The sequence below is a fragment of the Coptis chinensis genome, unplaced genomic scaffold, assembly GCF_015680905.1.
Source record: "Coptis chinensis isolate HL-2020 unplaced genomic scaffold, ASM1568090v1 utg2340_pilon_pilon, whole genome shotgun sequence".
NCBI classification, from domain to species: domain Eukaryota; kingdom Viridiplantae; phylum Streptophyta; class Magnoliopsida; order Ranunculales; family Ranunculaceae; genus Coptis; species Coptis chinensis.
Window position 1 is genome coordinate 1 of NW_028238126.1, and position 52,880 is coordinate 52,880.

The 52,880-nt window shown below is 37.0% G+C and overlaps 6 protein-coding genes, 2 long non-coding RNA genes and 2 pseudogenes across 14 annotated transcripts; 7 read left to right on the plus strand and 3 right to left on the minus strand.

Moving 5' to 3' along the window:
* Positions 1–16,226: 16,226 nt before the first annotated feature.
* On the minus strand, positions 16,227–18,847 carry LOC147473515 (hydroxyproline-rich glycoprotein family protein). Of its 5 annotated transcripts, none has more exons than XM_086587325.1 (5): positions 18,702–18,847; positions 18,356–18,515; positions 17,354–17,750; positions 16,749–16,789; positions 16,227–16,588 (listed from the first exon to the last, which is right to left on the minus strand). In XM_086587325.1, the coding sequence occupies exons 1-5, from the start codon at positions 18,718–18,720 to the stop codon at positions 16,477–16,479; spliced, it is 729 nt and encodes a 242-aa protein (XP_086443451.1). In that variant the 5' UTR covers positions 18,721–18,847; the 3' UTR covers positions 16,227–16,476. The 5 variants fall into 5 exon arrangements, 4 of the variants coding, with proteins under 4 accessions (XP_086443451.1, XP_086443449.1, XP_086443450.1 ...); XM_086587323.1 differs by having other exon boundaries at positions 18,585–18,823; XM_086587324.1 differs by lacking the exons at positions 16,227–16,588; positions 16,749–16,789 and adding an exon at positions 16,835–16,933 and having other exon boundaries at positions 18,585–18,816.
* A 798-nt stretch (positions 18,848–19,645) lies between these two features.
* On the plus strand, positions 19,646–21,233 carry LOC147473516 (aquaporin TIP3-1-like). The gene is made up of 3 exons (XM_086587342.1): positions 19,646–19,921; positions 20,230–20,476; positions 20,722–21,233. The coding sequence occupies exons 1-3, from the start codon at positions 19,779–19,781 to the stop codon at positions 21,103–21,105; spliced, it is 774 nt and encodes a 257-aa protein (XP_086443468.1). The 5' UTR covers positions 19,646–19,778; the 3' UTR covers positions 21,106–21,233.
* Positions 21,234–21,312: 79 nt separating this feature from the next.
* On the minus strand, positions 21,313–22,180 carry LOC147473517 (uncharacterized). The gene is made up of 3 exons (XR_015210403.1): positions 22,047–22,180; positions 21,547–21,666; positions 21,313–21,430 (listed from the first exon to the last, which is right to left on the minus strand). It is a non-coding gene; the product is annotated as an uncharacterized LOC147473517 (long non-coding RNA).
* Positions 22,181–22,243: 63 nt separating this feature from the next.
* Positions 22,244–25,016, plus strand: LOC147473518 (pyruvate kinase, cytosolic isozyme). The gene is made up of 4 exons (XM_086587339.1): positions 22,244–22,437; positions 22,516–22,805; positions 22,881–23,342; positions 24,001–25,016. Exons 2-4 carry the CDS (start codon positions 22,548–22,550, stop codon positions 24,811–24,813), a joined length of 1,533 nt encoding a protein of 510 aa, XP_086443465.1. The 5' UTR covers positions 22,244–22,437; positions 22,516–22,547; the 3' UTR covers positions 24,814–25,016.
* Positions 25,017–26,433: 1,417 nt separating this feature from the next.
* LOC147473519 (alpha-galactosidase 1-like) lies at positions 26,434–29,948 on the plus strand (annotated as a pseudogene). The gene is made up of 15 exons (XR_015210402.1): positions 26,434–26,655; positions 26,997–27,055; positions 27,320–27,376; positions 27,475–27,509; positions 27,745–27,848; positions 27,934–28,009; positions 28,168–28,226; positions 28,336–28,401; positions 28,483–28,566; positions 28,662–28,726; positions 28,861–28,945; positions 29,029–29,119; positions 29,243–29,292; positions 29,393–29,533; positions 29,680–29,948. The product of XR_015210402.1 is annotated as an alpha-galactosidase 1-like (transcript).
* Positions 29,949–31,718: 1,770 nt separating this feature from the next.
* LOC147473520 (alpha-galactosidase-like) lies at positions 31,719–36,796 on the plus strand. The gene is made up of 15 exons (XM_086587340.1): positions 31,719–32,168; positions 32,773–32,831; positions 32,993–33,049; positions 33,132–33,166; positions 33,256–33,359; positions 33,602–33,677; positions 34,032–34,090; positions 34,262–34,327; positions 34,448–34,531; positions 34,637–34,701; positions 35,582–35,664; positions 35,743–35,833; positions 35,925–35,974; positions 36,211–36,351; positions 36,462–36,796. The coding sequence occupies exons 1-15, from the start codon at positions 32,008–32,010 to the stop codon at positions 36,546–36,548; spliced, it is 1,218 nt and encodes a 405-aa protein (XP_086443466.1). The 5' UTR covers positions 31,719–32,007; the 3' UTR covers positions 36,549–36,796.
* Positions 36,758–37,126, minus strand: LOC147473521 (uncharacterized). The gene is made up of 2 exons (XR_015210404.1): positions 36,994–37,126; positions 36,758–36,930 (listed from the first exon to the last, which is right to left on the minus strand). It is a non-coding gene; the product is annotated as an uncharacterized LOC147473521 (long non-coding RNA).
* A 1,146-nt stretch (positions 37,127–38,272) lies between these two features.
* On the plus strand, positions 38,273–44,120 carry LOC147473522 (alpha-galactosidase-like; annotated as a pseudogene). The gene is made up of 17 exons (XR_015210395.1): positions 38,273–38,660; positions 38,802–39,238; positions 39,959–40,125; positions 40,671–40,729; positions 41,127–41,183; positions 41,273–41,307; positions 41,562–41,665; positions 41,779–41,855; positions 42,095–42,153; positions 42,235–42,300; positions 42,425–42,508; positions 42,596–42,660; positions 42,740–42,822; positions 42,961–43,051; positions 43,458–43,507; positions 43,643–43,783; positions 43,889–44,120. The product of XR_015210395.1 is annotated as an alpha-galactosidase-like (transcript).
* Positions 44,121–44,202: 82 nt separating this feature from the next.
* Positions 44,203–48,513, plus strand: LOC147473523 (WAT1-related protein At3g02690, chloroplastic-like). The gene is made up of 6 exons (XM_086587341.1): positions 44,203–45,019; positions 45,405–45,527; positions 46,732–46,881; positions 47,166–47,337; positions 47,732–47,792; positions 48,051–48,513. The coding sequence occupies exons 1-6, from the start codon at positions 44,351–44,353 to the stop codon at positions 48,151–48,153; spliced, it is 1,278 nt and encodes a 425-aa protein (XP_086443467.1). The 5' UTR covers positions 44,203–44,350; the 3' UTR covers positions 48,154–48,513.
* A 692-nt stretch (positions 48,514–49,205) lies between these two features.
* LOC147473524 (uncharacterized) lies at positions 49,206–51,096 on the plus strand. Its single transcript, XM_086587301.1, has 6 exons — positions 49,206–49,663; positions 49,791–49,869; positions 49,988–50,047; positions 50,341–50,462; positions 50,564–50,635; positions 50,724–51,096. Exons 1-6 carry the CDS (start codon positions 49,206–49,208, stop codon positions 50,824–50,826), a joined length of 894 nt encoding a protein of 297 aa, XP_086443427.1. The 3' UTR covers positions 50,827–51,096.
* The last annotated feature ends 1,784 nt before the right edge of the window (positions 51,097–52,880 follow it).

Here is a 52,880-nt window from a genome sequence, read left to right on the forward strand (position 1 = left end):
ATTTAGCGATTCGGGAAGGACTTGCGTCCTGCTTGTTGCAGCTTGTCCTGAGTATTTGGAAAATTTGTTATCGTTATAAATAAAATTTCCACTTAAAACAATAACAAAACCAATATTTTCTTTTATTGAAGGGAATATACAACAAAAAAAATTTCTTTTATTTGAAGATTATATACTTACTGAATAAAAAAAATAACAATAACAACCACAAGCAACAACAATATTTTCTTTATTCGCGAGTATATACTAAAAAATTAGAAAAAAATGACATCATCATTTTTCCTTTTTTGGTAGATTATCCCTACAAAAAATAAAACCCTATAAAAATAAAACAAATCAAAACTCACAACAAAGCTAAGCGAACTTATTTAAACAATCACGGTCGGCGTGCACTTCTAAAAGCTCCAAGCGGCTTTCATATTAAAGTTCGCCATCGATTCAAAATATCGTGTTGGTCTAACAACCTTGTGAAACATTCTTATCATTTACCTCATTACAAAGCCACGATCTTCATCTAGGAAATCTGAAGTTAAAACCATCTTGAAAAAATTAACTTTTCGCACATACCGCGATAAGAGTGTTGAGACAAAAGCATGTATGTCTCATTTTATGTGCTTTCTCTTTCATGTGTGTGATAACCGCAGCGAGGCTTGTAGAGTTAACCGGCGTTGTTTCATTCGTTCGGTTCGACATTGTTGGTTTCTTGGCGACAATACATTAAGCTCCTTAAGTGATAACGAAAGTTATGGATTACTACAGAAAGTTTGTTAACGAGTTTATAATCAAGAGGATATGATTCGCGGTTCGGGAAGGACTTGGTCACGACTTGTTACGCTTGTTTTAATTATTTGTAAAATTTGTTATCATTAAATAAAATTTCCACTTAAAACTTAATAAAATGACATTTTTCTTTTACCGAGAGAATATCACAAAAAAAACATTTTTTTTATTTGAAGATTATATACTACAAATAAAAATAATAATAATAATAATAACAACGAAATAAATAAATAACATTTTCTTTTTATTCAGAGTATACAACAAAAAATTTCAAAAAAAAAAAAAACATCATCATTTTCGATTTTTCAGAGATTATCCGACAAAATGAAAAATTTTAAAAATTTTAAAAATACACACTAATAAAAAATAAAACATATCAAAAACTCACAAAAGCAAAGCTAATTGAACTTATTCTAAATACGGTGGTCGCACTACTCTAAAGCTCGAAGCGGCCTTTTCCGGTTAAAGTTTGCGCCCGTGATTCGAGAATATACGGTATTGGTCTAACTACCTCAGAAAGTGATTCTTCGTATGTTCTATCTCATTCACAAAACCCACCATCTTCACGTAGAAATCTGAAGTTAAAACCCTATCTTGTAAAATTAACTTTTTCGACATAACCGTAAAAGTTGTTGAGGACAAAGCACATGTCTCATTTTTATGTGCTTTCTCTATTATCAGGCGATAACACGAGAGAAACATAGAGTTAATTGACATTGTTTCATTCCGTAGTTTTTGACATTGTTGGTTTTTGGCACAACAATCTGTTAAGCTCCTTAAGTGATTGCGTAAAGTTATGGATTGTTCCATGGAAGTTTATTCCGAGCGAAGTTTATAATCAAGTGATATGATTTCTGATTCGGGAAGGACTTGTGTCACAGCTTTTGTTGCATCAGCTTGTTTTAATTATTTGTAAAATTTGTTATCATTATAAATAAAATTTCTACTTAAAACAACAACAAAAACCAACATTTTCTTTTATTCAAGAGAATATACAAAAAAAAACATTTTCTTTTATTTTGAAGATTATATACTACAAATAAAAATAATAATAATAATAACAACAAAGCAATAACAACAACATTTTCTTTTTTATTAAGTAGAGTATATAAAACAAAAAAAAAAAAACAACATCATTTTGATTTTTTAAGTAGATTATCCCTACAAAATTAAAAAATAAAAAAAAAAATACCCTATAAAAATAAAACATATCAAAACTCACAAAAGCAAAGCTAATTAAACTTATTCTCAGCAAATACAACAAGCAGCACTACTCTCTTAAAAGCTCCAAACAGCTTTCACTATTAAAGTTCGCCCATCAATTCAGAATATCGTGTTGGTCTAACTACCTTGAGAAACATTCTTCCATATGTTCTATCTCATTACAAAGCCACGATCTTCATCTAGAAATCTGAAGTTAAAACCCCATTTTGAAAAAAATTAACTTTGAACGCACATACCACGTGAAGAGTGTTCCGGACAAAGCATATGTCTCATTTTATGTGCTTTCTATCTTATTGTGATTTTAGAGATTAACCAGCATTGTTTTCATTCCATCTGGTTTACATTGTTGGGTTTCTTGGCAAAACAACTGCTAAGCTCCTTAAGGATTGCGTGAAGTTATGGATTACAAACCTATATGAAAGTTTGTAAACGGAGTTTATAATCAAAGAGGATATGATTTGCGCTTTCAGAAGGACTTAAGGCCACATCTTGTTGGCTTGTCCTAATTATTTGTAAAATTTGTTATCATTATAAATAAAATTTCAACTTAAAAACAACAACAAAACCAATATTTTCTTTTATTCGAAGAGAATATACAACAAAAAAAAAATTCTTTTATTTGAAGATTATATACTACAAATAAAAAATAAAAAAAATAAAACAACAACAACAACAACAACAACAACAACAACAACAACAACTACAATATTTTCTTTTATTCGTAGAGTATATACTACAAAAAAATTAGAAAAAAAAAACGACATCATCATTTTCCTTTTTTGGTAGATTATCACCTACAAAACAAAAAAAAAAATCCCTATAAAAATAAAACAAATCAAAAACTCACAAAAGCAAAGCTAACTGAACTTATTCTCTTCAAATAAGCAACACAAGTAAAGACTAAAAAAGCCCAAATTTTCACTATTAAAGTTTGCGCCATCAATTCAGAATATACGTGTTGGTCAAACTACCTTGTGAAACATTCTTCCATATGTTCTATCTCATTACAAAGCCACGATCTTCATCTAGGAAATCTGAAGTTAAAAACCCCATCTTGAAAAAATTAACTTTTAACGCACATACCACGTAAGAGTGTTCAGACAAAAGCACATGTCTCATTTTATGTGCTTTCCTATCTTATCATTGTGATAACACGGGAGGCTTGTAGAGTTAACCAGCATTGTTTCATTCCATTCAGCCGGACAATCGTTGGTTTTTGGCACAACAATGCTAAGCTCCTTAAGTGATTCCGTAAAAGTTATGGATTACAACCTTATAAAAGTTTGTTCTAACGAGTTTATAATCAAGAGGATTGATTTGCAGTCAGGAAGGACTTAAGGCCACAGCTTGTTGCACGCTTGTTTTAATTATTTGTAAAATTTGTTATCATTATAAATAAAATTTCCACTTAAAACAACAACAAAACCAACATTTTCTTTTATTCAAGAGAATATACAAAAAAACATTTTCTTTTTATTTGAAGATTATATACTACAAATAAAAAATAATAATAATAATAACAACAGCAACAACAACAACATTTTCTTTTTTATTCGCAGAGTATATATACAACAAAAAAAAAAAAAAAAAAAAAAAAAAAAAAAAAAAAAAAAACAACATCATTGAAATTTTTTAGTAGATTATCCCTACAAAATAAAAAAAAAAAAAACCCATATAAAAATAAAACATATCAAAACTCACAAAAGCAGTTTAATTGAACTTATGCTCAAATACATAGCCGTGCACTACTCTAAAAGCTCCAAACAGCTTTCACTATTAAAGTTTGCGCCATCAATTCAGAATATACGTGTTGGTCTAACTACCTTGTGAAACATTCTTCCATATGTTCTATCTCATTACAAAGCCACGATCTTCATCTAGGAAACTGAAGTTAAAACCCCATCTTGAAAAAATTAACTTTTAACGCACATACCACGTAAGAGTGTTGAAAAAAAGCATATGTCTCATTTTATGTGCTTTCGAAAATCTTAATTGGCTTGTGTGATAACACGAGGAGGCTTAATGGAGTTAACATTAAAATTGTTTCATTCCATTCGGGCCATGCTTTGTTGGTAGATTTTTGCACAACAACTGTTAAGCTCCATAAGTGATTGCAGAAAGATATGGATTACAACCTTATGAAAGTTTGTTCTAACGAGTTTATAATCAAGAGGATATGATTTTAGTTCATAGAAGGACTTGCGTCACATCTTGTTGCACGCTTGTCCTAATTATTTGTAAAATTTGTTATCATTATAAATAAAATTTCCATTTAAAAAACAACAAAAAAACCAATATTTTTTTTTATTCAAGAGAATATACAACAAAAAAAATTTTTTATTTGAAGATTATATACTATAAATAAAAAAAAAAAAATAATAACAACAACAACAACAACAACAACAACAACAACAATTACAATATTTTATTTTTAACGTAGAGTAATATATACTAAAAAAATTAAAAAAAAAAAAACATCATCATTTTATTTTTGGTAGATTATCACCTACAAAACAAAAAAAAAAAATCCCCTATAAAAATAAAACAAATCAAAAACTCACAAAAGCAAAGCTTAACTGAACTTATTCTCTAAATAGGTCGCACTACTCTAAAAGCTCCAAACAAATTTTCACTATTAAAGTTTGCGCCATCAATTCAGAATATACGTGTTGGTCAAACTACCTTGTGAAACATTCTTCCATATGTTCTATCTCATTACAAAGCCGATCTTCATCTAGGAAATCAAGTTAAAAACCCCATCTTGAAAAAAATTAACTTTTAACGCACATAAACGTAAAGTGTTGCAGACAAAAGCACATGTCTCATTTTATGTGCTTTCCTATCTTGACGTTGTGTGATAACACGAGGAGGCTTGTAGAGTTAACCAGCATTGTTTCATTCCATTCAGTTTCGACACTGTTGGTTTCTTGGCACAACAATCTGTTAAGCTCCTTAAGTGATTCCAGAAAGTTATGGATTACAACCTTATAAAAGTTTGTTCTAACGAGTTTATAATCAAGAGGATTGGATTTGCAGTTCAGAAAGGACTTATTTTAAACTTGTTGCACGCTTGTTTTAATTATTTGTAAAATTTGTTATCATTATAAATAAAATTTCCACTTAAAAACAACAACAAAACCAACATTTTCTTTTATTCGAAGAGAATATACAACAAAAAAAAACATTTTCTTTTATTTGAAGATTATATACTACAAATAAAAAAAATAATAATAATAACAACAGCAACAACAACAACATTTTCTTTTTATTATTTTATATACAACAAAAAAAAAAAAAAAAAAAAAAAAAAAAAAAACAACATCATTTTCGATTTTTCGTAGATTATCCCCTACAAAATAAAAAAAAAAAAAAATACCCTATAAAAATAAAACATATCAAAAACTCACAAAAGCAAAGCTAATTGAACTTAAAAAAATAAAAATTGGCGTGCACTACTCTAAAAGCTCCAAACGGCTTTTCACTATTAAAGTTCGCCATCAATTCAAAATATCGTGTTGGTCTAACTACCTTGTGAAACATTCTTCCATATGTTCTATCTCATTACAAAGCCGGCGATCTTCATCTAGGAAATCTGAGTTAAAACCCCATCTTGAAAAAATTAACTTTTAACGCATATACCACGTAAAGAGTGTTGGACAAAAGCATATGTCTCATTTTATGTGCTTTCTCTATCTTATGTGTGATAACACAGGAGGCTTGTGGAGTTAAAAAAGCATTGTTTCATTCCATTCGTTTCGACCTTTGTTGGTTTCTTGGCACAACAACTGTTAAGCTCCATAAGTGAAAAGAAAGATATGGATTACAACCTTATGAAAGTTTGTTCTAACGAAGTTTATAATCAAGAGGATATGATTTTGTAGTTCGGGAAGGACTTTGCGTCACATCTTGTTGACGACGCTTGTCCTAATTATTTGGAAAATTTGTTATCATTATAAATAAAATTTCCACTTAAAAACAACAACAAAACCAATATTTTCTTTTATTCGAAGAGAATATACAACAAAAAAAAAATTCTTTTATTTGAAGATTATATACTACAAATAAAAAAATAACAATAACAACAACAACAACAACTACAATATTTTCTTTTATTCGTAGAGTATATACTTCAAAAAAATTAGAAAAAAAAAACGATATCATCATTTTCCTTTTTTGGTAGATTATCACCTACAAAAAAAAAAAAAACCCTATAAAAATAAAACAAATCAAAAACTCACAAAAGCAAAGCTAACTGAACTTATTCTGCTCAAATCAAATACGGCGTTTTGAAGACTCAAAAGCTCCAAACAGCTTTCACTATTAAAGTTTGCGCCATCAATTCAGAATATACGTGTTGGTCCAACTACCTTGTGAAACATTCTTCCATATGTTCTATCTAATTACAAAGCCACGATCTTCATCTAGGAAATCTGAAGTGAAAAACCCCATCTTGAAAAAATTAACTTTTAACGCACATACCACGTAAGAGTGTTCAGACAAAAGCACATGTCTCATTTTATGTGCTTTCCCTATCTTATTGTGTGATAACACGAGGAGGCTTGTAGAGTTAACCAGCATTGTTTCATTCCATTCAGTTTCGACACTGTTGGTTTCTTAGCACAACAATATGTTAAGCTCCTTAAGTGATTCCAGAAAGTTATGGATTACAACCTTATAAAAGTTTGTTCTAACGAGTTTATAATCAAGAGGATAGGATTTGCGGTTAAAGGGGGAAGGAAAAAAATCAAAACTTTTGTTGCACGCTTTTGTTTTAATTATTTGTAAAATTTGTTATCATTATAAATAAAATTTCCACTTAAAACAACAACAAAACCAACATTTTCTTTTTATTCAAGAGAATATACAACAAAAAAAAAAACATTTTCTTTTTATTTGAAGATTATATACTACAAATAAAAAATAATAATAATAATAACAAACAACAACAACAACATTTTCTTTTATTCGTAGAGTATATACAACAAAAAAAAAAAAAAAAAAAAAAAAAACAACATCATTTTCGATTTTTCATAGATTATCCCATACAAAATAAAAAAAATTAAAAAAAAATACCCTATAAAAATAAAACATATCAAAAACTCACAAAAGCAAAGCTAATTGAACTTATTCTGCTTGGAAATACAAATGACGTGCACTGCACTTAAAAGCTCAAACAAACTTTCACTATTAAAGTTTGCGCCATCAATTCAGAATATACGTGTTGGTCTAACTACCTTGTGAAACATTCTTCCATATGTTCTATCTCATTACAAAGCCACGATCTTCATCTAGGAAATCTGAAGTTAAAAACCCCATCTTGAAAAAATTAACTTTTAACGCACATACCACGTAAGAGTGTTCAGACAAAAGCATATGTCTCATTTTATGTGCTTTCTCTATCTTACTGTGTGATAACACGAGGAGGCTTGTAGAGTTAACCCGCATTGTTTCATTCCATTCAGTTTCGACACTGTTGGTTTCTTGGCACAACAATCTGTTAAGCTCCTTAAGTGATTGCAGAAAGTTATGGATTACAACCTTATGAAAGTTTGTTCTAACGAGTTTATAATCAAGAGGATATGATTTGCAGTTCAGGAAGGACTTGCGTCACATCTTGTTGCACGCTTGTCCTAATTATTTGTAAAATTTGTTATCATTATAAATAAAATTTCCACTTAAAAACAACAACAAAACCAATATTTTCTTTTATTCGAAGAGAATATACAACAAAAAAAAAATTCTTTTATTTGAAGATTATATACTACAAATAAAAAAATAAAAAAATAACAATAACAACAACAACAACAACAACAACAACAATATTTTCTTTTATTCGTAGAGTATATACTACAAAAAAATTAGAAAAAAAAATGACATCATCATTTTCCTTTTTTGGTAGATTATCCCCTACAAAAAAAAATAAAACCCTATAAAAATAAAACAAATCAAAAACTCACAAAAGCAAAGCTAATCAACTTAAGAAAAAATAAAATCTGGTCATGTGGCGAAATTAAAAGCTCTAAAAGCTCAAGCGACTTTCACTATTAAAGTTCGCCATCAATTGAGAATATAATGACGTGTTGGTCTAACTACCTTGTGAAACATTCTTCCATATGTTCTATCTCATTACAAAAAAACGATCTTCATCTAGGAAATCTGAAGTTAAAAACCCCATCTTGAAAAATTAACTTTTAACGCACATACTTTTGCGTAAAAGAGTGTTCAGACAAAAGCACATGTCTCATTTTATGTGCTTTCCCTATCTTATTGTGTGATAACACGAGGAGGCTTGTAATAGAGTTAAAAAAACATTGTTTCATTCCATTCGGTTTAAAAAATTGTTGGTTTCTTGGCACAACAATCTGTTAAGCTCCTTAAGTGATTCCAGAAAGTTATGGATTACAACCTTATAAAAGTTTGTTCTAACGAGTTTATAATCAAGAGGATAGGATTTGGGGTTCGGAAAGGACTTGCGTCACGACTTTTAGACGCTTGTTTTAATTATTTGTAAAATTTGTTATCATTATAAATAAAATTTCCACTTAAAAAACAACAACAAAACCAACATTTTCTTTTTATTAGAAGAGAATATACAAAAAAAACATTTTCTTTTATTTGAAGATTATATACTACAAATAAAAAAAAAAATAATAATTTTTGTAAAGAAACAACAACAACAATTTCTTTTATAGGTAGAGTATATACAACAAAAAAAAAAAAAAAAAACAACATCATTTTCGATTTTTCGTAGATTATCCCCTACAAAATTAAAAAAATTAAAAAAATACCCTATAAAAATAAAACATATCAAAAACTCACAAAAGCAAAGCTAATTGAACTTATTCTGGCAAAAATACGATCGGCGTGCACTACTCTAAAAGCTCCAAGCGACTTTCACTATTAAAGTTTGCCATCAATTGGAATATCGTGTTGGTCTAACTACCTTGTGAAACATTCTTCCATATGTTTTATCTCATTACAAAGCCACGATCTTCATCTAGGAAATCTGAAGTTAAAAACCTCATCTTGAAAAAATTAACTTTTAACGCACATACCACGTAAGAGTGTTCAGACAAAAGCATATGTCTCATTTTATGTGCTTTCTCTATCTTACTGTGTGATAACACGAGGAGGCTTGTAGAGTTAACCCGCATTGTTTCATTCCATTCAGTTTCGACACTGTTGGTTTCTTGGCTTTGCTGTCTGTTAAGCTCCTTAAGTGATTGCAGAAAGTTATGGATTACAACCTTATGAAAGTTTGTTCTAACGAGTTTATAATCAAGAGGATATGATTTGCAGTTCAGGAAGGACTTGCGTCACATCTTGTTGCACGCTTGTCCTAATTATTTGTAAAATTTGTTATCATTATAAATAAAATTTCCACTTAAAAACAACAACAAAACCAATATTTTCTTTTATTCGAAGAGAATATAAAAAAAAATTCTTTTATTTGAAGATTATATACTACAAATAAAAAAATAAAAAAATAACAATAACAACAACAACAACAACAACAACAACAACAACTACAATATTTTCTTTTATTCGTAGAGTATATACTACAAAAAATTAGAAAAAACGACATCATCATTTTCCTTTTTTGGTAGATTATCACCTACAAAACAAAAAAAAAACCCTATAAAAATAAAACAAATCAAAACTCACAAAAGCAAAGCTAACTGAACTTATTCTGCTCAAATACAGTCGCGTGCAGGACTCTAAAAGCTCCAAACAGCTTTCACTATTAAAGTTTGCGCCATCAATTCAGAATATACGTGTTTTTTTTTTTTGGTAGTATATACTCTTCAAATAAAAGAAAAATGTAAGAGACTCAATGCACTGCTGGCAACATCAAGAATCTCATCCAAAGGCACTTTACCAGAACTCCTAAGAATATGGTCCAGAAACTCAGAAGTTTGAAAATGGGATGCCACAAAAGCAAATGTAGAGACATCCATGGCACAATAAATACATAAACCACCCTGACGTAATGGGAGTGTCGATAAACGTCACTGCAAATGACCGAAGCCATGACTATCAGAAACCACAATACTCTGAAGAACACTGCGGAGATGTCGATCAAAAGTTTGAGCTACCGCTCTGAAAATGAATGGTGGACAAATACGAATCGCGAAGGCCAACTTAGAGTGCCCAATACAAGATCGTAAGAGCGCTAACTCACACTGTGGATCTTCCAATATAGCTAAATGGTCCATCAGAGTCATGGCCTTGTCAATACGCTTGCGAGCAAAACCCATGACAAAAGATGCATCGGGTGCTAAGCGCACATCCAACAACCGATCCCTGGCGAGGGCGGGACAAATCGAAGGGGGAAGAAGGGAGTAGGCGGCGATGGATCGGTGATGGCCAAAATATCTCGTTTTAGCAACATTAAGAACTAACCCGAAGAAGGTCCTTCTTCACGAACATTACCCAAAGTTGTAAAATTAACCATTTCAGTATCGTATCCTAATCGAGTCCCATAATCTAGGCACCACTGTAGCAATAGCCCGACAACTGGATTTGGATCCGGTAGAATCAAAGGATGCAACACCGATTACAAATAGAAGGGACGAAAAATGTCTTCTTTGGACCCGATAGCGAGACCATATGTAGCCATCTCCCGTGATAACCTCGCAGGTTGACAATACAAGTACTCGACGAGGGGGCAATTTGGGAATCGCAAACGAACCTCTTTCAACATGATGGTCCGATCAACCATATTAAAAGCATTCTGAAAAAGAGCTATTGTCGCTGTTAGCATACACCATACGGTTGACAGCTTGCAAAATCGTCTCTGCTCCACCAGAAACACCCACCCCATACTAGAAATCCGGTAAGTACCCAACCAAACCTCTGGAAACACCTCTCATTGCAATCTTGGAGACTAGACGATGCCCAACCATGCCCACAGCTTTTGGACGAAAACTATTATCTGGCTCAAGAAGTGGAATAAGTGGAGCACTCGCTATGAATTCCGCTAAAGGCCGTGGACATTGTCCCTACAACCAAAAGAGAATAAAGGGTCAATGTATCTAGCAAGTCGACGATATATCTTTGCGGACATTTCATGTCATCCAACAAGTCGAAGCTACGAGACCATCATAGCCGCAAGAAGTACCTTTCGGAAATGACCTAATGCATGACCAAAGGGTGTCTCTCTCTACTAATAAAGGGGGCTCAACAAAAGGAGCGGGTTGGTCTCCACGGTGGCTATTCGTTGGGTGTTTCTCTTCTAATGCTAGAATAATTTCCGCCGAGGTAAGGGAAAGCCCTTATGATGACAACACTTTTACCGCAGCAGTAAAATGCCCATCAGCAACTTTCTGTAAGCATTGGCCAATATATATATATACTCTTCGGAAAAAAGAAAATGTTTTTTTTTTTTAATTTTTTTTTAGTAGTATATAGTCTTTGAATAATTGAAAATGTTGTTTTTTTTTTTTTTTTTTTTTGGTAGTATATACTCATCAAATAAAATAAAAATGTAAGAGACTCAATGCATTGCTAGCAACATCAAGAATCTAATCCAAAGGAATTGTTCCTGACTCCTAAGAATGTGGTCCTAAAGCTTCGAGGAAGTACGAAAATGGGATGCCAATAAAAAAGCAAATGTAGAGACATCCACCGCCAATAAATACATAAACCACCCTGGCCGTAATGGGAGTGTCGATAAGCGTCACCGCAAATCACCGAAGCCATTACCATCGAAACCACAATACTGGCGGTAGAACAACTGCGGAGATGCCGATCAAAAGTTTACGCTACCTCTCGAAAATGGATGGTGGACAAGTATGAATCGCGAAGACCAACCGAAAGTGGCCAACACAAGATCGTGAAGAGCGCTTAACTCACAATGTGGATCTTCAATACGGTGAATTGTCAATCGAGTCATTGCCTTCTAATACTGACTAAACAATCAATAAGAGTCATTATTTGGACCCCGAGATGAGAACATATGTAGCCATCTCCCACTTATAACCTCGCAGGTTGACAATACAAGTACTCAACCTAATGGGCAATAGCTGGGCATCGATATAGACATCTTTCAACATGATGGTCTGCTCAACATTGTTAAAAGCATTCTGAAAATCTACCAGTAGCATAGAAAAATAGCTATTGTCGCTGGTACCATACACCATACGGTTGACAGCGTGCAAAATCGTCTCTGCTGCACCAGAAACACCCACCCCATACTGGAAATCCTGTAAGTACCCAACTACATCTATGGAAACTCTTCTCATTACAATCTTGGAGACAAGACAACGCCAAACCATGCTCACAGCTATTGGACGAATACAATTATCCGGCTTAAGAAGTGGAGTAAGTGGAGCACTCGCTATGAATTCCGTTAACAGCTGTGGACATCGTCCGTGTAACCAAAGAGTCACCACAGGGGCTAATGCATCTAGCAAATCAGACGATATAGCTGCTGCAGCACCACTCATGGCATCCAACAAGTGCTGAGCTCGGAGATCATCACAGCCACAAGAAGTACATTTCGGAAATGACACTTGCGAGCAAGACCCATGACAAAAGATGCATCAGTGCTAACTGCACCTCCAAGCAACCTGATCCCCTGCTGAGGATGGGAAAAATCTGAAGGAAAGAGGCCAGGAGTAGAGCGACGTGGATCCAGTGATGGCCAAAATACCTCAGTTTTAGCCACATTAAGAACCAACCCAAAAGAAGGTCCTTCTTCCTGAATCATACCCAAAGCTATCGCCACCTGTTCTGTATCCCCAATCAAAGTCCCATCATCTAGGTACCACACCTGTAGCAATAACTGACAACTGGACTGGATTCATAGAATCAGAGAATGCAACACCAGTGCAAATAGAAGGGGACCCAAAGGGTCACCTTGCTGGACCCAAGTGGAAGACCATATGTAGCCATCTACGTATAAACTCGCAGGTTGAAAATACAAGTACTCAACCCAAGGGGGCAATAGTTGGGAATCGGATCTCTAACCTCTTTTCAACATGATGGTCCACTAACGGCTGTGGACATCGTCCCTGTAACCAAAGATTCACCATAGGGGTCAATGCATTTGGCAAATCAGACAATATAGCTGCTGCAGCACAACTCATGGCATCTAACAAGTGCTGAGCTCGGAGACCATCACGGCCACAAGAAGTACCTTTCGGTAACAACCTAATGCATGACAAAAGAGTGTCTCTCTCTAATAATAAAGGGAGCTCAACAAAAGGAACAATTGGTCTCACAGGTGGTTGTCGCATTGGGTGTTTCTCCTCTAATGCTTGAATAGTTTCCGCTGAGTTAGGGGCAACTCCTGATGATGACAACACTTTTACCGTTGCAGTAAAATGCCCATCAGCAACTTTCTTTAAGCATTAACCAATATTTTTTTTTTGTAGTATATACTCATTGAATAAAAGAAAATGTTTTTTTTTTTTTTGTAGTATTTACTCTTTGAATAAAACAAAAATGTTGGTTTTTTTAAGTAGAAATTTTATTGATATTTCTATCGAATTTTACAAATAATTAGAACAAGCGTGCAACAAGTTGCGCCGCAAGTCCATTCTGAATAGCAAATCCTATCCTTCTAAAAACAAACACATTATAACCAGCTGTCCAAGTCCCTCCATCGGAATAGCAAGTAGAAAATCTTTTGCGGGATCCAACTACAAGCATCCCATGATTGCCTTTTGACGAACAGATAAATCAAACTCCCTCTCAAGACTAGCAACAATCTTACCGTAGAATGCTTCCGCCAAAATGTTTTGTGGTTATGAGGGGATGGTAGCATTCGTAGCCAGAGAATTGAGGTCAAAATCGGGTAGGCGGAGACTCAATGCACTGCTAGCAACATCAAGAATCTCATCCAAAGGCATTGTACCACAACTCCTAAGAATGTGGTCCTGAAGCTCAGAACTCTAAAAACGAGATGCCACAAAAGCAAATGTAGAGACATCAGTGGCATAATAAATAACTAAACCACCCAGACGTAATGGGAGTGTCGATAAATGCGACTGCAAATCACCGAAGCTAGAACCATCAGAAACCACAATACCATGGAGAACACTGCGGAGATGTCGATCAAAAATTTGAGATGCCTTTCTGAAAATGGTTGGTGGACTAGAACAAATTGCGAAAACCAACTTAGAGAGGCCAACAAGCACCGCATTGTTTAGTGGCTTTGAGACCGAGAGTCCGAGAGATAACATTTTGAGACCGTCTACACCAAAGCACGATGCACGATGTAGTCATGATACCGAGAGCATCGTGCTTTGGTGTAGACGCTGCAATGACATGCATTCCCCGGCATCAAATGGACCACAAGATAGGACCTAAGTAGTAAGTACCCAACTCCCAATCGAGTATATAAGCCATGCACATTATCCCAAGTCCAGTCCTCGAGTCCTTGCATCACAAGTCCTCCTTGCATATCAATTCTCCGAGTATGGATTAGGTACGTAGCGAACTTGCATATTTGAGGATTCGAATAGCTGATCATATATTAGGCCATGCAAGTGCTAATATATTGGGAGCCATGTGTTTTGGAATGTTGTTCACCAACTCATGGTCTTGTTAATATAGTCTTGTTAATATAGTAAATAACAATTAAAAATCATGCAGATTGTAGTTATGCAGCTACGAGAAGGGCGAAATGATAGACAATCAGCAATTCAGCATTCATTTCCATTTCGTTTATGAACAATGGCTGAACCAATTAACCAAAAACATCACAGTTATTACGTTTTTTTCCACCATTCGATCATGGTGCAAACTATTGTTGGAGATCTAGATCTACTTTCGCATGGAATTCCGGCCCCTTTACACTAAGCGGAATATGACAAGCTCCCATGCGTCCTAAATGAATTGCACCCGAGTCTCAACTCTCAAATCTCAATCACCATAAAATGGTCACTTTCTATTCGATCTATCTCACATTCTCTCTCACCTCCTCTGCTCATATGGCCTTCCAACTTAAGTAAGGTTCAATGCTTGTAGATTAGCGTTTGTTAACTCGAGGCCATTGTAAGAAAGATAAAGGCCAACCCTCAACTAGGGTTAGTTGGTCCACAAGACTAGAGTAGAGTGGCTGAAGTAAACCTCAAGGAGTACGTTTATCCTCTCTGTCTGAACTTACACAGATATACCGACCATCTGTTCTAAAAATCGGTCTAGGCGATCTCTAGGCGCTAGGCGGTGCCCAACCGACTCGCCTAGGCCCTAGTCATTTAAAAACCGACTAGGCGGGTCTAGGCGGACCGATTAGGCGGGCTAGCGGCCTCTAGGAGGTCCAGTCAAGGTTTTTTTTTTTTTTTTTTTTTTTTTTTTTTTTTTTTTTTTTTTTTAAATGATTAAATGTCGAAAAATAAAAACCCGTGTAGGCTTAAGATTTAAATGAGTTTAAAATACTTAAGTCTAATGTAAATTATATTACTGTAACAAAGAGTATGTTTTTATATGAAGTCAATATTCTTCAACTATTACACATTTTGTAATAAGTATTTTTGTTTGTGTTTATTTTTTGAATTATGGTAAATGATTTTCTTTTATTTCTTGTAGTATATGTGTATATTACTATATATATTAGGAAAAAACCCTAGTGCCTCCAGGCGTCTAGGCAATCGTCTAGAAAGCCTAGGCACTAGGGCTCCTCCCACCGACTACCAGCCTGGCGCTTTTTTAGAACATTGCCGACCATACGTATCTGACCATCATATACACATACACCGTCTCTTCCAACATTACCGATCTCAAAATATCTCCTTGCAAATAAAGACTACCAAGTAGGGCCTCAATTCCCATTTGATGTTGGAAACGGTTCAAGAAAACTAAGAAATAGGTATCACATCGACTCCATGTCTAAGAAACAGAGTGATGTAAACGCTTGAAGAAGGGCCAAAGTTTCAAACTCTAACCACTCTCGACAGCATATAGTGCTAATGATCAATATCAGGGATGTTATTAAAAATATTTAGTTCCTCCTTTATTTTTTTTTCTCTGTTTTTCTTTAACAGGAGAATGACAAACAATCATTATACACTTATAGCTGCAAAGTGGTAATTGAGACCGTGTTTAATTAGCACAGCTGCACAAGAGAATATCCACGGAAGTTGCCTATTGTTGTGGACTTGTGCAGAGTTTCCATAGGACAGGAAGCATATGTATTTTATTCTTTTACACCTTATAATAACGTGAAATTTTTTATATGAAAATTATCTTGGAAAGGGGTAAAAGAATACTTTACCTTAAACAAAACAAACAAAATAAAAATCTAATAATCTCATGAAAAATTCACCACAACGGCATGGAAATTATCCTGTGGTAATCAAAACATCCTTAGTAATCAGATCAGGAAAGTAAGTAGTGTCACGAGTGTCGAGTCAGAGATAAAGATGAAGCACAAGGATGTACAGATTTGATTATGTACTAGCTCTTTCCAATTAATCTTCTAAAACATGGTAACTTAAAAAATCCAAGCATTACTGCGACGGAAATTTACTTTTTTCTCCAAAGGTTGATTATGCCATCAGCAAACGAGAGCAAGCTGCCCCACATTGTTGATCTCTTTGGCAGCTGGTTTTCTTCTTTGTGCCTTTCAGAGATGTCTCTGGACAATGGTGATGAAAAAAAATGTAACACGCGGACTTTCAATAAAATGCCTGTGAAGTTATGTCACTATAAATAGCTACAAACATGTAGTGACAAAGGTAGACCTTATTTTTCAGATTGTTCACTATCAGAACGCATAGTAACAGTAAGAGCCTTACCTTTCCAAGTCATCTGAATCAGAAGCTTCTTTAAAAGCCTCCTGCACAACGCTTTGGTTATTTAAGTCAATATCATAAAAATAGCTGCATGTTCCTTAGAGTCCTCTGGTTTTTAGTTTAATAGATGTGATGGTTCCTTGCTTTCCAGATTCGTTTTGTAATTGATCACGGTTGGAAAGGCCATCCTGCAAATTAAATACATTCAACACTAATAAAAGAAGAATACCTGGTGCCGGACAATCTTGTCCAAGTGAAAAGACAAATGGATTGTAAATCGTGATAAAATGGAGGCTCACAGAACTAGAAACTACACAAAAGCAAAATAAGAAAAAAAAAAGTATACAATCCAGAGGATTATAAGAAATCATTTTACCTGGATAAACCACACATGTGGCACATATGCAGAAAGGTTGGGATCCAACACTGAATCCTAAGCATCTTGGTAGGTAATATCTGATGGATCAGTTCCCAACCTTTCAAAAAAGTATAAAAGTGAGGTGTAAAATTCTTATCCCTTCAGCTCCAACTTAGTATAATTCAACTCCAAAAAAAAAGGAACTCTGAATAAAATAAAAACAATAAAAATAATAATGCCTCAGACTTACAATTGTTTTGGGGTTTAAGTACTCTTCAGAAATAGGCGTCACACTGGAGTTTATAGTCTCTTCTTTCACTTCAAAACTGTTGCTGGTGGTTACATCCATTTCCATCTTACTAGGGACTATTGGCTGGGAGTCATCCACTAGTTCCAAGCTTTGTTCAGAAGATATCAAATCAGCTGTTATTATGGAGCTTGGGACCTCTATAGCTTCCGGGAAAGGTGGGCGTTCTTTAATAGGTACTTCTTTTTCCAGTGGAGTTGCGTTAACTTTAGTTGGAGTCGACCTTTTACTATTGTATTCTAGCTCCTGAATGATCTTCTTAACAACATAGAAACAGCCACCCACTTGTTTCTTAGCAGTAGAAGCGGTTGGGTACTTACCTGCATTCAAAGCCCTGTATCTGCAAGGCAAAACATTAAGTCAACCAATGTCCAAGAGAGGAGAGGTTATTTCAGGCAGGTACTTTTTTTTTTTTGGATAATTTTTCAGGCAGATACTAGAATGGTAAAATGAGGGGCACCATTTCTACCAAATAATTTCATCATAAGAAAATGAGTTTTATACTTATACCTAAGTGAACATGAGCTACGCATCTAACCCCAAGAAAAAAGTGATAAACCGTTCTCGGCCTCTTGCCACACAACAAAGGTCAACTCTTAAATCACTTTGGGTCATAAAATATCTAAAATTTTCATCTGTAGCTGTGATCACTCCTGAGATACTAACATTTATAACTATAAACTAACTCGAAAGGTTTATGAAGTAATATTCAGAATGACAATAACCTTGTAATATTTTCTAAATTACTATTTATAAAACCCTTTCTTTTATCATAGCTTACACAAGTCATAATTTATGGGTAGGAGAACAGACAGAAAAGTCTTACAATATACAACAAATGGTCACATTGATTATATGGAACGTTCAGAATTGAAGTGAATGGTGTTAACATGGCAGTAAGATAAAAAAAAAAAATAGCTAGCTAGAGGTGTAGAAGAGTAGTACTTGTCAACAAAAGCTATAACCAGGGCTCTCCTTTCATGTTTTGGTAATCTATTATGGCGCCTTGGGGGATTAGATGAATGAGAAGGAAGTGATGCAGCAAAAGAGCTTCCACGCCGACTAATGTTAGAGCCATGTATTGAATTAAATATGTATGCGAATCCTGTGAAAGAAGAGGGTTAGAATATTTTTCAATCTAGAAAGAATAAGAAGCAATAAAACAAAAATTTACCCCTTTTGGAATGGAAATGTCGACGAAGAAGAAGAAGAGTAGTAGCTGAGGAGGAAGATGGTGTTGTTTTACTATTATTATTATTATTATTACAACTCCGTAAAGTAAAGAGTGCACCTCTCACAAAAGCCTGCATCACTCAAACTATCGATCGCAAATCTTCTTCCAAGTTCCAAAATCACTCTCACTCTCACTGTTTATTAGGGTTTTAATAAGGGGTTTATCATTTCCCCCGTGTCTCATATATCTCGGTCTCATTTCGAAATATCACTCACATTTGTCTGTGAAATATATCGATTGCAAATCACAATTACATCATTTTGGTCAATCGTATTTTTTCCATTTGTTTTCAACTCTAATCAGGTGTGTTTCACAATAATTCGATCATGTGTTTGGTATTATTTTTTATCCCAATAGTGCATATGATGAACCTAGCTAACTAACTAGAGCGTTCTAAATGCAAGTCAGTGAGTCACTATAAAGAGAAATTGAGAGTTTTCACTATTTTTGCCCAATGCAAGAGTGACAAAATTGGTGACTTGTAACTAAGTCACAATGAGAATAGCACTTGTTATTGAGATTTTCACTGAGTTATGAATTTCGGAATGTTTTCATGTGTTTTTTTTTTAATTTTTTCGGTTTTTTTTTTCGAAAGAAATATTTCATTTCGTCTCGCGTGTTTTTTTTTATTTTTATATTCAAACGAAATCAAATATTCTGTCCGAAATTTAAAATCATTAGACACCCTCACCTTGCTTCTCAGAAGGGTGGAGGTGAAAAATACGACTTGCAGGAATGCTCTGATTCACCACCCTACTACTTCTCAATGTCGGTTGCAAACTCAGAGCACCAGTAGTCCTTTGTGCCAGTGTGAAGGTTTGTTTGGTTTCTAGTTAATATATATATTGAGATAAGAACTGGCGAGTGGCGACGTCCATCTAAAAAGATTAGGACACATTTCTCTACGTGTCGCCATCCTTGCTCACGCTTGCGCCACCTGTTTACACAACTTCAAGCCCAAGTTTCAATTTAAGCTCTCATTCTCCACACCAAAACTGGACTCATTTACCTACCTCTTTTGCATGCAGATGAATCTGTACTGATCTACGAGAAGAAAGAAGGAAAGGAAGCTATATATTGTTGATTCTGAGAGGCAATTAAGTTTAATTAAGGCAAGACAAACGATTTGTCACCATGTCAACCACAGCTACACGAAGATATGCATTCGGCAGGACGGATGATGTGACTCACCCTGCCTCTGTCCGAGCCACCTTACAGGAGTTTATCTCCACCTTCATCTTCGTCTTTGCTGGAGAAGGCACCAGCCTTGCCCCTCGGTATGTGTATGCTTTCACCTCCCATAACTATTTTACTTTCACCATCTAGCCCAGGATTTCCAAGTATGAGAAGATCTATCCGGTTTGTTTTCGATCTCTGTTGGCCTAGCACTTTTCAAGAAACAAGTTTGAAGCAGCTAAAGTTATTGCATTATTTGGCACATGCACACACGGACACATCATACATGCATGTCACTAGATCACTAACTCTAGTGTAGATCAGAGTGTTAGTCTAGTGTAAAATTGATTGATGGCCTAGCTGATGATCTGATGCCGATCCGTTTGTTATGGGTGTGGTTTGCAGGGAGGATATACAAAGACACGCCAATGGGCGCATCTGGTCTGGTGGCTTTGGCGCTGGCCAATGCGTTCTCATTGTTCGTGGCAGTAGCTATTGGCCTCAATATTTCTGGTGGCCATGTGAATCCAGCTGTTACCTTTGGTGCGCTGGTCGGCGGACGGATTACCTTCCTCAATTCCATAATGTACTGGGTGGCTCAGCTTTTGGGAGCTGTTGTGGCATCTCTCTTGCTCAGACTCACCACAGATAACATGGTAAGAACTAAATCATGTCCGTCTACTTCAGGAACAAACATAAAGAAATTAGCTAATTAGTGTCAATTTGTCGTAGAAATTAGTTGATGTAACTTTACCCAAATTATTGTAAAAAAATGACATGTTAAAAGATTCAGCATGATCCTGAGCATACTTAACCGATGAGCGTCCTTAACTGATTGACTGAAATGTCACCTGCCAATACATTCTCCACATATAATTTTGGGTTTTGATATACGTTGCAGAGGCCCGTTGGAGTCAATGTGGGACCAGGCGTTGGAGAGTTGAATGCAGTTGTTCTAGAGATAGTAATGACTTTTGCACTGGTTTACACGGTTTATGCAACAGCAATTGATCCAAAGCGAGGTAGCCTGGGCACTATAGCACCGCTCGCCATTGGTCTACTTGTGGGTGCATACACACTGACGGGTGGACCCTTCGATGGAGCAGCTATGAATCCAGCGAGAGCATTTGGACCGGCGTTAGTAGGTTGGAGGTGGAGGCACCACTGGGTCTATTGGGTGGGTCCATTCATCGGTGCTGGCCTTGCAGGTCTCATCTATGGCTTCGTGATGATTCCAACTGAAGCTCCACGGACTCATCAGCCGTTGGCCCCAGAAGACTACTAATACGTTTAGTCTACAGATTATATATGTTGTTTATGTCCATCTTTCCCTGCTTATGTGATGCGAGTGCTTGTAAAAGGATTTCAATACAGTGTTTCTCTTTTGATCTCCAATAAATATTTCTCATCTTCTGCCCCAATTACTAGTTTTAAGTACCCTATTAAGCCCATTGAGGCTGTGCTACACTGCTACGTGAGTTGAGCATTTGTTGAACTGGCTCATGTTAACCATAATAGACTTTTAGCTCTTACTAGGAGAAATGAGAGTCAATCACCATCTCCAAAGAAGGAACCCGTACGCTTGATATGTCCTTCTCTCTATCAAAACTCTGCAAAGATAGCATGTTCATTCAAAAATATTAAATCAATGTCCAAAGCATGAATACACCTACGATTATACTAGTAAATAGAAAGAGTGAAGACATAATGAACAAAATCTAATGACCTCATGGTACCAAGAAAATAGAGGAATGATTCCCAGCCCATCAATGATCACTGGACTGGTTTCTACTCCGAGTCCTCTACATGTAGCAAGCAGTGCATTTAGCTTTTCGATCGAGTCGAGCTGAGAAAGTACAAAATCAAACTGAAGTTTCACACAAGAAAAAATATGAATTGAATCATAATAGAAGGAGATATGGGGCGAGGGACTTGAATCATTGTGTTATCTAGAGCAATATGTAGTGTTTCAGAAAGTAGATTGCAATTCGCAAAGAAGCACACAAGTAGTTTCTAAATTCTGATAAAAAAAAAAAAAACAGTACATGGTTTACAATTACAGGGATACAAAGTGATCCAGAATATCAGCAGGAAGCATTTGTACGTGATGGATACTATAGGACTCCAAATCAAAACGCTAGGAGATGAAGCATTGATTCACGCTTATGAAATACATAGCATTACGATTGGAGAGGGAAATTAATGAGCTTAAGAAAATTCACTTACGTAATTCTCTCCCAAAGGTCATATTGAAACCTATCTTTGAGAAGGGACATAGTGGCAGTGAAGTTGTTATAAGTTTCGGAAACATCACCAGCAACAAGAAGAAGATCGGTGGGATTAAATGGGCTAGATCGGGCCTTTTTACCAAGACCACGGAAGAAAATGATACAAGCCCAATAGTAATAAAAAGACCGAAAACAAAGTAATAAGTTACAGTGGTGACTGGTGCAAATAAGAATCGGAGTAAAAAATGAAAATTGCGTTGACGAGAGTACAAGGGGCCAGCAAGTAAAGTAACACAAAATCATCTTATTCGAAAGAAAGAAAGAAGGACCATTTTTTTTAATTCATTTTGCGTTTCGTTTGGGGTTTTGTCCGAATCTTTTCTGGAAGGGTAAGAGGAGACTATTTTTTTTATATATATAGATCTGCTTCAAACAAATAAAAAATGATCGGGAGTTTTCATTTGTAGGAGGAGTATTGAATAATAAATAAGTAGAGAGGATGGCGAACATCGACATCGAAGGGATCTTGAAGGAGCTTCCGAACGATGGGCGGGTGCCAAAGACGAAGATCGTTTGCACTCTCGGCCCCTCGTCTCGATCCGTTCCCATGATCGAGAAGCTTCTCAAAGCTGGGATGAACGTCGCCAGGTTCAATTTCTCTCACGGCACCCACGACTACCATCAGGAGACCCTCAACAATCTCCGCATCGCTATGCAGAACGCTCAAATCATGTGTGCTGTCATGCTCGACACCAAGGTTAAATTCACTTGATCATTTTACTTACCTTTCTTTCTTCTTCTATGCAAATATAATAATTTTTAAATGATGCAGGGACCTGAGATCCGGACTGGTTTTTTAAAAGATGCCAAACCTGTGCAGCTTAAAGAGGGCCAGGAAATCACTGTCACTACTGATTACGACATAAAGGGTGACGACAAGACAATTGCTATGAGTTACAAAAAACTTGCTGTTGATCTCAAGCCTGGAAATATCATTCTGTGTGCTGATGGCACTATCACTCTCACTGTATTATCTTGTGACCCTGCCGCTGGAACTGTCAGATGTCGTTGTGAAAACACTGCTGTCATTGGTGAGAGGAAAAATGTTAATCTCCCTGGTATAGTTGTCGATCTTCCCACTCTAACAGAGAAGGATAAGGAAGACATACTGGAGTGGGGCGTCCCCAACAAGATAGATATGATTGCCCTATCGTTTGTCCGCAAGGGCTCCGATCTCGTAAATGTTCGACAGGTTCTTGGTCCCCATGCCAAGCACATACAGTTGATGTCAAAGGTTTGTTCTAAAGCTATATATTTGAAAGGATAATCTCAAGGGTATGGTGATTGAATTGATTTTCTTTTTTTCCGGCTTCCAGTTAAAGGGGTTGCCTTCAATCTAGAAATTTTTTTTATAAGAATTCTAGAGCAATTCACTGGGTGGACCTTCTTAGATAAAATTACTCTAGGATGTTTAAACCTTCAAAATTTCTTGAGGCGGGTGTCTGCAAGACCCACCATAAGGCCATTTTTGTTTCATAATAATTCATCAGGAATAAACAAAATAAGACATGGTAGCTGCTATCTGTTCAGTGTTTGTTTTGTGGGATATGTATTTTTGACAAGGACTTCACTAGTCTGTGACTTTATCAGGAATTGTCAGGTATTTAATAGAGTTCCTCTATCCTCAGTCCTCACAAGTTATTCTCTTAGCATAGTTTTCCTATCTTGTAACAAGCAACATATAGAAAGCATTTATCTTGCTTGGGCAGAAGATGGTCCTTTCCAGTTTATGCTGCATGAGTTCTAGTATTTTTGAACACTAGTCAGTTATCATAAAGTTGGTTGCCACTTGGTATACTATTTGATTTCTAACTCTTCTTTTTCCTGCTAAAGGTATGTACTCGGGTGTAAGTGTGGTGTACTTACAAGTTTTAATTGTTTCCTTGCTGAAGGTTGAGAACCAGGAGGGTGTAGTCAATTTTGATGAGATCCTGCGTGAGACAGATTCTTTCATGGTTGCTCGTGGTGATCTGGGAATGGAGATACCAGTCGAAAAGATTTTTCTTGCACAAAAGATGATGATCTACAAGTGCAACCTCGTAGGCAAGCCTGTAGTTACTGCCACCCAGATGCTTGAGTCAATGATCAAGTCCCCCCGGCCCACTCGTGCTGAGGCAACTGATGTTGCTAATGCTGTCCTTGATGGCACTGACTGTGTCATGCTTAGTGGTGAGAGTGCAGCTGGAGCCTACCCAGAGCTTGCTGTGAAGATCATGGCCCGGATCTGCATTGAGGCAGAGTCTTCCCTAGATTATGGGGCCATCTTTAAGGAGATGATCAAATCTACCCCACTGCCAATGAGTCCACTGGAGAGTCTTGCCTCCTCAGCTGTCCGAACTGCTAATAAGGCTAAAGCCACCCTAATTGTTGTGCTTACTCGTGGTGGAACTACTGCCAAGCTAGTGGCCAAGTACAGGCCTGCAGTTCCAATCCTCTCGGTTGTGGTACCTGTTCTGACAACTGACTCATTTGACTGGACCTGCAGTGATGAGACTCCTGCGAGGCATAGCCTGATTTACAGGGGTCTGATTCCTTTGCTTGCAGAAGGGTCTGCCAAAGCTACAGACGCCGAGTCAACAGAGGTGATTCTAGAAGCTGCCCTCAAGTCGGCCACCCAGAAGGGTCTCTGCAAGCTTGGTGATGCAATTGTGGCACTGCATCGTATTGGTGCGGCCTCTGTCATAAAGATCTGCGTGGTGAAGTGAGATTCAGGCAACATTTTGCTTTAAGGATCTTACTGTGAGCTTCCTTTTCCTGTTCGAGATGTTCCATAAGTGATCTAGCTATAAAAGAACTTATACTTTTGTGCTGCGTACAATTGCAGTTCTTATTTTTGTAGCATCACATCTGTGTGTTTGGATATTTTTGGGGCAACTATGGATCCTTATACTGGTTAATTTGCTTTTAATTGTGTGTTTCTCATTTGCATCAGATTCGGTAGTATACCTCTTTCTCCAGACAACAGAATGCTAGAAAAGTTAAAAACTTCGGATGTTGAAGTTTAAATTTGAAATTAGAAACTTACATTAAGGACATCATATAGTTTTGTACACTGTATCATACTTTCAAAGATGATATGGTCTACTTCCCGAATAAGTTACTGAATACTGGTAGAGAAAGGGAGGTTTTGGATCCTAAGATCATGTATATGTACATCTTAACTCACTCAAGGGATGGGATTTTATACTAGTTTTAGGATTTTAGTGCAACTTTTCTGTCCACTCGAGATAAAAATGGAGAGAACCCAGAGATTATCCAACCATCTATTTATTTATTGTCTCATGACTTCTCAGTACATACCACTACCAGTGTTTCACTTTCTTCAAACTTAATTTGAGAAGCCATAATCAACTTCAGCATGGTCTTAATTTCTGACTTCCATGGCTAATTAATAGGGCATCCTAATTAATACCATATATCATGATTGGTTCCCCAAATAGGATTCCCTCGAATATATAACTTTGCTTGTAAATCAGTAATCCATATTTTATCCACAGCATGAAGATAAAAAATTCAAAAGCATATTGTGATGTTGAACACTTGAACCTGGCCGGTTTCACGTAAAAAAAGGAAGATCAAAAGATAAGTGTATGATCTTGAACCTACTAGTTTCACACACAACTACACAGTTGCCCAACCGTGGTTTTCTAGGACCTGCAACCTGCCAAATCAATTAGAAACATAAAAAGTAACAAGTAGTTGGAGGCTGATTCCCAACACACTCCAAGGCTGAGGCAAACTTTGGAATTAAAAGTATAGAAACATGTCATGAGCTCACATGTACCGAGCAAAAAAAGACAACAGAGAAAGAAAGACCAAAACAAATCATGATATATGGTATTGCGGCCCTGTCCAGTAGGTATTGCGGTAGCAGACTTACGTCACCATGGTAAGCCCATTGTGCCAGTTCATGCGCCTCGCCATTATATCTCCTGTTGATCCAACAATATTTACAAAACTTAAGAGGTCTGCAAAAATCCTCTATTAACAACTTAATAGGTTCTAGTTTCCAACTGTAAGAGTTATGCTCCAAGGGAGATACAACATTTTGAATTGCTAACAGACTATCCCCCTAAAACAACAATTGTTGTTTGTTGCTTTCTCCACTTGTGGAGACTAAAAGTCTAAACAGTAGGTCCGTGTGTCTGGTTTTGAGAACTCAAGTAGTCCGTGGGAAGTGGAAACCGTTGTAATTGTGTGGCCAGGAATCGTGCGCACCAAGGTACATTTCGAAGCCCTCTTTTATTTTTACCTTTTCACTTTTTTATTTTACGAGCTTCTTTACCGAAAAAACAGGACACTATGAGTTCTTCCGTCTATAAAAGCCACTCTCTCAGTCTAAAGCTCAACTTGGCTATCAGGGGTGAGCTTTATTTGTAGTTGGTACTTGGTAAGCGTGAAGAGGAAGAGGAAGAGATGGAGCTTTGTCGTGCTTTGCTTACTATGTTAGTGCTCCTGTGTTTCTCGGTTTCTTCTTACGCTGCATTGTTTAAGGTGGAGCGAAGGAGTATGCTATCTAATGGACTTGCCATCACTCCTCCCATGGGGTGAGTCAATACTTAATATCATTGTGAATCGATTTTTTATCTTGTTTTATCTATTCATTTTATTATGACATGAAAAAGTTAACAAGATAACATCATGCAATAGATTCCGATAAGATTCCTTGGTGAAATAAATACTTTTTTGTTCTGTCTTTTCTACACCGTCCACAAAATTAGTTTATAGTGTCACTGGCATTTCCAGCGATCCAGAATATCAAAACCAATAAGTACTTGATTATAGTGCCACAGCTTCTCACCATCACAACCTCTACATATTTTTTTTTTAAAATTTTTTTCTCGTATTAATATTTGATCGCAACTAATGAAACTTTTCTTATGCTCAGATGGAACAGTTGGAATCACTTCAATTGCAAGATTGACGAGAAAATTATCAGACAAACTGGTACGTACTACGTAGTACCTCATTAATTACAACAACTCTTCATCTTCCATTTAAGTGTGACATGTCAAGCAACAAATTAGTTCAAGGGTGTCATTTGTGAACACTTTTATGTCTGTCAGTCTGTCATTTGCAAATAAACGACAAAGGGGATGGTTTTTGCCCGATTTCGTCTTAATTTGATATGTTTTAGCATTTGATTTTTCATTAACAACATGAACATGCATATTTCTTCATTTTAGTGATTCTTCATTTTTATTTTAACAGCTGATGCTTTGGTGTCAACTGGTCTTGCAAAGCTCGGTTATCATTATGTTAACATAGGTACCTGTTTACTCCTTTCCTTTTTTATACTTCTACCTATTTCAATATAAATCCGAGTTGTTGAAATGCATATGACATTGATTTATTGTTTTTGTTAGATGATTGCTGGGCTGAGTTAGCTCGTGATGCTAAGGTTTGTTGATTTTTTTCCTATTTGTCTCTCTTCTCAAGTCATCGCTGGGAAAGTACATATGTAATATGACAAAATTTGAGAATTCTTGTTGGGCAACAATTTATATGGTTTGGTGGTTGTATGTCTAGAGAAAAAATAAAAAAGAAATGCACAAGTTGTATGCCTGAGTAGCTGAGTTTAATAGGTAGTTATTTCATGGTTCATGAGCAAGCGATTCAAATGTTCTATATTTCAGGGTAATCTAGTGGCTAAGAACTCCACGTTTCCATCGGGAATTAAAACCCTTGCAGACTATGTTCATAGCAAGGGACTAAAGCTAGGAATATACTCAGATGCAGGGTAAGCACACACTATGAAAGTGATACTGCAATTTCTCCACCTGGAGTAAGGATTTCTCTAAATGCATGGTTTTTATTCTTGACAGGTATTTCACATGTAGTAGAACTATGCCGGGTTCGCTTGGTCATGAAGAACAGGACTCTAAAACCTTTGCTTCATGGGTATAAATTTATGCTTTTGCTTGGCTTGTTTTGTACTGTCTTAATTTAAGAATTTGGGAAATCCTTATTCAATTTTTGTTAACGTATGAAATGTGGAACACTTGTATGCAGTTACTCTTCGATACTATAATTGCCTGATCTACTGTGATTGCATGCAGGGTATCGACTACTTGAAGTACGATAATTGCTTCAATGATGGTTCAAAACCAATTGTTAGGTACTCTAAACAATGTCAAAATGCATTTACAAGCGTATTAGTCATCCCAATTTTTCACTAATCAATTTAAAGTTTCTAACAATTGACATGCGTCTACTATTTTGTCTAGATATCCTGTGATGACCCGTGCTTTAATGAAGGCAGGTGGCTCAATATTCTTCTCTCTATGCGAATGGTAATTGTAGTTAACCTCAATTGCACCTATCCTTTGTCTGCAAAGTTGTCTTTGGTCGTGACTTGTTCATTTTTCTGTTAGGGGGGACATGCACCCAGCTCTTTGGGGTGCTAAGGTAGGAAATAGCTGGAGAACAACTGGTGATATTTCTGATACATGGGAAAGGTTATAAACCAAGTTTTTTTTGTCTTTAATTTGGTAAATAAGGTCTGATATGCGTACATATCTTATTTTGATTATACTTGTATTTGATCCAACAGTATGGTTTCTAGAGCTGACTATAATGAAGTATTTGCTGAGTTTGCAAGGCCTGGCGGGTGGAATGGTAAATATTAAGTATTTAATGTCTTCTATTTACGTGCGGGAAAAGCAAAGATATTAGTAATCTAGGAAACTAATTCAATAATTTTAGCAGCCAATAACCCAAAAATCTTATGTGGTTCATGTGAATGTGAACAGATCCAGATATGCTTGAAGTTGGAAATGGGGGTATGATTTAAAAGATGAATATGAATCACACTTTAGCATATGGGCTATTTCAAAGGTACTAAAGCAGTCCTATCATATATAAGTCTTTACTTAAAATTTTCCAGTAGTATATTTGATGTATTATTATTGACATCCAAGGCACCTCTTCTCATCGGATGTGATGTTCGGAACATGACGAAAGAGACCTTAGAGATCATTGGAAATAAGGAGGTCATAGCTATTAACCAAGGTTGAGTACATCGTGGATTTGTGGTGACCGATTTTTTTTCTCCGGCCACCATTATTGGGTTTTGATTTATCTTGTCACATTATCTGAGGGTGGTATTCTTATGTTTGAGTTTAATGTGAACAGATTCACTTGGTGTTCAAGCAAAGAAGGTTAGAATGGAAGGGGATCTCGAGGTACAGAAGGAACAGCCGACTATTGCTGTATATGACCCATTGCTTAGTTCTTTTCTGCTGTATATACTGATTTAGCTTTGGATTGAGTTTCACTTTGCAGGTTTGGGCTGGACCACTCTCTCGCTATAGGACTGCCCTCCTCCTCTTTAACCGAGGTGCTCGGCGTTCTGCCATTACTGCTTACTGGGATGACATTGGCATTCCAGCAAACTCCGTGGTTGAGGCTAGAGATCTTTGGCAGGTACATCTCAAATCTCTATCATGTTAAAACGTCATCAATACATCCAACAAAGACAACATAGTATCCCAAATGAATGCACATCTATCTGTTTATTGTTCATGACCAATTATATATATCATTTGTTGTTTATGTTAATGTTAATGCAGCATGAGACCCTGAAGGCACGATTTCTGGGGAATCTGACAGCTACCTTGAACTCTCATGCGTGCAAAATGTATGTGCTGATACCAGTGTCCTAATTTGTGGTATAAATTTCCGGTGTCTCTGTAAGAGTTGTAGGCTGAAATATATTAATTGTGTTACAAAGGATCTCTTGATTGGGTAGGACATGAGGAGAATGAGAATCATCCTCTACTCTAATTTTTTCCTGAGAGAATGTGTAATGGTCCAATTAGTAATGTTCTTTTGATTGCAAGTTACCCGTTCAAGTATGTTTTTTTTTCATATATACTAAAAATACTAATGCAGTTGCGATGGCCTTAATGATTTTCTGGATTAAATCATTAAAACGCCTTCCACTATATTCTTTGATGATTCAAATGTAAAAGATCAAGTCTTAATAATAATTAAAGATAATAGAAAAAATGTTCACATGACTTTGCTTTATAATGCTTGCTATATAACTTGGCAAATACCTGCATCCAAGACATGTTAGAATGTGGCCATCGTCCTTGACTTGTTTTTGCATAAGCTTACCATTCATTTCTCGCACTACGTGTCTACGTAAGTGTTGAGATTTTTGGCATGGTATAGACAATACTCAAGTTCGACCTTGTGGATTTTGGAAAAGAGTGGTTTGTGGACGAATTACCTACAGATGGTCCTCTCGGTCCAGTTGGTACTAGTGATTAGTGAACATGATAACTCGCCACAACTTTCTTCCACTCAGTTGCTAGTTGCTACTTCTACTATTTTCTCTTTGTTTCTCTATTTTTTCGTATTTTGACTATATTATTTTTACTGGGAAACTGTCAGCGAGAGGCCCTTTTGGATTAGATTCGCCATCTTCATTTGCACGACTTCTCCAGCCCATTAGTATTTGTATTGTTGTATTGTGTTGGTTTCCCATCCATATAATGGCACTAAAGAGTCTTTGCTTGAGCCCCACCGGTGTGGGCGTGTGGTTGTGCCCAGTCCTTGTCACCTATCTTCTGTCAGACATAACACGCATGTAAATTTATGGTGGAAGAAGGAAGAAAATCATTGTAGACAAGCTCTTTTAGCTGCAGAAACAGGGGCATGGTTTACTTTAAATTGTTATAGGGATGAAGTTCTATGCTCTTCCGCCGCACCTGATTGTCCGATTCAAGTGCACAACTTCAGTTTTTTCTTAACATAATTGAGGGATATAAAAAAATTACAATTGAACTCAGGACTCATACTTCAGAGACTTGCATGCGAGACACCTTTTCTGAAGTAGAATTTCACATGATATCATTATGTTCCTTTTTTTGGTGAATAGAGAACAAACGCTGGTACATTTTCCTACCTTTTTGGTCTTTGGCATCTCTAATAGCTAGACAAAATCATTTATGAATAGTGAACGGAAATCTGAAATTGAGGGCCATCAGGTGAAGAAGGACTAGATTTGTGAACTTGCTTCAGTTGCTATACCGAAACAAAATGTGTCGTGACTCGTGAAGCTTCAACAAACGAAACTCTTCAGAGTAACAAACGTTTGGATTTATATTCAGTAAAGAAAGTCTAGTGTAATAATCATCATCATCATGTATCAGTCCGAATGCATAAAGACAAATAATACATGAATAGGATCACCGACAGATGCTCTGTGATGGAAACTCTCACAACCGACAGCTGCTTTATCTTTGCATGCATATGTTTTTATCTACTAAGAGCCGTTTCTCTCGTATTTAGTCTTGGATGATCACTGTCTTACGTGATATATAATGTGTACGTTTAGGTTTAATTACCAACAATAACCAAAACAAAAGTAAAGTCCTCTCCGGCCTCCACTTACTTAATGTCGCCTTCCTTGTGCATAAACTTCCAACGGCTTCCTTCCAATACATGCGAACCTCATGAACGAAATGTATCCATGCTATTCTCAGTCATTCCAAAAGAAAAGTCACCAACTCTGATTATCACAAAGCCCTCTGCTCTGCTTGGACCCCAACAACGACCACACAATGTTAATTCTAGTCTTCATTTGTGCATCATCGATAACACTTATTCATATATGTACACATTTATCAGTTCTTGGATATATCTTCCAGCTCAGCTTCAGTCCCAGGCCCTCTTCAGTCGATTATCTTCATAGAGTGCACTGATACACACACGCACACATACACATAAATCCATATATATATGGTTAGGGACTTGAAACAGCTATCTTGCTCGCTCATCATCTTCATTTCTCTAGCTGCTTCATGCATATAAGTTATATATAGGCAGCTAGCTAGCTCACCAAATTTCCCCTTATCCTTCAATTCCCCAGCAATCCAAGTACCCCGGCCATGTCTCGTAGTGTTGCATCTTTCTTTTTGGCTTCGGCTGTCTTGTTTCTCTTCGTCTGTAACGTTGCTACTGCAGCTCGACTGAGTAACATTGGACCGAAGGTGGACATAATAAGAAGGAATCTCATGAACAATGGCCTGGGTCGCACACCTCAAATGGGGTAACTTTATATTATTAGTCCAGTGACTCCAGTCACTCTTTCTTTTATCTCTAGTGCCACCAACTAAGCAGCTATCCTCTTAAATTTCAAAATTATATATATGTTTCGAAAGGAATGTGCAGTGTAACGTATATATTTCAACCATGACACATCTTACATCCGTTCTGATTTCAGCCTGTAGGCTGTAGGTAACTTATACATTTCCTTCCACTTATGATATTGTAATATATGTCAATATAATATATTGGTTTTAATTTCTTATACAAAGATATATAAGTGTTTCTAGTTCAAAAAACTTACGCAAATGCTCTTTTACTTGGTACAAGATTTATCACGAGACATTTCAATAGTATGTAGGTTGTAGTGATTGCACAATCTCACATGAAGTTGTAGGTTGTAGATTAATCACGAGACATTTCACTAGTATATGAAACTCTGTTGGGACGCTTTCCTCGTGCAATCAAATTATTAAAACGGAAAAAATAATCAAATGTTATGTATTTGCTTTCGAACTTACTTTATTTTCCCATAGCATTGTACCAATTGATTGTACTTTGATAATTGTCTGATTTACTGATTATGATCTCTATTATTTTGTGACCAGATGGAACAGTTGGAACCACTTCCATTGTGATATAGAGGAAAAATTGATTTGGGAAACAGGTAAATCTTATCTACTCTTACGTGGATTTAAGTTCCCGCCAGACCTATGGTTCAAATTTGACGAAACTACAGTTTATTGTTAATAGCACTCAAACTGTTAGTTTTATTTTTCTTCTTATCTGGCCAAGTAACAAAGTGATTTTATCCAAACTTCTCTACAGCGGACGCAATGGTGTCAACTGGACTTGCTGCTGTGGGATATGAATACATTAATTTGGGTATGCTATTAGTCCGCGTGTTCTGGGCTTCTCGCTATGACAGTTTTCATAATAATTTTTTTTTTTCATTTAATTTGATCAGATGATTGCTGGGGTGAACTTAATAGGGACTCCCAGGTACTTTGTCAGTTTGTCTAACTAAGTTTATTGCACATTGCACACGCGTAGCCTAACAGATGAAGTTCTGAATTTATGTTTGGCTTCAGGGAAATTTAGTTCCTAAAGCTTCAACCTTCCCCTCGGGCATTAAGGCGCTAGCAGATTATGTCCATAGCAAGGGGCTCAAGCTAGGAATCTACTCAGATGCTGGGTACTAATTTTCAATATCTTTCCTTGAAATTTCAAGATAAGGGGTTGTCCTACGTCTATTAATCTTCATCAGTTTCTTACAAGTGTATCCCTATTCTAATTTCACGGTCCAAATCATTGAAAGACTAGGATTTCCTCTAATAAACAGAACACAGGAAGGACTGTTACTTCGTCACCTATGTAGGGTCCTCAGGTAATCGATTTCTTGAAATCACTACTGAACGCAATACTTCATTTTTTCAGGACCCAAACCTGCAGTAAGACAATGCCTGGGTCACTGGGCCATGAAGTGCAAGATGCAAGAACCTTCGCCTCATGGGTATCGTTGCTTCTCTTGTAATAAATTAAGCAACCAATAGTCCAGTACAACCTGTATGTGTAATGTCCCTTTGAATGCGATACCTGTTTCTTCTTTCTAATATTCAGATAGACACCTCAGGCCCCTGCTTGGTAAAATATAAAATCCGTGAAGCAAAAAGTTTTGTGAGTTATACGTACTAGATATCTTGGTTTGAGCGGGTCTGATCATGTTTTATGAAGGAGGAAAAATTACATTACTTCATGCCATCACTTAGAACTAGGGCCTTTCTGCCCTGACAATATAGCATATCTACAAACTTTTTATTATACTGATAGTTTATTTTTTTTTTCTTTTGGAATTTCCTAAAAACAGGAAGTGGACTACTTGAAATATGATAACTGTCACAATACTGGTACTAGCCCCAAGGAAAGGTAGTGAAGTAGTATTCATTACTTCATTCTGGTATTAAAGTGCACGTTTGTTTATAGAGTAACTGGTACCCTTGCGAGAGGGCAAGGTGACTGGTTGATTGTAAAGACGGTGAAAAACTTTGGATGCAATAACCTAATAATCTTTGATCTGTGCTTCTATGGTTGTAATAGGTACCCTAAAATGAGCCAGGCTTTACTTAACTCTGGAAGATCCATCTTTTTCTCTCTATGCGAATGGTAACTCAATTCTTTTCATACTTGAGGGGGAAAAACATTTTCCCCCTGTGACTGATGTAACACTTACAGATTATGTATTAAATAAGCGTCTAAGCATATCTTGTTTTCCAATGAACATAGGGGGCAAGAAGACCCAGCAACTTGGGCTCCAAGTTTAGGAAACAGTTGGAGGACAACAGGAGATATTGATGATAACTGGGGGAGGTATGACAATCAAGAATCTCAAAATGTAAAAAAAAAACACCTAGTCTGGTGCACTTACATTACAATCTACAACTTCAAACAAACTGATTTTAGTACTTTGGTTAGTATGACATCTCTTGCAGATCAAAATGACAAATGGGCATCTTATGCTGGTCCTGGTGGATGGAATGGTAAGATATCAGCTTTACGAAGCTGGTGTTAACATATGAAAATTTAATGTGTCTTGTTATCTGGAATAGTCATTCTATTCATCACAATTGAACTCCTAGTTTCATCACGTACCACAGTTCACCTCCTACCACAGGGAAAATTACCATCATAGATATTCGCATAATAGATGAAAATTTAGTTCTTAATTAATCTGTGTGCGTATGATTTCCTTGGGCGCAAAATAGTCATAGAATCAATTCTTTTTGAAGGAGTTCTGTTTTCTGTTTAAAAGATAAAAGAAGGGTTGAGATTGAATCTCGTCCCGTCTAAAAGCAGATGTGTATGCATTGTCTGTAATGATGTATATTAGAGAGTGGCGAAGACCTTCGGAATAACTTTCTGGTTGTGCAAACCAAACATGATGACTTTGGGTTGTACCAAGTCTGAAACACAAAAAGGTTTTAGTTGCTACAATAATATGATCGATACATCAAATAGTGACTGGTTCCTTGGATCAAGATAATACGAAGCATTGAAGTGGTTATTAGTTCATACTAGGGGACGGTCCCTTCTTTGTTAGTAGGCGGAAAGGCCCCTTCATGATTTCATTGAGGTAGTGATTGAATAATCCCTTGGCTCGGACAAGTAAAGGAAAAGGCAAGAGTACGACTACCTAGCTAAGGACGATAAGAGCCAAAATATTTAAGTGGAGCAAGCAGGGTCAACAGAAAAAGACGCCACCTTACTTGTTTTTTGACATTACTGATATAATTTTATTTATATGTCCGTTGGGTTTAGTATATATATATTTTTTATTATATGTTGTATGTGTTATATGAGAATATGTTATATGATACGAAAAAGAGGTGAATGGTGACATTGTTGGAGTTATCTTTTCAGATCCTGACATGCTGGAAGTGGGGAATGGTGGCATGACAATAGAGGAGTATAGATCACATTTCAGTATCTGGGCACTAGCTAAGGTATACATTTACATTTTAGCATTATATTACATTCTCCGAGCTAATCACGTGACTAGCATGTATTTTTCCCATGTGTAGGCGCCATTGTTGATTGGTTGCGATCTTCGTTCCATGGACAAAGTAACAATTGAATTGCTCAGCAACAAGGAGGTCATTGCTGTTAATCAAGGCAAGTATTTACCTTTAACTTTGAGATATTAAATCATCTTTATAATCTATATTGAGGTTTATCTTAGCTTAAGTACGTTTCATGTGAACAGATAAACTTGGAGTTCAAGGCAAAAAGGTTAAGAAGGATGGCGATTTGGAGGTTATCTTCTCATAGCTTCTGTTCACACAATTTCTTTTTTTCTGTTTGTTCTCTTTCCGTACAGCAGTAATTCGACTTTTATAATGTACTTCGTGCAACCGTGTATTTTAGCGGAAAAAATATGTTTGGAGTGATGGAAAGTATTACTAGGAAGATCTTTTGAGTTATTTCTAGTGACATTCCTATACTGAAAATTTCGATTATCAATAATTATTTATGTTATTTTCAAACTGCAGGTTTGGGCTGGTCCTCTTAGTGGTTCAAGGGTGACTGTGGTGCTGTGGAACAGGGGATCGTCACAGGCACTTATCAATGCTAGCTGGTCCGATATTGGCCTAAAATCATCACAAGTTGTTCAGGCCCGGAACTTATGGGAGGTGATTTCTTTTTATACCACATGCTCTTGCCAGTAACCCCTTTGTTTTATACTATTCAGTTCGACATGATTTCTAATTTCCTTTTTTGGGTGATTTACTCGAAATTTCAGCATTCAACACAAGCTTCAGTAGAGGGAACCATCTCAGCTGTGGTGGATTCTCATGCTTGTGCAATGTATGTACTCACACCGAAGTAGGAGTCCATGGCGAGCAGAGACAACATATAGGGAAGCTTTCAAAAAAATATAATAGAGAGAGCGTAACAGTAGTTGGTTGGTACTTACATTTGAGTTAAAGCAAAATAAAATAAGTTTCCGTTGCCCTTGGTGGCATACTTGTATTGAATATCTATGCATGGATAATTTTGGACGTACTAACAGAGTAACGTACAGTTAATCCCAAGTGATACAGAATGAAAAAAAAATTACATTGATTTTAGCACCAATTTGCACCTTCAAAATTGCAATTGTTTTTAGCTCTTGAAGAAAACACACATTCTTGTAAATGCTAACAAAACATTGCCAACATGATCTTGTCTGAGTCCTCCATAGCCATTTCTTGCACTTGATACAACTCCATCTGCATTCAACTCCTATAAGTTGATCCAATGCAATATTATTCATAAATAAAATAGACCATTACCTGAATGGAAGTCTTCATCTCATCTATACTTGGGCATCCTTGTCTTGTCTGATGAGCTCTCACATTCATCTGTTAGAAGAACGTGGGCAACCAAATATTATGAAAAGACGAGAATGAAAGTTATGCGGCGGCGGCAAATAGAAATATGGAACTCGAAGATGAAAGCATGTACAGAGAATGGGCAGTTCGCTGAATCTCTTGAAATCTACTACTCGTCTGTCGTCAACTCTGGCCTTCGAGGGGACAACTTCACGTTCCCTTCCGTCCTCAAGTGCTGCGCCAAACTCCGTTCCTTGCGTGATGGCCAAAAGATTCACGCCCACGCTTTGCTCACAGGGTTCCACCAACACCTCTTCGTCCAGACGGCTCTGCTCGACATGTACTCCAAATGCCAATGCCAATGCGGCGGTGTCTCCGCTTCCCGCCTCTTGTTCGACGAAATGCCTCTTCCGAGCTTGGTTTCCTGGAACTCCATCCTTTCTGCCTACTCCAATCACGAATCTTTTCTTCTCTTCAGACGTATGCAACTTCTCCGGGTGGAACCCAACTCTAGCACACTTGTCGCCCTTTTGTCTGCTTCCTCCTCTCTTGGCGCCGGCTTCTCCATACACTGTTACACGATCAAACTCGGCTTCACGTCTGATTTGCTTCTTTCCAATTCCATCATTACTATGTATCTTCATTTTCATCAAATCCACGCTGCTCGCTCCTTGTTTAATCTCATGGACGACAAGTCCACTGTCACCTGGACTGCCCTTATTGGCGGCTATGTCAACCTTGGCCATGTTCACCAAGCATTCACTCTTTTCAACCAAATGCGCCTGGACCAACTCACTCTGGATTCTGTTGTGTTTCTAAACCTCGTCTCTTGCTGTGCTCGTATTGGGAGATTGTCACTAGCTTCTTCTGTCCATGCTCTTATACTCAAAACGGGTTGTCATCACCACAACTCAGTCCAGAACTCACTTGTAAACATGTATCCTAAATGTGGTGACCTTGTATCTGCTCGGAGGATCTTTCATCTTGTAAAGGACAAAAGCACATTGTTGTGGGACGTCTTTGATCAGCGGGTATGCTCAACTTGGAAATCCTAGTGAAGCCGTAAATTTATTTAAACATATGACCAGGACATCCACCAGACCAAATGAAATAACCTTAGCTACCGTGATTTCCGCTTTGTGCTGATCTTGGGTCTTTGGCCTTGGGAGAAGAGTTGGAAGAGTGCGCTACATTAAATGGGTTATGCTCGGATTTTGCAGTTCAAACTTCATTAATTCATATGTACTGCAAATGTGGAAGCTTTGAAAGAGCAAAGGGAATCTTCGATAGTGCTTCTGGTAGAGATTTAGCCATGTGGAGCTCTATGATAAATGGTTATGCAATCCATGGGATGGGAGAAGAAGCTCTGGCTCTCTTCCATCATTTGCAAACAAATGAAGGATATCGACCAGATGCAGTTGTTTACATGGGAGTATTATTATCGGCCTGCAGCCATTCAGGTTTAGTGGAAGATGGATTGAAGCATTTCCAAATCATGCAGAGGGAATATGGGATCAAGCCTAGTACAGAACACTATTCAGCCTTGGTGGACCTTCTGGGTCGAGCTGGATACTTGGACTTGGCCTTGAAAATCATCCAGGTGATGCCTGTGCAAAGCGCAAACTCAGGTTTGGGTTCCTTTGCTGAGTGCATGTAGAACCCATCGGAATATTCAACTTGGTGAACTTCGTAGCTAAGAGGTTGTTTGATGTGGCACCTCAAAACCACGAATAACTATATATTGATGTCTAATATGTATGCTTCTGTAGGGAAGTGGAAGCAGGCTGCAATGGTGAGAAGTTTGATGGAAGGGAGAGGATTAGTGAAGGAGCCTGGTTGGAGCCAGATTGAGGTGGATGGACTTCTCCATGTGTTCCTTGTTGGAGATCGGTCTCATGATCGGTCGGTTGAAATTTATAAAAAGTTGGAAGAGTTAAATACTAAACTTAAAGAAATAGGTTATGTTGCAGAAACACAGATGGTGATCCACGACTTGGAGAAAGAAGACAAAGAGGAGGCTCTAGAGGTTCACAGTGAGAGGTTGGCTGTAGCATTTGGTCTGCTTAGTACTGAACCAGGTTCTACTTTGAGAATCATGAAGAACCTGAGGACTTGCACTGACTGCCACACTGCCTTGAAATTTATCTCTAAAATCACCTGCAGGTATCTCATTGTGAGAGATGGAAACCGCTTCCACCATTTTCAGGCTGGTTCATGCTCTTGTAAGGATTTCTGGTGATTTTCTTCCTAATTGAGCTGACAAGCGGATATGCTTTTCGTTTGGGGAGCAAGCAAGTTGAGACTAAGGGTCTTTGTTCATTATTTGAGGCTTAGTGGGAGTATGAAGTTTCTGTGTTCTACTCGTTACTTGCTGGGGCAAACCTGAATGCACGTATCAGAGGGGTATTCAGGATCTCTATGGTCTACCGATCTCTAGAGCTATCTGACTATCTGTCCACCTCGATAAAGATCCTGGGAGCATTTCTGCTTTCTACAATGGATGTGGGTGGAGCCGTCCCTGCTGATGGTACAGACAAGAATGCAATTCAATTGGATTACCTTTCATTGGACAATTCACTCTCTTAAGGTTCATATTACATGGGATTCATCATAAACTAGCATCTATCTCAGACAGGTAAGAACAGACAGCTAACAAACATGTTTTTATACAAACAAGGTAAAATGCAGCTAATATGCATCCAATCAATAAGTGTATTATTAAGAAAGCCAAGTTAGGATGCCAACACAATCCATAGCCATTGGTGGGTGTATAACTGGGGCTTAGACTTGCTTTTGCTTTGGGCATGACGGATGTTGTGTCGATATTAGTTTATTAATCCTCATCCTAAACCTTCTTGATATCTCCGTTCTTCTTGCATACCAAACATTATAACTGATTTTTTAAACTTGCACCACGATACTGCAGTCATGGCTATTCCAACTTTCAAATCATCTCTGGTTTCATTTCTTTCCGTCACATTTGTCCTTTGTGCAACATTCCTGGAAGTCAAAGCTTCGTCCTAATGAAACTGGTGGCGTGAAGATCAGGAGGAATTTGCTGAACAATGGCCTTGGACGTTCCCCTCAGATGGGGTAAGTCTATGTTGTTTTGTCATTGAGATACAAATTGTATAGTAATAATACTCTTTGATTTTAAGCAAAAAAGAAAAATGTACTGGTCATATTTATGCTATGTTTGGTTGACTAGAAGTGGCAGGAAAAGAGAACATCTTCGTCAAAACTTATGCTTTTGTCTGTTTTTTTCACAACAATGGAACAAAATATAGGAATTGGCTTTCTTATTGAACAGTTTTTACCTTTGAGGTGGAGCAGGTTAAACAGAATGTTCGAGTAATTTTATGCTGTTGCATTCAAGTTGATAACTACTCTAAGAAAAAAATATCGTGTATATATATTACATGCGTGCTTGCATGTCATTTTTGTCTACACATGTAATCTAATTTACAAAAAGAATATAGGATAATGTTTACATGAAATATATTGTTGTCAGCTTACTACCGAAAATTGTTTTCCATATGCTACTTCTTGCCAACCATATGAAAAGTGCTAGGTAGTAAGTACCTTAAGCAATTATGGTTTTACTACTGAACCTCTTTTAAGTTATCTGTTGCTACCAGATGGAACAACTTTAATCACTTCCCCTGCACACTCAACGAAGAGTTAATTCGCGAAACAGGTAAGGAAGCGTTTACCTCAGGTCCTTCTTAATAAACCCTAAAAAAATAAAACAAGTGATCCATATAACAGGTTAAATTATGGGGCCTCATAACTTACTTTTCTTTTAACATTAGCTACTTTTATTAGGGAGGGGGAGGGGGAGTTGTGGGGGTCAGTGCGCTACTCAACTAACCCATACAACAGTACATGTGGTGGTTAGGGTGTGATCTCTATTATTTCCTAAAAAAAAGTTAAAAGATTAATTGAAACTGTGAGCACATCTCTAATCATCAATGTTGACATGAAAAATGTTGTTGTTTTCAGTGTTTTTTGAGTGAAGTCGTAAAATCCTTAGATCCCAGCCCAGCTGTTTTCATTTTTTTCTCTAAGTTTGTTCTTACATACTTGATTCACAGCTGATGCAATGGTGTCTACTGGCCTCTCAGTCCTTGGTTATGAATACATAAACCTAGGTACTATTTTGTTTTGCTTATCAAAAGTTGTTAGGTGGTAATAAGTACTTGGTCTTATTATTCTTGACAACCCATTGGGTTTTGACCAGATGATTGCTGGGCAGAACAGGATAGAGACTCCAAGGTACAAGTAGACAACAGGCTTTTCCAAACTCATTTTCTCTATTTGACTTTAGAATCTCCACTATTACCTGTTTGTGTCAATAAGGTACAATTTTGGTATATATATAAAACAGCTGTTATATGTATAATTTACAGGATATTTCCATTTCAGTTGGACATAGATGGTTCTACATATGAAATCAGTTCATCAAAATTTTCTGATGAAAGCATTTCACCAATTTTTTTTCTGAAGGCAGTTGGATATGTAATGTGCAGGGAAACTTGGTCCCTAAAAGTTCAATATTTCCCTCCGGAATGAAGGCTCTCGCAGATTACGTCCACAGTAAAGGTCTCAAGATTGGGATCTATGGTGATGCTGGGTATGAAGTCAATTTAATGAACTATATTTCAGATTTCTATCGTTTAACTTTAACTATCTGTTATTTTTTTCTATATGTTTCAACATCCTGATTCATTGGTGTACAAATATCAGAACACTTACTTGCAGCAAAAAAATGCCTGGCTCCCTTGGTTACGAGCAACAAGATCACGAACACCTTTGCTTTGTGGGTGAGAATCAAGTTATCTGCTGGGTGACATAGTTTATAGTACTATGACTTTCGTTTCTTGGTCTTAATCTTGTGTAGCTTAGTGTTGTTTATTAACATATCAAGGAGAGAGTAGAAATAAAGACCACCCCATTCAAGTCTGGATAAGGTTTTGAATCCAGAAAAAAAAAATAAATCGGACGGGTATAATCACTGTCTTGGGCTGATCTTTTTGTGTACTGTCATTTCTATTTCCATCAGGGAGTTGATTATTTGAAATATGATAATTGCCACAACAAAGGACAGAACCCCCAAGAAAGGTACTTGAAGAAATTTGTATTTTGGAGTGATCGCATGTTGAACACACTAGTAGCTTGTTGATTCTGATTTTTGAATGACAGATATCTGACGATGAGTAAAGCTCTCCTCAAAAGTGGAAGACCCATATTCTTCTCTCTTTGTGAATGGTGCGCTTTTTGTATTACTCTCAATACACGAACACACACACACACACACACACACACACAAATCACATGTATGTTTAGTTGCTTTTAAATGCGGAAATAATTTGCTTTGCCCATTCAAATCTAGGGGCCAGGATGACCCAGCAACTTGGGCACCTAGTCTTGGCAATAGTTGGAGAACCACAGGAGACATCAAAGATAACTGGGAAAGGTAAAACTGTTTTAGCTTACACAATTAAATGATCAAGTATCTTTGGACTAAACTCAAAAAACTTATGGCAACTTTAATTAATGCTAGTATCACATCACGTGCCGATCAAAATGATGCATGGGCATCATATGCTGGACCTGGAGGTTGGAATGGTGAGTGTATGTATTACAGTGTAGTAACACACAACTAGAGACTTTGAATTGGTGTTGATCTCTCCATGTGTGTAAGCAGATCCTGACATGCTTGAGGTGGGTAATGGAGGCTTGTCAACGGAGGAATATCGCTCTCACTTCAGCATTTGGGCATTAGCTAAGGTACACATGTAATGAGGACTTACGACTGTCAGCCTCTTTTACTGGATCATTCAGTATATCATATGTCCATGGGCTTGAATGAAATAGTTAATGAAGCTGCATAAGTCTTTGAGATCATATCTTTATGTGCTTATGTAGGCCCCTTTGCTGATTGGGTGTGATGTCCGGTCTATGGACAACGAAACATTTGAGTTGTTAAGCAACAAGGAGGTCATTGATGTTAACCAAGGTATTATATAGAACTTTAACTTCTTTGTTGACGAAGGCATGTATAACTTGCAATCACAAATAAGTATGGTTTAACTTTTAGGAAAAAAAAATATATTTTGTCGGGTGCTAGATTTTAAATGTTTAAAATGAAAATAACGTAGTGAGCTGAACGCCAGATTTTTTATTTTTCTTTCTTTTCCTTCTCTTTTCAAAGTTTAATTTGCTCAAAGTATGTTACATGGCATATGCGAGCCTATGTTTGAAATACAGATTTAAGAGGTGTATCTCATTCAACTGCCCAAATACGATGTGCCTCGAACATATGAGAAAAAGTAGTTTTAGCAAAGAACTTGTTACATGAACTGTGAAGTTAGAAAAGGTCCATGGGTGTTTCGACTTGTGAACTTCTCTTATTGGTATGGCAGATAAGCTTGGAATTCAAGGGAAGAAGGTCAAAAAAACTGGAGATCTAGAGGTAATATACGACTTAAACAATGGTGTATAAAGTCTAATAGCATGTATCAAAGACCAGTGTTTAAGTTGACTTATGGGAAGAATTCTTAGCATGAATATTAGGTCAATCATCATTTTGTGCTGTATTGTTGATCAGGTATGGTCTGGTCCTTTAAGTGGCGGTAGGGTAGCCGTTGTACTGTGGAACAGAGGTTCCCAGCAGTCATCCATCACTGCAAAGTGGAGTGATATCGGCCTTAAATCGTCTGCAACCGTTGAGGCTCGGGATTTATGGGAGGTTTGATTCCAAACATATTGATAAAAGTTTGTTAACTAGTGCAAAATACTGATGAAGCACGATCCAGTTGTGTGGAATTAATGAACCTGGTATTTAATGTTGCAGCATACAACAACTCCATCCGTTGAACATCAGTTGGAGGCTACCGTTGATGCCCATGCATGCAAGATGTATGTCCTCATACCACAGTAAAGATTGGTTGTTTTAGATGCAGAATCCGATAGGATTATGATGAAGAACCCTTGAGACTTTCAATTTAAAATGTATTACTCTTGTAACTAGGATATTCAGGTGCAAATTGAATATGAAGCAATCAATATATATGTATTAAAAATTGTGAGATCGAGTTTTTAAATTTTTAATTGTCACAGACAGAATGAGCCTAGTCAATAAAAAAGACCTAATAACAATGTGAGGATGGGAGAGGGTCTGTGTGTGGTCATTATTAGGTAGGTACCAAATCCCCTTTCCTCCTTATTTTGTCTCCTCCTCAATTGTTGAAGAAGAGATTATTACTACCACTCTTCTTCTTCTTCTTCTATTGTCGTTGAATCGTTCGTTCTCTCGATGTCCATACCGCTTATTATAACACTAAAATCACTTTCTTTTCTCCTTCCCACCAAAACCATCACCTACTGCTCATCAAATAAGAACAACTACCTATTTCATCGTCCAAATGTTTCTTCTCCAACAACACCACGTAGTCGTAGGTCTCTCACCTTCCTCGTCGCTTGCAGCAGAACAACTACCAATAGAAGCCAAGAAATGGTGGAGGACGGCTCACTTCCTCTCGATTGTGTTGCCACTGGTCTCGACGTCGAATGTGTGCTCACTGATGATGATGATGATGATGAGTTGTTACTCCTACAGCAGCACCCCAATAATAAGAAGAGCAAGAGCAAGAGCAGCTCCTCCTTTCGAACCCATTCCAACAACACCAACAATGTCTCCTTGTTCTTGGATTGGGCTCTTCTCATATCTCCCTTCTTCTTCTGGGGCACTGCCATGGTCGCTATGAAGGATGTCTTACCCAGGGCCGGCCCTTTCTTTGTCTCCTCCTTCCGCCTTCTCCCTGCCGGCCTCTTGCTCGTCGCTTTTGCCCTCTCCACTGGCAGGAAACTGCCTACTGGTCCTATGGCCTGGCTCTCTATCTCTCTCTTTGCCCTCGTCGACGCCACTTGTTTTCAAGGATTTCTTGCTCTAGGCTTGCAGAAAACTTCAGCCGGCTTGGGCAGTGTATGTTTATCTTCTCTCATCACTTTTCTTCTAATAACAAGTTTATTGCACTTTTACAAACTTGAGTTCATTACATTTGGCTCTAACACACTTGCTACAATTGGATTAATACATTTGGTTTATGGTCTTATTTACTTGGCATCAAAGGTATTTGCTTTCCCAATATAAACTTGTTTTAGAGGAGGGAGGTCGTCTTATATTTATAGTGTTTCTTCATTCTTCTGCCACATACATAGCTCAATTCATTCTGTTGATCTTCTTTAATTTGTTTCCAGTGTAATGTTAAAAGAGTAACAAACAAATGCATCTTTACCCTTTTTATAACTTAGTTTTAAATGTTACTTTACTATGCACAATCCAATTCTAACATAACAGAAAACTGCAGGTTATTATTGATTCTCAACCTTTGACCGTTGCCGTACTCGCAGCCTTGTTATTTGGTGAGTCAATTGGCACCGTTGGAGTTATAGGGCTTGTGCTTGGTGTTGTAGGACTTCTACTTCTTGAGGTATACGTTTCATACACAATATCTGTCTTAACATATGAACTTCACAAAAATTTTAATTTCTTGGAATTTACTTTTTAGATGAATTTTTTTCTTTAATCCGTGAGCGGGAGCGAACTCTTGGGTTGGGTTTGGAAAGTCAGCCCAAATGTAACTTGGTTGGTGTCCTTCCGTATACTCCCCCCCCTTTTACTTCTGCCTTCTCTCCCTTACTGCCTCTCTCTCCTTGTTCTCTTCACCCATGCCCACTCTCTCTCTTCCTCTCTCCCCCACTCACGCCCCCACTGCTACGCCAGTAAATCTAGTATTATTGGATTTCTCATTTGTCCATGGTAGGAACTCGGAACTCATTATGTTCCCCTGTCACCCCCTGTGATGGTGTTTTACGCATTTACGCCAAATTTTTGGGGTAGAAATCTACACACCTCTAAAAAGAAAGATAACCCCCTTGACATATTCACACAACAATCCAGAGAAAGAAACTCAAGGCTATATATGTCATTTGTTAATGAGTTAAAACACCCTTTTTTAATACGGAAAGACATGAATCCCATACTGTGGCCAATTTGAGTTGCATGGATTGGATAATTCTGTTTAATAAGCTTATTGGTAGGATTGATATTATTCGACATCCTTTGTTGGATTTTTCGTCCAGATACCCCATTGAGTATCCGTCAAATTTCGGACGTTAAGTGTAGTTGTGGGACTCGGATATGGATATTACTACAGTTGATTCCATTAGCATCTGTATGTACTTTTGAAAATGTTGAAGATCTTTGAGCTGATGGTAGAACTGTGAAGACGATGGAAGTATAGATTTCTGCATCGAAATTTAAGAAAATTTTGAAGTATGGAATATGGATCAGAACTCATTGTGCTAAAATCAATTGACATGCTACCAAAAATGTTTATATCATATAACATACTCTTCTTTTCTTTTCATTTTTATTTATTTTTTTATCAAAAAGAAGTTTACTTTTATAATAGCAAAATACATGAGTACAACTGGTCCAGCAAGGCCCTTAAACATGTCGGGACATATCAACATATAACTTTGTGGGATTAAAAGGTTTCTGGACTTAAACAGTTTTGTGCACTTATCCAAGTCCTGACCTTAATTCAAACTGACAATCTGTTTGGTGTTCAAAAAATATTACCCTTTTGTAATTCCAATAGTGCTTATGCAAATTCGTGTATACTTCTCCAGGTACCTGTGCTTTCTCTTGAAGGTAACGATTTTTTACTTTGGGGGAGTGGGGAGTGGTGGATGCTTCTTGCTGCTCAAAGCATGGCAGTCGGGACTGTCATGGTCCGTTGGGTGTCTAAGTACTCTGACCCTATCATGGCAACTGGATGGGTATTTTATATAAATTTTTGAGCTATTTCTTTTATGATCCATGTCATTCTACATGTGTGCTCATAGGATTCATGTAGACATCGTAATTTTTAATGCATTGATTATTGAATCTGTTCACCTGAGACTACAAATATGGTCTCTAGTTATTTATTTTTTTGGTTATCATACTTAACGTCTTTAGTTGTGTATTTCTCAGTCTCTTTAATCGGTAGATTTGTTGATATTGCATCTATGCCGTTATAATTGCCATGTTATCCAACAATTAATATGCATTTTTGTCGCAGCACATGGCTATTGGTGGGATTCCACTCTTGGTGATTTCAGTACTCAACCATGATCCTGTTATCAGTGGGAATCTGAAGGAACTTTCATCCTCTGATCTTCTGGCACTCCTCTATACGTCCTTCTTTGGAAGTGCCATCAGTTATGGAGTATACTTTTACAATGCGACAAGAGGTCCATCATCTACTGAAAATCTTTCCATTTCTAAGTAACCTAAAAAGACAGAGCATTTGATGAAAATTCTAAGTCTTTCGATGATGGTGATTAAATGAGTTTCAAAGACTTTAGTACCAACTCCCTACTTTACTGAGGCAAATGGTTTTTCCCCATAAACTGACAACAAAAAGAGAGTGATACAATAAATTCTTTCATTACCAGAGTGCAAAACGAAAAGGATGGAAGGAAAATGGAACAAAATGGAATGTCCAGGCCTGATTAAGAACTGGAAACTAACATTTTAGTTTCCAGTTCGTTATTTCACTGCGATTTGTGCCCCCCTCAGCTCTTTTTTTCTGCATTATTTTGAAGTTTGTATGTACCCTCATCAGCCTTGTTAATGCATGTACAGGTAGCTTGACAAAACTGAGCTCCCTCACTTTTCTTACTCCAATGTTTGCTTCAGTTTTTGGGTAAGACAATTTACTAATTGGCTGCAAACAAATGAAGAGAAAAAACTTGTAAAACTACCATGAGTACAATTTTTCGTGTTTTATGTATTATTAGCAATTTAATATTGTACAAATTTAGAAGAAACATGTGAAAAGCCAATCCAAGCACTAACCAATTTGCTATGGAACCAATGAGTTCATATATATATATATATATATATATATATATATATATCCCCCAGCTTTTCACCAATAATATTTATTGTGTTCCTTTCTCAGTTTTGTGTACCTAGGTGAGACATTCTCTCCTCTGCAACTAGTTGGGGCCTTGGTGACAGTGTTTTCCATTTACTTAGTCAACTACCGTATCGGTACAGAATGAGGAACTCCCAGCAAGACAGTGCTTCATTAGAAGCAATGCTGATCATTCGACTGAAGACGTTCGTGGGTCTAAGTCATGTCCTAGAGTGGAAATCGGGTGTCGTCAACTGCATGTACCATATGTATCAAAGAAAGATGAAAGAGGAGGCCTGCTTATATATGGACTAACAGATGAGCAGGAGAGTAGAGGATTATGCAAGGAAAGGCCAAATACTGATTCCTAGGTTTCTGTATATGTAATAGACTAATAGGTATATATGGTGGTTTACAGGCATCGGTTATGTCAGCGTGGATGCTGCTGTGTGTAATTTGATAGAAACGTGGATAATAGAAGCTGAAGGCGCAAATGCATTACAATGTATATTATCATGCGGAAAATATTCGTTAAAAATTTGAAATTTTGAATAATAGTAAGTTTAAAAATTCTGCCAAAAAAACGAAAAAAAGGTCAAACATACAATTCGTTTTCGTTTTTTTATACACGTATAATATGAAAAAAATCAAAAATATTTTGTTGCATTACAAGTTTAGAATATAATATTTTATCAAAATTGCTCATTAACTACACATAAATAACTTAATTTTTCATTTCCATTTACTTGTCTTCAGTTTTTTTATATTCTTTAGGTATGGAAGCTTCTAACTCAAATGGATTTTCAAAACCTTCTATTTTGAAGTAGTATCATACATTTTATAATATATTTTTTTCATTTAAAAAATACTAATCCTTATTATTCGGCAATTATAAGTTTGGATCATATAATTCATGTATTAATCCCTAGGTTTGAAATGTTCGTCTTATTATTCATATACGTGTATAAAACAGGTATTAAACGGGAATTTATTAGATATAGGTCTGGGTTCTCTAATGAGAAAATACAAAGAATTTAGAGTAATTGACTAAATTGTTCATGATGGCCTTCGGTTCAATGGACCTGTTGGCAAACACAAATGTTATGTTTTTGAATCACGGCACAAAATTCCGCTTTCTCTCTAAAACCGAACTCGTGTCTCCAATTCAGTCAGTCGCACAACCCCAACCCCAATCAAATGATGAGCAGTTGCTCTGTGAATACTTTGTCCACTGCTTGCTCTCGACAAGTTTATTATATTGGCCGATTTCTAAACTCCTCATCTTCCAGTAGACTTACCACTGTCGTCTGTAGTAAAATTTCTGGGGATGTTGATTATGACGGCGACCAAGTATCAGTTGGTGCTGCTGCCAAAGGTTCGGGAACCAATGCGAGAAGCCGGAGACTAGTTAAAGTGAGGGAAGACAAGAGGAAGAGAGAATCTGGCGCACTCCACAAGTACCCTCGTGGGCCAAAGTCCTCGAGGATGCTTTGCAAGCACGACGAGCTCCGTGCTGTCCTCGGTGATAGTATTGGAAATCCTGAACTAATGAAGCAGATGGTTCAAGAACGAGTTCGCAGGAAAGGTGGTGCTCAAAAAGACTTCCTCAGCAAGTCCAAGACCGGCTCTGTCCTAGCATTCAAAGTCTGCTTCAGAGAGTAAGGGAACAACAACCTCCAACTGTTTGATATTTTTTTCCCCCTTGTTCCCTTTCATTTGCAACTTTCCGTACTATTTATTCTATTATTAATTGTCAATCAAAATCTTGCTTGCTTGGTTTTGCAGCTTCAATCCAACCGATTCTTATATATGGTTTGAGTTGTATGGCTCTCCAACTGATCGTGATGTCGATCTCATTGGTAGTGTATGTCGTCTACTTCCAACTTTCTTTGTTATCCAAACCTATATTATTTATTTCCCTTTTCCTTACTACTACTCTATTGTTACTCTTTCATTCTCATCTGTTTTGTTTGTCTTTTCAGATTATTCAGTCATGGTATGTCATGGGTCGTTTGGGAGCTTTCAACTCTTCTAATCTACAGGTATGTTTGTGTTTCCGTTTGTGATGTGAGCATAGTCAATCATTGCACACCACCATCTCTAACCTCCTTCAGATTGACATCTAACATTCAAATCTAAGCTAGTAGTAACATGTGAATCGACACTAGTATTATCGAACTGCGCGCAATCAAACTGATCAGTTGGTTTTATGTGTTGCAAGTATATATATGTGGTGCGTAGGGAAGACCAGCCCTCCTAGTTATAATATTTGTGGATTCTGAATTTTTTGGAACCAACGATTTTGTTACAATTTCCATTTGGTAATGGATTGCAGTTGGCAAATTCATCCATGGAGCATAACCCTATCTATGATGCAGATAAAGGTTTCAAAGTAATGCCATCATCTTTCCATGATATTGGTGATGTTGAATTTCAGGATAACTGGGGCCGTGTTTGGTACGAGCTTTTGGCATTATTTTCACATTGCTCTTAATTGATAGTGTCGTTGTATGCTTATCCACCAACTGCAAGTGCATTGATCTTACTTTGTCAAACAGGGTGGACCTTGGAACTTCTGATATCTTTGCAGTTGATGTACTTCTCAATTGCTTAACTGTACTGAGCTCAGAGTGAGTAAACAAACGTTGTCCATAAAACAAAGTTGCAAACTCTCTCTCTCTCATTGTCTAATGGTTAACCCAATTTTACACTTCCCAGGTACTTAGGCATTCAACAAATGGTTTTTGGTGGGCGCCGCATGGGTGATTGGGAGGAAGGGATGACAAATCCTGAATATGGATACAAGTACTTCAAGATATGAAGTTAGGATGTTATTGAGCTTCTCCAACCCCGTATGGCTGTATCCATTCAATATTGTGGCAGGAGATAGTATAGCTGTTGCCAGTAAAGGAAGCTATCAATCTAGGGATTGCTCTCCAAGAGTTCGCTGAACAGTTCTTCATATGCTATAACTTTTCACACTGTAGCAAGAGCGTTAAAGCATACACAGTTCTGTTGATTAAACACTCCGTTGATAGTGGGTTTTAAAAAATCCTTGTGTTCTCAGTGCACAGCTTTAAAAGATTGGTTAGTCATGGTATTACTCCCCCAAGTAGTCTTCTAAATTCATCTTTTAGCTGACGAAACTTCTTTTTGGAAAATAAAAGAAAAGACTTGACAAACATACTGATTGCAATCGGAAAAGAGTAATTTATTCATGTGGAGGTTCTAGACTTTAGAAAACATTAATTAAAGCGTCAATCACAAGAATATGTGCAGTAGCAGGTATTGTCAGTGCACTGATCGACACCACCTGGATGATCCCCTTGGCAACGTTCCTTACAATTTGAACCGCACGGATAGTAAACCTGGACGCATTCTAATGCTCCAACTGAGGACACCATAACTTCAGCTGTCCAAAATGAGAATGGCATTAGTATTTGTACCGACTTAAATGGAAATGGTTGAGAGAAAGGAGTACATCAGGGAAAACAGAGAATATAATAGGCACGATCTCCACCTCCATATTTGAAAGGAAAAAAATACATGAAACTAGATAATGCTTTATCAAATGAGGAAGGTTTGATTGCCCTTATTCACTCCTAAAGCCTAAAGCTAAAGGTATGGATGGTGGAAATCATTTCTTTTGACAGAATTGCCCTTTATTTATTAAATTACAAAACTTTAAATAAAAAAATTCAAGTAAATTTGATTTAATAATAAGAGCAAATATTTTTCACAAAACACATGGGTCCCAACATGTGGCCATGTGTATTTTTCAACAAATAAAATGCATTTACTTTTTAGCTTAGAGCAAATCCAATGGGGGCTATATGGGTTGCTAAAAACAAATATATCATCACAACCACAAAAATGGCATTCCAATGGGGCTGCTAAAAGGGTCTTAAATTTAAAAGGAGTCAAAACCCCAGCCAAAGTTAAGACCTTCGCTTTTGTTGTTATAATAAGTTTGGGAGACGGACGGCGACATAGTTTCGCCGTCCGGGTGTGTTAAATTTCAACGGACGGTAGAAACTGTGTCGTCCGTCCAATTTTTTTTTTTAAACTTAAGTTACAAAATAATGGATGGACGGCAGAAACTATGCCGTCCGTATTATTTAGCACTTCAAAACAAAAAACGCGATTGGATTGGCTTTTTTATTTTGGGGTGCCAAATTTGGCTGGGCAAGCTGAAAGGCTTATGTGGCACCTTTTATCAACACAATTTAGCAGCTCTCCATTGGACTTGCTCTTACTAGAATTGCCTTTATACTTTTGTTTATTTATGAATTAGCTATGCAAAAAACACGTGCACGGGCATCGTATAACATGAAAAAGAGAAACCTACAACAAAGATAACAACCAGAACAAAGAAATAGAAAGTGGGCGAAAGTTTGATTATTTTGAGAAAAGAAAATTAGAATTGGTTTGTTTACATATTTATGGATGAGCAAAAGGTTCATCCTAACCTGATATATATACTGATGGTCAAGGGTTTCTCGTTTTTCATATTAATGTGTAGATTACGTTATAAATTTCATTTGGTAAGTAACCAATTACAAGTTTGATTTATTGAAAACAAGATATTCTCTTACCAAATATACACAACAGTTAAAAGCTCACCAAATATTCTCTTACCAAGATGGTATACAACTATACAAGATATGCAATTCGTAATTCACATATTAATGCAATTCGATCATTTTTATTTGTCAATGAATTTCAGATATTTTTTACTGTTGGTTGCGAAGATATGTGCCTCGCCTCATTTGGAGAACAATCTGGTCACAAAAACGAATTTGAATGGATTAATAATTAAATGATTAATTAATACACCATTGTTTCATTTAGCAAATTGGCGTCACTTAACAACTA

Excerpts from the sequence above, each read along its gene's own strand:
- LOC147473515 (XM_086587323.1), bottom strand. The coding sequence starts at position 18,720 with ATGCAGGCTTTTGTGAGAGGTGCACTCTTTACTTTACGGAGTTGTAAT. Across the intron at positions 18,516-18,584 it reads ACATTTCCATTCCAAAAGGG|GATTCGCATACATATTTAAT; the intron begins GTAAATTTTTGT and ends CTTCTTTCACAG. Across the intron at positions 16,790-17,353 it reads ACTTAAACCCCAAAACAATT|GAGGCTTTTAAAGAAGCTTC; the intron begins GTAAGTCTGAGG and ends AGCGTTGTGCAG.
- LOC147473516 (XM_086587342.1), top strand. The coding sequence starts at position 19,779 with ATGTCAACCACAGCTACACGAAGATATGCATTCGGCAGGACGGATGAT. Across the intron at positions 19,922-20,229 it reads GGCACCAGCCTTGCCCCTCG|GATATACAAAGACACGCCAA; the intron begins GTATGTGTATGC and ends GTTTGCAGGGAG. Across the intron at positions 20,477-20,721 it reads GACTCACCACAGATAACATG|AGGCCCGTTGGAGTCAATGT; the intron begins GTAAGAACTAAA and ends TATACGTTGCAG.
- LOC147473518 (XM_086587339.1), top strand. The coding sequence starts at position 22,548 with ATGGCGAACATCGACATCGAAGGGATCTTGAAGGAGCTTCCGAACGAT. Across the intron at positions 22,806-22,880 it reads CTGTCATGCTCGACACCAAG|GGACCTGAGATCCGGACTGG; the intron begins GTTAAATTCACT and ends TAAATGATGCAG. Across the intron at positions 23,343-24,000 it reads ACATACAGTTGATGTCAAAG|GTTGAGAACCAGGAGGGTGT; the intron begins GTTTGTTCTAAA and ends TCCTTGCTGAAG.
- LOC147473520 (XM_086587340.1), top strand. The coding sequence starts at position 32,008 with ATGTCTCGTAGTGTTGCATCTTTCTTTTTGGCTTCGGCTGTCTTGTTT. Across the intron at positions 33,678-34,031 it reads CAAGAACCTTCGCCTCATGG|GAAGTGGACTACTTGAAATA; the intron begins GTATCGTTGCTT and ends TCCTAAAAACAG. Across the intron at positions 35,665-35,742 it reads GTATCTGGGCACTAGCTAAG|GCGCCATTGTTGATTGGTTG; the intron begins GTATACATTTAC and ends TCCCATGTGTAG.
- LOC147473523 (XM_086587341.1), top strand. The coding sequence starts at position 44,351 with ATGTCCATACCGCTTATTATAACACTAAAATCACTTTCTTTTCTCCTT. Across the intron at positions 45,020-45,404 it reads CTTCAGCCGGCTTGGGCAGT|GTTATTATTGATTCTCAACC; the intron begins GTATGTTTATCT and ends AGAAAACTGCAG. Across the intron at positions 47,338-47,731 it reads CTTTTACAATGCGACAAGAG|GTAGCTTGACAAAACTGAGC; the intron begins GTCCATCATCTA and ends ATGCATGTACAG.
- LOC147473524 (XM_086587301.1), top strand. The coding sequence starts at position 49,206 with ATGAGCAGTTGCTCTGTGAATACTTTGTCCACTGCTTGCTCTCGACAA. Across the intron at positions 50,463-50,563 it reads GATAACTGGGGCCGTGTTTG|GGTGGACCTTGGAACTTCTG; the intron begins GTACGAGCTTTT and ends TTTGTCAAACAG. Across the intron at positions 50,636-50,723 it reads TTAACTGTACTGAGCTCAGA|GTACTTAGGCATTCAACAAA; the intron begins GTGAGTAAACAA and ends TACACTTCCCAG.